The sequence below is a fragment of the Oncorhynchus gorbuscha genome, linkage group LG19, assembly GCF_021184085.1.
Source record: "Oncorhynchus gorbuscha isolate QuinsamMale2020 ecotype Even-year linkage group LG19, OgorEven_v1.0, whole genome shotgun sequence".
Classification (NCBI taxonomy): Eukaryota; Metazoa; Chordata; class Actinopteri; order Salmoniformes; family Salmonidae; genus Oncorhynchus; species Oncorhynchus gorbuscha.
The window spans coordinates 49,559,967-49,632,055 of NC_060191.1; the positions used below are offsets into that span (position 1 = coordinate 49,559,967).

A 72,089-nucleotide genomic window follows, 5' to 3' on the forward strand; every position below is an offset into this window, starting at 1 on the left:
CACACACACAGAAGAGATGTATCTATTTTCATGGGCCCCAGCGTTGCAGTGCTTTCTAAAAGTCTCACAACAACACCAGGGAGAGTTGGGTGCTTCCTGAGCTATTGCTTCTGCGCTATGAGCTTTTTCCCCCTGGACACACTCTCAGAACCCCCACAGCCCTCACACAAACACACACTGGCAGATCTGCTCAATAGTATGCAAATGGAGTCCATTGGCTCCTACATGAACGAGCACAACATCTTCATGCTTGTGATATTTTTAAATGTGGGTAAAAAGGGAAATGAAAGTATTATCTGAGTTTAGACCATGTCATTCACTCCCGCCTGCCGAACACCTGCCCTCACCGTCGTTAGCAGAACTGCGACAGGTGAGGGCGATGGACACTGTTTATCGATTAACCTTGCCTCCCCAGCAGGCGGGAGGCTGGGGCGACACCATGTGCCAGCTAACTAGCTCGCTTGTTAGCGACACCGTGTGCTAGCTTTCCAGTTAGCTAGCACAGTGTCGCCCCCACCTCCCTCCTGCTGTGTGCCGGAGAAAACCGTGCCTGACAGTCGGGGGCGAGGGACACTGTCTATCAGAGTCGCCCTCGCCTACCGCTAGCACAGCAGGTGGGAGGATGGAGGGACACTGTGTGCTAGCTAAATAGCTAGCTTGCTAGCATCACCGTGTGCTAGCTAACTAGCAAGATAGCACACGGTGTTGCCCCCACCAAGCTAGCACAGTGTCCTTCGGTCCCGCCTGCTGAACACCTGCCCTTGCCGTCGTTACCTGAACTGTGGAAAAACAGTGCCCGATAGGCGGGGGTGAAGGTCTCTGTCTACCGGTGTACGGCTAGCTAGCTACGATTGTCGCCCCTGCCCCTCTGTGGGGTTTATCGGCGGCTGGGATCCAACATTATTGTGCATTAATGCTACCTACTATACTGGAGCGCCCCTGCCTCCAGCCTGTCCTAGCTTAAACATTTACAAATAGTATAAAAAGACGCCCTTCTCGATGTGCTGACGGATGTGCAGTGCATGTGGGGCTGAGAGATGACTTATACAGACAGTAAGAGGGTGTGTGTTATTTGTTTGCATGCCTCAATCTCAACCACTGCAATATCTTATGTCCCCCCCTCCATGATGGATTGCTGGCCCTCTGCCATCCTGCCGTGCCAGGAACGTGGGGGAAATTAAACCATTTTTCTCTCCTTTTTCTCTTTCACTCTGCCCCTCACTTTCTACTAAACTCTTCCACCCTTTCACTCTCTCCCTCTACCCACATCTCTCCCTCTTCCTTTCTAAATCCACCTTTCTGTGCCTATAATTGTCTCTCTTCCTCTCTAACCACCTCTCTCTCTGCTCACTGCTTACTCTCTTCACAATTGTCCCTCTCCTTGGATGGATTTTGTCAAACAGACATCTTCTTTTGCCTTGATCTGACTGTCCTGTCTGCAGCAAAACAGCATGTTGGACAAGGATGTCTTTATAAAGCATAGAATATAATTAAATTAAATGCATAAACAAAATGTATATCACATGAATATGTATATTGGATGTGTGTGTGTGTGTTCACATGCACTTTCAGGTGTGTGTGTGTGTGTGTGTGTGTGTGTGTGTGTGTGTGTGTGTGTGTGTGTGTGTGTGTGTGTGTGTGTGTGTGTGTGTGTGTGTGTGTGTGTGTGTGTGTGTGTGTGTGTGTGTGTGTGTGTGTGTGTGTGTGTGTGTGTGCGTATGGCAGTGTGTGTGTGTGTGTATTTCTCCTCACCGTCATCGCTGTAGTCGTCCACCAAGATGATCTCTTTGAGGAGGTGAGCCGGTGTGTGATTGACAGCTGAGTGGACGGAGCGGAGGATTACTGACAACGCCTCATTGACAAAGATGAAGATAAGGGAGATGTTTGGAAGATCCCTGGGGAAGCTGGCCTTTTTACACCTGGAGACCACACACACATGCACAAAGACATATGCAGACACACAGAGAGAGACATACACGCACACATCATTAGCTATTGTCACTAATGACATCAAATATTAATACATCCTTATACATTGTAGATAAAGGCAAACGGTGAGTTCATCATTCAATATTCAGGAACATGGTACTTTAACACTCCTATGTAAAGCCAATTACTTAAGTAGACCTATAATAAAATAATAATAATAATATGTGTATAGTTAAGCAATAAAGCATGGAGGGGTGTGGTATATGGCCAATATACCACAGGTAAGAGCTGTTCTTATGCACGACGCATCGCGGAGTTCCTGGACATAGCCCTTAGTCATGGTATATTGGCCATATATCACAAACCCCCAAAGTGCCTTATTGCTATTATAAACTGGTTATCAACATAATTAGAGCAGTATAAATAAATGTTTTGTCATACCCGTGGTATACGGTCTGATATACCATGGCTGTTAGCCAATCAGCAATCAGGGCTCTAACCACCCAGTTTAAAATATAATGTAGCCCGCCCTTATGGCAGAGGGCACATGTAAAGTACTACCCAACATTCCAGTGTAGGTTTCCAAGTTTATCACCACCATGCAAGCTGCTACTTCTCCAAGTCTCTTCTGTACATGTTGATGATGAGCTGACACACACCCCCTCTCCCTAGCCTCACAGCAAGTACACTGTGGGAGAGAGCGATAGGAAGTCTATTTTTACTTTAGCATTTGTTATAACGAGAGCCAGCCCTAATGAGAGGAAGTGAGGAATATGTGGCTGGCTATGTCCTAATTCTTCAAAGTGGCTTTTGTTTTGAAGTTTTTACTCTTCGACAATGTGTCGGTATCTATCCTTCTTCTTATCGCCTTTCCCTCAACTGTGCTGGTCTTATAGAAATGGACAGTTGAGAGCAAGTCAGCAGTCACTTTCGACTGCTGAGATACATCCGAAGAATTGTGATACAGTACATCCAAGTAAGTAAGGAAAGGATTGGATGATGTTAGTCAATTGCATAGCTCTAACTCCTAGCTCTTTCTGCTGCAGGACATAGAGATACCCAATAGAGAGAAGCCTTCCATTGTAGGAGGTAGCTAGACGATACTGTTCTGTTAACAAGCAAAGATATACCAGAAAGAGAAGGCTCCCATTCTAATGTGTTACCATACAAAGAGAAATCACACTCTACATGCATAATGGTCCTCTTAGAGCTTGAAATAGAGAAACTAAATTACAAATGCGTGTGTCTGTGTGTTAGTAGATGTGAGTGTGGGTGTGTTCCCATTCCCTGCGGCTGCCGGCGGGTGTGTATCACAGCTGGTGGTAGAGCAGAGCTGGGGCGAGGGAGTTCTCATCGGGGGCTTTCAAATGGGGTCTGCCTGCTAACCAGCACAGCATTGGGGACAGATATAAATGTCTCTTTAGAAAAGTCTCTAAAAGAGCTGCACTAATGCTAATGTTCAAACATACATTTGTTTCTGTGTGCTGATGGGTTGTGTACACGCACAAACATAATGTGTGTGTGTGTGCGCACTTCCGACGTGCGTCCAAGTGTCAATTGCCGCATTAGACTTCATCACAAATAAGACTGCAAAAAAACATCAAGGAAAGAGGGATTAGGCTACAGAGATGATACTAGATGGTTTTAAGAATATTGTATTTGTTTTAACACAAAGATAAGTGTCATAGCTTTAATCATGACTCTCTGACCATGGCAACAATCCAGTAGCAGCGAAACAACTAACAGACCAAAGTATACACTACCATGTTTATCACTTCTGATTAGATCATGAGCCCAAGATATGGCTGAGATCCAGAGATGGGTATCAAATAAAACAAAGTGCACACAAACACAGACTAATGCTTGCAACTTGCAGCTTACAAATGTAATGTTTTGACACAATCCTATGTCAAAGCCTGGATTGGTCTTTGGAAAAACATAAAAGCACATGAAAATTGTAGCGGGTTTATCGTACTGAAACACGGTTGTCAGCTGAGCAATAGTAAGAGTGGCCCTGGTCAAAAGTGATGCTGCACTATATAAGGAATAGAGTGCCGTTATGGGCCAAAAAGAGTGCAATATAGGGTGCCGAAAACTTACTTGCTAGGCCGGAAGTCTGGTATGGACCGGTCCAGTGATATCTTTTGGCTGAGGTAAGCATTGTATCCATATTTCTCCCTCAGTACTTTGGCGTCAGCCTCTTCTTTTGAGGCTAGGGTGGCAGGGAAACCCCCTTTACCTCGCCCCCCAAAACCCTCGATCAGCCCCAAGGACTTGGACAGACCTGGATATCACAGTCAAGAAAAGGTCACTATGCTATAACACATTTGCTTCGTTGTTTTGAGAATCATTGACTTTTAACAGAGGTACAGTAGCTGTATACAATAATGTCCCAAATGGCACCCTATTCCCTATATAGTGCACTAACCTGTGGGCCCTGGACAGAAGTAGTAGTACACTAATTATAGAGTGCCATTTGGGAGGATACTAAGCATCAGCCAATGTAAATAACAGCAATCGTGGTAGGTTTTGAGTGACATACAAAGTAACCAATGAGCCATAGTCATTGTTTTTAAGTGGGTAGGCTAAAGTGCTAAAGAGTCATAGCCTACCATTAAGCTGTCTGTAAACCACGTCCTCCAACGACCCGAGTCTCTTTAGCAATACTTCATGACTGATGCTCAAACCTTGAGCAGTGCCGTTAGATCGTGATTGTCTTTTCACATCTTCCTGACCGATGGTTTTTGCTACTCGGGTGTGGGTGCACTTGGTCCAAAGTGTCATGAACCCCGCAACCGCAACCACGTTCAGCACCAATAACACTCTCCATCTTCTTAACACAAAAGCCATTAAAGTTGTTGATGTCCGGGATCTAAATTGCAGTATTTTTGGAACGATTCAGGACAAATTCAGGAGTCCTCCTTGTTGCGATGTGCAATAGGGTTCAATGTAAATGTGTGTTGATGAAGGCATTTTTTTGTATGTATATACCGTAGGCGACATTCCAACTGGAGAAGCTGGTGCTGCAAATCAACAGTAGATAATTGCTACATATGATCAAATTGAACTGTGTGCGCATTGATAGGCTAGGCTACTATCTGCCGGACGTTTAACAGAGAAACAAAGCTGAAACATAGGCTCTATTTCAGATTTCGATTGCTCATATTCTAACATAACTTAGGCTAATTACAAAATGTCAATAATAAGCTTTAACCACCTACCATTTCGCATTGGATCAATTTTTAGGCTGCGTCCTAGTTCGGGGTAATTTTGGAGCCTGGTCATGGGCTCTCATACGTGACTTCTCTGTTTAAAATGTATTGTTAGAAGATCGAGCGTAGAAGATGTTAGACAGAGACTAGCATATCTTCAGTTTTGAAGAGTCCGTTTTCTTAAATATTTAAAGAGTCAGAAGGCTATCTCAAGTCTGTCTTTCTTTCTTTGCATCCAGCAGAAGTGGGATATGACGCGTTTGAGGACAGCGGCTGTCTGTCTCTGACCTCGGATCTTCAAAATCATAGCAGATAAATACTGACCACATAAAACGCCTATCCCATGTTTAAGCATTCTCTGTGCGGCTTTGATCCTCCACGTGTAGGAAAAATAATTGTGAGACGTTTTGAGCGGTGCATTGCACGAATAGACTGCTACACCCCCAGCCAACCTAAAATATAACCGTCCGCATAATGCAGCTGCGCGGATGAAAGAAACCTCAAATGCAGAACATAAATGCGGATGAAATCATTCCAAGCGAGGTGTCGTCTCACATTCGGACTATTCAAAGTAATGCAAAACGTTTTTTTTTTTTTTACCTATACCCCTATTCTCGCCGTTTTCTTATTTTGTCGTGTTATCTAATTTAGCCGAATTATTCCAATGTGCTAGCTAGATAGCGCTTAATAATGGCACGCAGGAAAACAGGGAATGGAGCTCCTAGGAAGAGATTTGTTTTTTCAGCGTGCCTGGTTAGTGTGCCAGTCACTCACACAGTGAAGAAAGCAGTTCGTTGATGCAGACGGTTGGGTGGGCTGAGTTGACTCGCACCAATTATCTGCAATTATGGTGCATTCAAATCATATTTTGTCTGAAACTTTCCTCCCATGATTATTGTAAGCTACTACTGTATGCCTATGACCCAACTGAAATAATGCATTTGAAATAGCATAAAACTGATATAATGAACAACATTTCCCCCACTTCTACCTTCCTAAAACTTTCAAATAACACATAGGCCTACCAATTTTACAATTACAAATCTTATCAGAATACTGAAATCGTTTTTATTCTGCTACTTAAGTGTAATTATTGCACGCTTAAAAAGCGAGCACAGGCTGTGGATCTGACTTTTCTGGACCCCTCTTCCGACAGCTAAAGGTCCCAAAGCTTTTGTGCATGTGGTCTTCTATGAATAGCTTCCATAATGTTAGCTGTCACATTAGCTAGCTATTTGTTGTTCAGAAGAAGGAACGTAAACATTAGAAATCCGGGTTTGACCGTTGTATGAACAAGCTACTTAGCTAACATTAGCTAATTTTATGCCCTAACTAGGCAGAACTAGGTTGTTATTGTTTACTGAACAATATTCTGCCCCATATATTGTATATCGTTTACATAAAGCCAACATTGCTTTACACTCATTAAAGTAAGTTTCCAATCTAGAGCCGTTTTCTCACTTTTGTTAGAATGAACTTGTTATGCAGGTGAATGAGGACCCAAAAGCGATTTAGCGAAAACAGAGTCTTTATTCCAGTAAAACTCAAGACGAAAACAAAACATGAAAAAACTTAAATCCACTCGTAGTGACGAGGACAGACTGGAGACTCGACCATTGACTGCAGGTTGCCTCGGGAGGGCACCGACCGTAGCAGACCAAGACACCTGCTACACGCAGCATCTGAAGGAGACAAGACACGACAGGGCGAGACAACGACACAGCACAGCGAATATCATACAAGGATCCGACAGGACAGAAACGGAAAACAAGGGGAGAAATAGGAACTCTAATCAGAGGACAAGATAGGGGACAGGTGTGAAAAGACTAAATGAGTGAGTAGGAGAATGAGGAACAGCTGGGAGCAGGAACGGAACGATAGAGAGAGGAGAGAGAGGGAGGGGGAGAGAGAGGGATAGAAAAAGGGAACGAACCTAATAAGACCAGCAGGGGGAAAACGAACAGAAGGGAAAACATAATGACAAGACAATATAAGACAAAACATGACAGAACTAGCTTGCTCCGTTGACCTTAGGTAGCTAGCTAGGTAACTAAGGACGTTGACCTGTCAAGACGAAATGTCACTATGGCCAAGACCAACGAGCTGTCAAAGGACACCAGAAACAAAATTGTAGACCTGCACCAGGCTGGGAAGACTGAATCTGCAATAGGTAAGCAACTCGGTTTGAGGAAATCAAATTTGAGGAAAGCAATTATTAGGAAATGGAAGACATAGAAGACCACTGATAATCTTGAAGGTGACCAAATACTTATCTTCCACCATAATTTGCAAATAAATAAATTAAAAATCCTACAATGTGATTTTCTGGATTTCTTTTCTTAATTTTGTCTGCCATAGTTGAAGTGTACCTATGATGAAAATTACAGGCCTCTCTCATCTTTTTAAGTGGGAGAACTTGCACAATTGGTGGCTGACTAAATACTTTTCTGCCCCACTGTAGGTCCTGGATGGCGATGAAGCTTGGCCCAGTTCGCACTACCCTCTGTAGCTCCTTATGTTCAGATGCCGAGAAGTTGCCATACCAGTCTGACCCAGCCTGATGCAGGTCTACAATTTTGTTTGTTGACCTGTTTAAAGGTTTTGTTGACATCGGCTACCGAGAGCGTTATCACACAGTCATCCAGAACAACTGGTGCTCTCGTGCATGCTTGCCTCAAAATGAGCATAAAAGGCATTTAGCTCATCTGGTAGGCTCGCGTCACTGGGCAGCTTGCCGGTACCCAGCACCTCTCCTCCGGACCGTACCCCTCCCAGTCTACGAGGTACTGTAGGCCCCTCACCCGGCGTCTAGAGTCCAGAATGGAACGTACTGTGTACGCGGGGGGCCCCTTGATGTCCGGCGGGGGGCGGAGAGACCTCCGGCACCTCACCTTCCTGCAGGGGACCAGCTACCACGGCGGTGGCGGTCAGCGCTCCTCTTCTGCTGCCCACCAGCTTGTTTGAGTGATTCCTGGATGGCTCTCCAGGTCTCCTTTGAGCGCTGCACCCATTCCTCCACCGCAGGAGCTTCGGTCTGGCTCTGATGCCACGGTGCCAGGACCTGCTGGTAGCCCAACATGCACTGAAAAGGCGACATGTTTGTGAAGGAGTAGCGGAGTTCTGAGCCACCTCCGCCCATGGGACGCACCTCGTCCATTCTCCTGGCCGGTCCTGGCAATACAACCGCAGAAACCTATCCACATCCTGGTTCACTCTCTCCACCTGCCCATTATTCTCAGGGTGAAAACCCGAGGTCAGGCTGACCGAGACCCCCAGACGTTCCATAAACGCCCTACAAACTCGGGACTTGAACTGGGGACCCCGATCAGAAACGATGTCCTCAGGCACCCCGTAGTGCCGGAAGACGTGGGTAAACAGGGCCTCCGCAGTCTGTAGGTCTGTAGGGAGACCGGGCAACGGGAGGAGACGGCAGGACTTAGAAAACCGATCCACAACGACCAGGATCGTAGTGTTCCTCTGAGACGGGAGAAGGTCGGTGAGAATATCCACTGACAGAGACCACGGCCGTTGTGGAACGGGGAGGGGCTGTAACTTCCTCATAGGCAGGTGTCTAGGAGCCTTACTCTGAGCGCACACAGAACAGGAGTAGACATAAAACCCCACGTCCTTAGCTAAGACCCCGAACTGTCCTCTCAATACTTGGATGACCCGAAGAGAGTAGCGTATGAACCCACTGAATCAATTGGTCATGAACACCAAGCGGCAAGTACTGAAGACCTGCTGGACACTGTGGGGGTGCAGGTTCCAACCGTAAAGCCCGCTTGATGTCCGCGTCCAACTCCCATACCACAGGTGCCACCAGACATGAAGCTGGAAGGATAGGACTAGGATTGATTGACAGCTCCTTGGTTTCATAGAGACGGGACAGTGCGTCAGCCTTCGTGTTAAGGGAACCTGGTCTAAAGGAGATGGTGAACCTAAATCTGGTGAAAAACATGGCCCACTTTGCCTGAAGAGGATTCAGTCTCCTTGCTGCCCGGATATACTCCAGATTACGGTGGTCAGTCCCGATGAGGAAAGGGTGCTTGGCCCCCTCAAGCCAATGTCTCCACACCTTCAGAGCTTTTACCACAGCTAACAACTCCCGGTCCCCCACGTCATAGTTTCGCTCAGCCGGACCGAGCTTCTTAGAAAAGAAAGCGCAGGGGTGGCATGCCCGAGCCCTGTGATAGCACGGCTCCAACCCCAGCCTCGGACACGTCCACCTCCACTATGAACGCCAAAGAGGGGTCCGGATGAGCCAGCATGGGAACATCGGTAAACAGCATTCAGACGACTAAAAGCACTGTCTGCCTCTGCTGACCACCGTAAACACGCCGGCCCGCCCTTCAGCAGTGAGGTAATGGGAGCCGATATATCATCGATATACACCACCACACCCTGCCCGTGCAGGTCCCTGAGAATCTCGTCTACGAAGGATTGAAAGACGGCTGGAGCATTCTTCAACCCATACGGCATGACGGGGTACTCATAATGGCCAGATGTGGTACTAAACGCGGTTTTCCACTCATCTCCCTCCCGGATACACACCAAATTATACGCGCTCCTGAGTCCAGTTTTGTGAAAACGTGTGCTCTGTGAAATTATTCTACCACCCTAGCGATGAGAGAGAGCGGGTAACTAAACCCCACCTTCATGGAATTTATACCTCTATAATCAATGCACGGACGCAGACCTCCCTCCTTCTTTTTCACAAAAAAGAAACTCGAGGAGACGGGTGACATGGAGGGCCGAATGTACCCCTGTCCCAGAGATTCAATCTCCATAGCCACTGTCTCCTCCTGTGACAACGGGTACACATGACTCCTGGGAAGTGCTGCGTTTACCTGGAGGTTTATCGCGCAATCCCCTCGTCGATGAGGTGGTAATTGGGTCACCCTTTTCTTATAGAAGGCGATAGCCAAATCGACATATTCTGAGGGAATGCGCACAGTGGAAACCTGGTCTGGACTCTCCACCGTCGTGGCACTGATGGAAACTCCTCTATACCTACCTGAACATTCCTCTGACCACCAGTGGAGAGCCCCCTGTTTCCATAAAATCCTAGGAGGAAGGAAGAGACTAATCCGCTCCCCATGATCCCCCTGCGTTACCATGTCCAGTGGAACCGTGGCCTCCCTGACCAGCCCTGACCCTAACGGTCGGCTATCTAGGGAGTGCACTGGAAATGGTTGATCTATCGGCACCAGCGGAATCCCTAAACTAAGAGCGAGTCCGCGATCCATAAAGTTCCCAGCTGCGCCTGAAATGACTAGCGCCTTATGCTGGAGAGAGGGAGAAAAGTAAAAACATGTGACCAACAGGGAGCTCTGAGTGAGTCTGGTGCTGACTCACCTGGGGTGACAGGGAAGTGCTCTGCCTGCCCTCTCGACTCGCAGACTAGCTCCTCCAGCACCGGTCGGTAGTGTGTCCTCTCCAACCACAGCAGGTGCAGGAGGAGCCTCCTCCTCCGGTTCCCCTCGATACGGCTCCCCCTAACTCCATAGGTATTGGAGCGGAAGGGCCAGGAGGTGGGACTAACAGGGCCCGTTCTGGACGCCCAGGGGCAGCTAGTAGGTTGTCCAGTCGGATTGACATGTCTATGAGCTCGTCGAAGGAGAGCGTGGCGTCCCGACAAGCTAGCTCCCTGCGGACGTCCTCCCGGAGGCTACACTGGTAGTGGTCCATCAGGGCTCTGTCGTTCCACCCCTCTCCAGTGCAAAGTCCTGTGCGCTCCTCGTCTCCTGCCTAATGTGGAACAGCCATTCACCCGTCGCTCGGGTGGTCGAACATGACCCGGAACTGGTGGGTGAACTCTGGGTAGTGGTCCCTTGCCTGGACTATTCCACACCGCGTTGGCCCACTCCAGGGCTCTGTTAGACAGGAGACGAGGATGCTCATGCTCTCCTCACCAGAGGGAGTCGGGCAAACTGTAGCCAGGTATAGCTCAAGCTGGAGCAAGAATCCCTTGCGCCCAGACGCCGCTCCATCGTACTCCCTTGGGGGCGCAAGACAAAGAGCGCTGGATCCGGACACCGCCGGAGGAGTAGGTTGAGCAGACGGAGAAGGAACTGGAGGCGAGGTAGGGAGACCACTCCTTTCCCAATCGCTGACCCAATTCTATGGAGGATGGCCGTGTGATGGAGGACACGCTCCTCCATAGATGGGAGAGGGGGTGCAGCTGCTCCTGCTGACTCCATGCTAATGGTGCGGGCTTCTGTCACAGAGCTAGGAGTGGTGGGTGCGGAGTCAGGTGCAGAGAGCAGAGGTTTAGAGAAAAACTTATTTATTCTGGTAAGACAGGTCACGCCTAAAATAACAGGCGAAATAATGACCGACCAAACAGGACACCAAACAGTCCGAAAAAATAACAAACACAACCATCCAAAAACAGAACAGAGAAACAAGCCCGCACAAAAGCAGGCGGGCATAGAAGGCTTAAAGAGCCCTGAACCAAACCCCAAACGAGAAACAGGTGAAACCAATACAGCTAGTAGACCGGTTACGACGACCACTGAGCGCCGCCCGAACAGGAAGAGGAGCCGGGAAGTGTGACAAGACATGGCAAGGATTGTAATAAAAAAAAATAAGTAGAAAAGCAATAAAATAAGATTGTTAAAGAAATAAACTACAACTACACTATAACATTCTAGATGGGGAATGTTGGAAAATAATTAGTTTTAGACTTTCAATTTATAGTATTTCGTAAATTGATAAGACAGCATTAGAAGAAAGGATAATTAGCAAAATAATAACTGGAACACAAAATTATTCAATCAACATGGTAAAACACAGAGGACATAGAAGGCACAGTATGTGGGTGTGTGCGCATGTATTGTGATGGAAGGTGTGGTGTGTGTTTTTGTGTTTGGAAAAGTGTGGAGTTAAGTGAGTGAAAAAGGATACAGGTTGCAAATCCAGGAGTTCATGTGTGTTTGTGAGCAGGGGTTATGAGAGAAAGCTTTCAATTTTGTGCAGATATGGGAAATACATTTTTAAATCAATTATTAATATGTATTTATTTACTGTCCTATCATGATAGAATGGTCCCCAACCCTATACCCACCTGAGAGATCTATACACTAAAGAGAAGTATAAAAAAATATAATGTCCTCTATTGAACAGCTTTTCCAATTAGCCCTAATTTGAAGAGCGATTGGTTACAAAATTGATTGGACACACCTAGTAAGAAATACTATACACATTAAAGGGTGAAATACTGTAGCTAAGTTATCATAAAAATACAACTCCAAGCTAGAAATATCAGAAGACTAAAAGGTAGTTCTAACCTTAAATATGACTGAGAGAAGTGTCAAAAATAAGAAAGTAATATATTCCATAGTACACTAGAACACAGCAAAACATGAACAACAACAGTCTAACCATAGCTGAGGGCAATTGAGCAACATGTCCACTGGATGACAGCAAATGGACCCATCACAACCCTACAGGAAGGGTGAGAAATCCATATCTTCAATTAAACCAGGGTATTTAGTGGCCTGTAGTTTGTAAATCCCAGAACTCCCTTTGGTTTAACTGTTTAAGACTGTCCCCTTTGGGTTTGTGGTCAAGCCAAGTTTTCTGAGAGTCGTAGTAGTTGCGTATCACTTTGGATGATTCCCCAATTATTTTAAATTATTATTTTAATGTTCTCTGCTTCAGTGCTGTATTTTGTAACAAAATACACTCTCTCTGATGTATCACGAGGCGCTCCCCTTCACAAAAAGTTCTCTCTGTCAAGTAATCCAGCCCTTATACTGGCATCTTTCAGGACCTGAACGCTGTAGCTCCGATTCAAGAAACGATTCTCCAATTCAGTAGATTTGACAGTAGTCTGTTTCTTGATCGCAAATTCTGTGGACTCTTTGGAATTGGCCATATGGAATATTCTCTTTTAACCTTCTGGGGTGAAAGCTGTCTGCCCTCAGAATGGTATTCCCATCTGTATGCTTCCTAAAGATTGATGTGTGCAAACAACCTTTGTCATTTTTACTAATGTCGAGGTCCAAAAAATGAATGTTATCCTTGCTGTACTCCATTGTTAGTTTGAGGTTAGGGTTAATGTTAAGGTATTGGTGGAAGGAAATAAGTTAATCTTCTGAACCGGGCCAAAACAGGCAGACATCATCAATATAGTGTCCCCACCATATAATCCGTCAAAGAAATGGTTATTTGAAGGATCCAAAATGAAGTCATTTTCCCATTTACCCAAGTACAAACCAGCGTAGGAAGGGCGGTAAAGCTCCCATGGCACACCCTTTGACCTGTTTAAAAATACGGTCCTGAAAGAGAAAGATGTTATGATTAAGAAACCATTCAGTCAGTGAGACAATGAATTCTGTAGGAGGCATCTCAGTTTCAGATCGGGTACTCAAGAAATGGTACATAGCTGCCAAACCTTGTTCATTCTCAATGGTGGTGTGTATAGACTCCACATCCATGGTGACTAAAAAGGAAGCTGTACCTATATTGTTCAATTCCTTAATTATGTTCAACACATCTGTGGTATCTTAAAGATAGGCTGGGAGTGATGTCAGAAAAGGCTTAATAAAGTAATCAATGTACTGAGAGATGGCAGACCAGTCATTAGTGGTAATGAAAGTCTGACAGAACCCATCTCTAAGTACATTGATTACTTTATTAAGCCTTTTCTGACGCACGCACCCTTGTGGGGCCCCAGTGTTGAGGATCAGCGAAGTGGAGATGTTGTTTCCTACATTCGCCACCAAGAGGCGGCCCGTCAGGAAGTCCAGGACCCAATCGCACAGGGCAGGGTTGAGACCCAGGGCCTCAAGTTTAATGATGAGCTTCGAGGGTACTATGGTGTTGAATGCTGAGCTGTAGTCAATGAACAGCATTCTTACATAGGTTTTCCTCTTGTCCAGATGGGATAGGGCAGAGCGCATGCACTGATGACGCGGCTAGGAATGTCATCTGGGCCGGCAGCCTTGCAAGGGTTAACTCGTTTAAAAATGTTCTACTCATTTCGGCCACGGAGAAGGAGATGGGGGGCCCATCAAGCGCTATGATGAAACTGGCTCTCATGAGGACCGCCACAGGAAAGGAAGACCCAGAGTTACCTCTGCTGCAGAGGATACGTTCATTAGAGTTACCAGCCTCCGAGTAACAGACACATCTGTAACAGACACATCTCAACATCAACTGTTCAGAGGAGACTGTGTGAATCAGGCCTTCATGGTCGAATTGCTGCAAAGAAACCACTACTAAAGGACACTAATAATAAGAAGAGACTTGCTTGGGCCAAGAAACACAAGCAATGGACATTAGACCAGAAATCTGTCTTTTACATTTTTGGTTCCAACCGCTGTCTCTTTGTGAGACGCAGAGTAGATGAACGGATGATCTCTGGAACGGATGACGTGTGGTTCCCACCGAGAAGCATGGAGGAGGAGGTGTGATGGTGAGAGGGTGCTTTGCTGGTGACACTGTTGGTGATTTATTTAGAATTCAAGGTACACTTAACCAGCATGGCTACCACAGCGTTCTGCAGCAATACATCCAATCTGGTTTGAGCTTAGTGGGACTATCATTTGATTTTCAACAGGACAATGACCCAACACACCTCTAGGCTATCTAAGGGATATTTGACCAAGAGGGGGAGTGATAGTAAAAATAGTAAAAAATAAAGAAAAAACCTTGAATGAGTAGGTGTCTAAAATTTTGTCTGGTACTCTAAATATTTTATTTTTTATTTTGCATGTTATGTTGGCATTAATATATGTCACATATCATTTTGCAAACAATGTAATTTTTTTTTAAGTACAAAAATAATTGATTTAATAAAGCCGCATACAAACTTGGTCTCTTTTTCGCTTTCTTGAGTAATGCAGCTCCAAAATGCAGGTGTTTCAGCCTAGCTCAGGACTATCTGTGGTGTTAGGGCAGCCATCGTGAAATATTGAGCATAGGGGTTGGTAATGTTCTCTAGTTGCGCCGTGATTGCCTCAGTGTTCTGTCACTCATGGGGACACTATGTTACCGCAAAATCTACAGGAGGAGCTTGAAAAATTCAAGAAGGCTCAAGGTCATTGGCCACAGAACAAAATATATTAAATCAGGTTGTATCTACAGTAGCTTTGATTGGACTGGTCATGTCAACATCATACTTTCAAAATCTTAGCTAGAAAGATAGCAGTCATCATCATTAATAAAGTCGACAATCTACTGGCTAATCTACTGGCATTAAATAGTATCCACAAAAATCAATCTCAACGTCAACAGTGAAGAGGAGAATCCAGGATGCTGGCCTTCTAGGCAGAGATCCTCTTTCCAGTGTCTGTGTTCTTTTCCCATCTTAATATTTTATTTTTATTGGCCAGTTTGAGATATGGCTTTGTCTTTGCAACTCTGCCTAGAAGGTCAGCATCCCGGAGTCGCCTCTTCACTGTTGACATTGAAACTGGTGTTTTGTGTGTACTATTTAATGTAGTTGCCAGTTGAGGACTTGTGAGGCGTCTGTTTCTCAAACTAGACACTCTAATGTACTTGTCCTCTTGCTCAGTTGTGCACTGGGGCCTCTTACTTCTCTTTCTATTCTGGTTAGAGACAGTTTGCGCTGTTCTGTGAAGGGAGTATTACACAGCGTTGTACGAGATCTTTAGTTTCTTGGCAATTTCTTGCATGGAATAGCCTTCATTTCTCAGAACAACAATAGACTAAAGTTCTTTATTTTGAGCCTGTAATCGAACCCAAAAATGCTGATGCTCCAGACACTCAACTAGTCTAAAGAAGGCCACTTTTATCACTTCTTTAATCAGAACAACAGTTTTCAGCTGTGCTAACAATTGTGAATGGGTTTTCTAATGATCGATTAGGCTTTTAAAAATATAAACTTGGATTAGCTAACACAACGTGCCATTGGAACACAGGAGTAATGGTTTCCGATAATGGGCCTCTGTACGCCTATGTAGGTATTCCGTTAAAAATCAGCCATTTCCAGCTACAATAGTGATTTACAACATTAACAACGTCTGCGATATATTTCTGATCAATTTGATGTTATTTTAATGGACGCATTTTTTTTTTCAAAAACCAGGACATTTCTAAGTGACCCCAAACTTTTGAATGCTAGTGTATATTGACTACGTCTGTCCTAGCTCACTCATTAATGTCTTAATCGAAATTACGGATGGCCTCTTATCTGCTCGTCGTCCCTTTATGCCATAGTTTGTACATCTCAATTGTCAGTTGAAACCACATTGGTTAAAGCAAGTCAGCCATATCATCTATGTTTTTTTTAAAGGCGGTAAATGAGTGAATTAACTGTTTTGCTGCTAGACAAGGCTCTGCTGAAACCAGGTGTAGCAGTATTAAGGTGTTGGGACTCTGCTGTTGAGACAGCTTTATGTAGGCCCTAACCTTTTGTGGGCACCGTTTGTCACCATTATAGTGCAATTAATGTAATGTTTAGTGTTGTGTTGTGTTCTGAAGTGGCTTTGCTGGCATGCATCCCAAATAAATGTGGGGAGTTTGTCCCACAAAGATTTACATGCTAAAATCGCCACTGCACACACATACACACATAAGCGCACAGGGAACTACAGTGAAAGAAAAGTACAAAGTCTTGGACATAATCAGAAGTGTGAGGAGGGGGCTGGAGGGGGGGATAACTCCATGGCTGGGGGGGGATTGCATGAGATTATCCTATAATTAGTGTATAATCCGGAAACATTGTTGAGTCATCATCACCCAAGTCTACAAGTCTTGCACCCTAGTGATAACACTGCACTATCATAAAGTTGGCCCTAAACATACTCTATTCTCCCCAATCTGCAGAATGTTCAGAGTATGATGCCATATTGTCTCTGAGTGGATCTCACTGGATCATCTCAGTGAGTGAATGGGTTGGATTTGGAGTCACTGCTTTAGAACAAAAGGTGCAAGTCTTTCTCCATGTTAAACATACACTGGAAACACATAGTGACGTTTTGGTCATCCATAACCTTTATTGGAATTATAATTGTTGGAATTGGAAAGGGATCTGTGTATTCTGTATTCTACGGTAGAGGTCTAATCAAAAAGTCAAGTTCAATCTCGAACCAATCGCCTGCTCATTTATGCAATGATGCATTTATCAGTCCCATGGGATGGCAGGCCTCTAAGCACTGATCCTAACACACAATTCAGTGAGGTTTAGTTGGCTTTGGCGGATACAGAGACAAATTGACCTTCACGTTGGATTGAGCTAAATCTTTTCCCCAGTGATCTGGGTGGGTGTGTTCTATGTACAGACAGTGCATGGGGCCTCGGAGGACCTCAGTACTTCTCCGTGGAGCTCAGAGAGAAACAATATGTAGTTTTGTTTAGCCGTCCAGAGAAGCAGTCAATACTCAGCCTCCTTCCACTGCATCTCAGTAATGGTTAATTAATTCCTTACAGAGTTCGAAGAAGACCTAAACTACCGTTCAAACATTTTAGAACACCTACTCATTCAAGGGTTTTTGTTTATTTTTACTATTTTCTACATTGTAGAATAATAGTGAAGACATCAAAACTATGAAATAACACATGGAATCATGCAGTAACCAAAAAAGTGTTAAACAAATATACTTTATATTTGAGATTCTTCAAATAGACACCCTTTGTATTGATGACAGCTTTGCACACTCTTGGCATTAGTTATACTTCTTGTTGTTTTCACAATAAAACATATTTTGTATCTTCAAAGTGTTGTTGTTGTGTATATCAAATTATACAATCTCCCCAAAAATCAATTTTAATTCCAGGTCGTAAGGCAACAAAATAGGAAATACTTTCGCAAGACACTGTATATAGGGCAGCAGCCTCTAAGGTGCAGGGTTGAGTAACCGGGTAGTTGCCGGCTAGTGATGGCTATTTAACAGTCTGATGGCCTTGAGATATAAGCTGTTTTTCAGTCTCTCGGTTCCAGCTTTGATACACCTGTACTGACCTCGCCTTCTGGATGATAGTGGGATGAACAGGCTGTGGCTCGGGTGGTTAATGTCCTTGATGATCTTTTTGGCCTTCCTGTGACATCGGGTGCTGTAGATGTCTTGGAGGGTAGCCAGTGTGCCCCCGGTGTCTCATCATTGTTGATAATCAGGCATATTACTGTTGTGTCATCTGCAAACTTGATGATTTTAGTTGGAGGCGTGTGTTGCAATGCAGTCATGGGTGAACAAGTACAGGAGGGGGCTGAGCAAGCACCCTTGTGGGACCCCTGTGTTGAGGATCAGTGAAGTGGAGGTGTTGTTTCCTACCTTCACCACCTGGGGGGCGGCCCGTCACGAAGTCCCCGACCCAGTTGCACAGGGCGGGGTTCAGACCCAGGGCCCCGAGCTTAATGATGACCTTGGAGGGTCCTATGGTGTTGAAGGCTTAGCTATAGTCAATGATCAGTATTCTGACGTAGGTATTCCTCTTGTCCAGGGCAGTATGCAGTGCGATGGCAATTGCATCATCTGTGGATCCATTGGTGCGGTAAGCAAATTAAAGTGGGTCTAGGGTGTCAGGTAAGGTAGAGGTGATATGATCCTTAACTAGCCTCTCAAGCACTACATGATAACAGAAGTGAGTGCTATGAGGCGATAGTCATTTAGTTCAGTTACCTTTGCTTTCTTGGGTACAAGGATAATGGTGGACATCTTGAAGCAAGTGGGACAGCAGACTGGGATATGGAGAGATTGAAAATGTCCATAAAACACTCCAGCAAGCTGATCTGTGCATGCTCTGAGTACACGGCTAGGGATTTCGTCTGGGGCGGCAGCCTTGCGAGGGTTAACACACTTAAATGTCTTACTCATGTCGGCCACGGAGAACGAGAGCCCACAGTCCTTAGGAGCAGGCCGCGTCAGTGGCACTGTGTTATCCTCGAAGCGGGCGAAGATGGTGTTTAGCTTGCCTAGGAGCAAGACGTCGTTGTCCACGAAGTGGATGGTTTTCCCTTTGTAATCTGTGATTGTCTGTAGACCCTGCCACATACTGTACGTCTTGTGTCTGAGTCGTTGAATTGTGACTCCACTTTGTCTATGTACTGATATTTTGCTTGTTTGATTGCCTTAAGGAGGGAATAACTACACTGTTTGTATTCAACCATATTCCCAGTCACCTTGCTATGGTTAAATGCAGTTTGCACTTTCAGTTTTGCGCGGATGCTGCCATCTATCCATGGTTTCTGGTGTGGGTAGTTTTTAATAGTCACCGTGAGACAACATTCCCTATACACTTCTTGATGAACTCAATCACCGTGTCCGTGTAAACGTCAATGTTATTCTCAGAGGCTGCATGATCTCCCAGTCTGCGTGATCAAAACAATCTTGAAGCATGGATTCTGACTGGTCAGACCAGCGTTGAATGGCACGGGTACTTCCTGTTTGAGTTTCTGTCTATAGTAAGGGAGGAGCAAAATGGAGTTGTGATCTGATTTGCCGAAGGGAGGGCGGGGGAGGGGATTTGTAGGCATCTCGAAAAGGCAAGTAGCAGTGGTCTAGTGTTTTTTTCTAAGCGAGTACTAGAGTCAATGTGTTGATACAACTTCGGTAGCGTTTTCCTTAAATTTGTTTTGTTCAAATCCCAAGCTACAATAAATGCGTCTTTGGGATATGTGGTTTCCAGTTTGCATAAAATCCAGTGTAGTTCCTTGAGGGCCAGCGTGGTATCGGCTTGAGGGGAAATATACACGGCTGTGACTATAACCGAAGAGAATTCTCTTGGGAGGTAATACGGTCGGCATTTGATTGTGAGCTATTCTAGGTAGGGTGAACAAAATAACTTGAGTTTCTGTATGTTATTGCACCATGAGTAGTTAATCATGAAACATACACCCCTGGATTTCTTCTTCCCGGATAGTTATTTATTCCTGTCTGCTGAGAACCCAGCTGGCTGTATGGATGGGAACAGTATATGCCGAGAGAGCCATGATTTTGTGAAACAGAGTATGTTACAGTCCCTGATGTCTCTCTGGAAGGAGATCCTCTCCCTGAGCTCGTCTACTTTATTGTCCAGAGACTGAACATTAATAAGTAATATACTTGGAAGCGGGGGATGGTGTGCCTGCCTCCTGAGTCAGACTAGATGTCCACTCAGAATACCTCTTCTCCCACGGCGGCGTCTTGGAGTTCAATTGCCCTGTGTGGTACGAACAAAGGATCCAATTCGGGAAATTCGTATTCCTGGTCGTAATGCTGGTGAGTTACCGCCACTCTGATATCCAAAGTTATTTCCAGCTGTATGTAATAACACAAAAACCATTCTGGGCTAATAGAGAAAACAGCAGCAGGTCCTGTTGGGCCTGTGTGTGTGGGGCTACAGATGTACTTCCTTTTCTCATTTAGCCTGCCCTAGTTACTGCCATGCCTGAAGGCTTCAGGGTAATGAGAGCCAATGATGCTGTCATAACTCTCCTGTGACGATCTGAAGGATCAGGTTACAGTGGGTCCACTCTACAGCGTGCTCTCTCTCATGGAGGGGGAGAGCGGGAAGTCGGCTGTTTTATGGTCAGTCATAAAATACGCTGCCCCTATGCACTGTAGTGTTCGAGATTGGAATGTACATCAAAAGTTTGGACATCAAAAGTTTGAATAATTAAACAATATTTATATTTTTGAGAATGTGGGAACACTTACTGTATCACATTGGTGATCTCATGAAGGACTGGAAACACATAACTGTATCTCTTAAAGTGTACATTTCCCAGCTGTCAGGTTTACATCTACAGTGGGGCAAAAAAGTTAATTAATAAAAAATCCTACAATGTGATTTTCTGGATTTTTTTTCTCATTTTGTCTGTCATAGTTGAAGTGTACCTATGATGAAAATTACAGGCCTCTCATATCTTTTTAAGTGGGAGAACTTGCACAATTGGTGGCTGACTAAATACTTTTTTGCCCCACTGTAAATATTGTGAAACGCATGTGATTAAACATGAAACTATTTGTGAAAATATGTAATGTGATGTTAACCTTCTAAATGAGAAAATATGGGTTTTCATATTAAGTTAATCAAATCAATGGCCACGCCCACTTGAGCATAGACATTACGTCGGCGTCATGGACCACCCTTTTCTCAGAAGTGTATATAACCCACTCCTGACGAAATGTTCATTAGACCAGAAAATATGGAGCTGATGCTACACGTTGAAATGGTTAAGAACTACAACACTATAGGCCACGGAGACCATCGAGCTGTATTTTTGGCTACAAGGCTGGAAATGGTTCAACTCTGAGACTATCGATCACTACAGAATAAGAGTAAATCCTAGACGTATAATTACTAGTCTGCAGCTGGAAATTACGTAAGTCTAGTACAAGAATACTGACAACCGCGGAAGCATCTATTCTATGCAACTGTCACGAACGTCGTCACGGACCAAGATGCAGCGTGGTGAGCGTTTTGAATGTCGCCAACAAAAACAAGGCACAACAAAAACGACTATGAAGCTGACTAGGGCTATACAGGCCACAAACACAGACAACGACCCACAACTAAGGTGGAAAAACAGGCTACCTAAGTATGATTCCCAATCAGAGACAACGATAGACAGCTGTCCCTGATTGAGAACCATACCCGGCCAAAACATAGAAACAGAAAACATAGAAATAAAGAAACTAGAATGCCCACCCATGTCACACCCTGGCCTAACCAAAATAGAGAATAAAAGCCTCTCTATGGCCAGGGCGTGACAGCAACGACCATCTTTCGACCTGACGTATCCATTACAACTGACACTATCCAGAGCCGCGGAGAAAGCTACAACCACAAAGGACATTGTGACTTCTGGGGAAGTTAACCAGAGACTCTCTGATGAACTGACTCTCAAGCAGACGGACCGGCGATTCCAACAGAGAAGACAACAACGGCATATGGGCGTAAATATATACATTGCAATTATTCTCGAATGAGCGGCTGTTCATGTGCAAAGAATTAGCATTTCAATGAATATAATTCTCAATTGTGTCATTTAGTCTTTCCCGCTCTTTCTCAGGCCCCACCCCTTTCCTTTGTTGACCAAACTGTCATATCGGCTTCATCCGCTGGGGTCTTTTTCTTTGAGTCATGTAGTAACCCAAATATCTACTGTTTGTTTGTTATATATTTCTGTGCTTTGGTTAGCTAGTAAATAAATCATTAATCCGATTCGCATATCGCTGATTCATCATTTAGGCTAGCGTTCGTGCAGATATCCAAGGGTTTGCAACGTTCAGTAATGAGAACTGATGAGGTAATAATAATTCATTAATAAGCGACTGTTTTGATAAGATATGAAAATATCTGAAGAGTCGTTTCGGGAAATAGAGACTCTAAATATTTTCCCGTGGTGCCCCGACTTCCTAGTTAATTAAATTCGACATGATTAGGTTAATCATGTAATAATAATTACATATTGAGAATGGACTTGATAAAAGACACGACAATGCTCGTAGAAGTCTGTTCCCATGCAGCAGTATGGAGTAGCCTGAGTATGAGAGAGGAAATATTCACTACATGACCAAAAGTATGTGGACACCTGCTCGTCGAACTTCTCATTCCAAAATCCTGGGCATTAATATGGAGTTGGTCTCCCCTTTGCTGCTATAATAGCCTCCACTCTTCTGGGAAGGCTTTCCACTAGATGTTGAAACATTGCTGCAGGGACTTGCTTCCATTCAGCCACAAAAACATTAGTGAGGTTGTGCACTGATGTCGGGCGATTAGGCCTGGCTCGCAGTCGGCATTCCAATTCATCCCAAAGGTATTCGATGGGGTTGAGGTCAGGGCTATGTGCAGGCCAGTCAAGTTCTTCCACAATCGATCTCGACAAACCATTTCTGTAGGGACCTCGCTTTGTGCATGGGGGCATTGTCATGTTGAAACAGGAAAGGGGCTTCCCCAAACTGTTGTCACAAAGTTGGAAGCACACAATCGTCTAGAATGTCATTGTATGCTGTAGCGTTAAGATATCTTTTCACTGGAACTAAGGGGTATAACCCGAACCATGAAAAACAGCCCCAGACCATTATTCCTCCTCCACCAAACTTTACAGTTGTCACTATGCATTGGGGCAGGTACCGTTCTCTTGGCATCCGCCAAACCCAGTTTGGCGAGCTTTACACCACTCCAGCCGATGCTTGGCATCGCACATGGTGATCTCAGGCTTGTGTACTGCTGCTCAGCCGTGGAAACCCATTTTATGAAGCTCCCGACGAACAGTTGTTGTGCTGACTTTGCTTCCAGAGGCAGTTTGGAACTCGGTAGTGAGTGTTGCAACCGAGGACAGACAATTTTTATGCGCTACGTGCTTCAGCACAAGAAGCCGTTGTTCCCAGACATTTCCACTTTACAGTAACATCACTTACAGTTGACCTGCTCTAGCAGGGCAGAAACTTGGCGACCTGATTTGTTGGAAAGGTGGCATCCTTTGACAGTGCCACGTTTAACGTCACTGAGCTCTTCAGTAAGGCCATTCTACTGGAAATGTTTGTCTATGGAGATTCATGGCTGTGTGTTCAATGTTATACATCTGTCAGCAACGGGTGTGGCTGAAATAGCAGAATCCACTAATTTGAATGGAAGTCCACGTATTAAACTGCAGCATTGAGGACAACAGATTGTATATTTACTGTGGTTGTAGGGGTGGAAACTTTCAAATGTGTGTGGGGTGTTTTAGAATGTGTGTGTGTGTGTTTGGGGGGGGTCTAGGACATTCAAACAGTGGGAACAAGAGCTAGATGTTGCATCCAGGAAACTTTTATAGTGTCTCTGCAATGCAAATCCCATGAATCAATCCCACAGCTCTGTGCACTACAAATAATTAAATAATGACATCTCTAAAAGGTTTCCACAGGGACAGATACGCCATCCTCCCTTCCTCCAGGAAATACATGTAAGTGCCTGTGTAATCCTGATGATGGTGGATAGGCCCATAACTGCAGTGTTGCACTTGATAATTGCTGCCACTGCACAAGTGGTCGTTAATGCAACATTGGCTGCCATCTTTCCCTCTCTCTCTCTTAGTGGTGGTGGAGTGAAAGTAATTATGGTGAATATTTATCCGAGAGCTCCTGCTCCTCTCTCTGTTTCTGTGAGAGAAGGCAGGCAAGGCAACCAAACCGACTGCGAATGCCGCACATTAGAAGAGTAGCAGACGTATTGTTGTGGGCTTTAACAAAAAGGAGAACAACGCCAGATCAGGTTCTGCTTCGTCTCTTCTCTCTCAAGAGATCTGGGATTCTTTTAATGCCTCTCCTGGAAGACATACAGTACCAGTCAAAGGTTTGGACACACCTACTCATTCAAGGCTTTTTCTTTATTTTTACTATTTTCTACATTGCAGAATAATTGTGAAGACATCAAAACTATGAAATAACACATACGGAATCATGTAGTAACCAAAAAAGTGTTATAGAAATCAAAATATATTTTACATTTTAGATTCTTCAATGTCGCCACCCCTTTGCCTTGATGACAGCTTTTCATTTTCTCAACCAGCTTCATGAGGTAGTCACCTGGAATGCTTTTCCAACAGTTTTGTAGGAGTTCCTAAATATGCTGAGCACTTGTTGGCTGCTTTTCCTTCACTCTGCGGTCCAACTCATCCCATACCATCTCAATTGTGTTGAGTTTGGGTGATTGTGGAGGCCAGGTCATCTGATGCAGCACTCCATCACTCTCCTTCTTGGTCAAATAGCCCTTACACAGCCTGGAGGTTTGTTTTCGGTCATTGTCCTGTTGAAAAACAAATGATAGTACCACTAACTGCAAACCAGATGGGATGGCATATCGCTGCAGAATGCTGTGGTAGCCATGCTGGTTAAGTCAAAATCAAATCAAATCAAATGTTATTTGTCACATACACATGGTTAACAGATGTTAGTGCGAGTGTAGCGAAATGCTTGTGCTTCTAGTTCCGACAATGCAGTAATCGGAACTAGAAGCACAAGCATTTCGCTACACTCGCACTAACATCTGCTAACCATGTGTATGTGACAAATAAAATTGTAATTCTAAATAAATCACCAACAGTGTCACCAGCAAAGCACCCCCACACCATCACACCTCCTCCTCTATGCCTCACGGTGGGAACCACACATGCGGAGATCATCTGTTCACCTACTCTGCGTCTCACAAAGACACGGCGGTTCGAACCCAAAATTTCACATTTGGACTCATCAGACCAAAGGACAGATTTCCACCGATCTAATGTCAATTGTTTGTGTTTCTTAGCCCAAACAAGTCTCTTCTTATTGTTGGTGTCCTTTGGTAGTGGTTTCTTTGCATCAATTCAACCATGAAGGCCTGATTCACCCAGTCTCCTCTGAACAGTTGATGTTGAGATGTGTCTGTTATATGAACTCTGTGAGGTGCAATATTATGTGCAGTTAATTGCCCATTTCTCTGAGGCTGGTAACTCCAATGAACTTATCCTCTGCAGCAGAGGTAACTCTGGGTCTTCCTTTCCTGTGGCAGTCCTCTTGAGAGCCAGTTTCATCATAGCGCTTGATAGTTTTTGCGACTGCATTTGAAGAAACGTTCAAATTTCTTGAAATGTTCCGGATTGACTGACCTTCATGACTTAAAGTAATGATGGACTGTCATTTCTCTTTGCTTATTTGAACTGTTCTTGCCATAATATGGACTTGGTCTTTTACCAAATTGAAATGCATTCCAGGCGACTACCTGATTATGCTGGTTGAGGGAATGCCAAGAGTGTTCAACGCTGGCAACAATGCAAAGGGTGGCTACTTTGAAGAATCTCAAATATAAAATATAATTTGATTTGTTCAACACTTTTTTGGTTACTATTTGATTTCTTGTGCTATTTCAAAGTTTTGATAACTTCAATTTTACAATGTAGAAAATAAAAAATAAAGAAAACCCTGGAGTAGTTGTCTAAACTTTTGACTAGTACTGTATGTTTAAAAGCATAGAAGTTTGAGATTCATGTTGAGCAGACAGGCAGGCTGTTGCCCTGCATATTCTGATCCACCCCCTCCACTGGCTGGCAAATTAACTATTGAGGGGGATAAGGTGGGGAAAATGACAAAAATTTAGACATAATATTCCACGCTATTGTAGACTGGTGTTGTCAACTGTAGGCTACTTTGCTGGGTCTGATATCTCCTTTTCAGCACAGGACCAGCTAGTTGCTGGAACTGTCCTGAAAATAGAGCCAGCAAAGCAGACTGCAGTTGGCAATAGTAGTCTACGATCGTGAATGCATTTCCGGGTACAGATTGGCTCGGGTCAGCTCGGCTTAGAAGTGTGGAAAGGGTATTGAAATAGCATACTACTACCAGATAGTATAAGTTGAGCTCATTGGAATTATCCATTAGTTGCAAGAATTTAGATGCTGATGACAATGGCCTACACCTGTCTATGAAAACAATGTGGTACAGTACTCTATGAAACAATGTCAATAAAGAGCTTTTATAGATTGACCACAGGGTGGCACACAAACAATATGATATGGCATGGCACTCAGTAGACTCAGCTCAACTTCAGTAGGCCTAGAGCTGATATTATACATTAATACTATTAGGCACCCAAAATCCCCATTACACATCCACATAGAATTGCCTTCACAGATGTATTTCTTCAGTTGAGTAAACTATTTATTGGAGAATGTAAAATAATTCACTGTACAAAAGCACAGAGGTGTATTCATGCTGTGCTAACACGTCCTGGTCACCTGTGTACTTATATGTACAAACGTGACCAGTGACCACACCCCATGTGAGAGTGCCCCTAGTTCACAAATGACGAAGTTAAAACAGCCCTAGACAGACAATATATTCACAACACTTGATTAAATGAGCACATAAGCCATAGACATAAGCAGACGGAAATGGCCCCTACAACATGTACAGTAGGGGACTCTCTTTTCATGCCGAGACCCAAATGCAGACAGGAGGCAGATGGTTGGAATCTTACAATGTTTATTACTCCAAAGGGGTTGGCAAGAAAATGGTTGTGTACAGGCAAAAATTCAAAACCAGATCAAAGTCCATGGGTACAGAGTGGCAGACAGGCTCGTGGTCAAGGCAGGCAGAATGGTCAGGCAGGCGGGTACAAAGTCCAGAAACAGGCAAGGGTCAAAACCGGGAGGACTAGAAAAAGTAGAATGAGAAAAAACGCAGGTTGACTTGGAAACATACAAGACAAACTGGCACAGAGAGACAGGAAACACCTGGAGGGGGTGAAGACAATAACAAGGACAGGGGAAACTGGTCAGGGTGTGAGACAGTACCCCCCCCCCTCTCTAGGGACGCCACCTCCTACCTAGGCGCATACCTGGTTGACCAGGGTGTCGGCGGTGGAAGTCAGTGGTGAGGGCTGGATCCAGGATGTCTCTTGCGGGAACCCAGCACCTCTCCTCCGGGCTGTAATCCTCCCAGGCAACCAGGTACTGGAAACCCCTGCCCCGTGGTCGAACACCCAGGAGACGTCTTACTGTGTAGGCCGGATGGCCATCAATGACACGGGGGGGGGGGCTAGGGAGAGAAGACAATGAACAGTGAGACACGGGCTAAATCTTAGACACATGGAAGGTAGGGTGAATACGGAGGGTACAGGGTAACACAAGACGGACAGCAGTGGAACTCAGGACTCTGGAGATGCGAAATGGACCAATGAAATGAGGGGACAGTTTGCGGGGCTCTACCCGGAGGGCCAGGTCCTGTGTGGGCAGCCATACCCTCTGCCCAATGCGATAGCAGGGAGCTGGGGTCCGGCGACGGTCCGCTTGTCGACGATACCTGGAGTTGGTTTTGAGAATAGCCGCCCTGGCTCTTCTCCAGGTACGTCTACAGCGGTGGACAAACATCTGGGCCAAGGGTATGCTGACCTCCTGCTCTTGTTCAGTGAAGAGTGGAGGCTGATTCCCGTTTTGAGTTCTCTGTGGGGTGAGTCCCGTGGCAGAACTGGGAAGAGTGTTCTGGGCATACACCACTCAGACCAGTTGAAGGCTCCAGGTAGTGGGGTTGGTTGAGACCAGGCGGTGGTCTCCAGGTCTTGATTGGCTCGCTCTGACTGACCTTGAGTTTGGGTATGAAATCCGGATGACAGACTGGCCGGCGACCCAATAAGGGTGCGGGCTTCAGGTCCAGGCTGGGAGCATTGTGCCTCGTGGACGAGGTTCTCAATACCCCAATCCACAGCGGCAGCAAGGCATGAGGTAGGGAGAATGGTTTCAGAGGTCAAGGGTGTGGCAGAGGAACTGTATAAGCGGGAGAGGGCGTGAGGCTTCACATTCTTCGACCCTGGGCAGTAGGAGATGGAGTTGAGGTCGCTTGGCTGTACAGAGATATTCAAGGTTTTTATGGTCGGTCCAGACCAGGAATGGCTGTTCTGCTCCTTCTAGCCAGTGACTCCTCTCTTCCAACGCCATCTTCACCGCCAGGAGTTCTCGGTTGCCATCATCGTAGTTCCTTTCAGCAGGATTGAGACGATGGGACAGGAAGGCACAGGGATGAAGCTTCTGGTCCTGGGCAGATCGCTGGGACAGCCCCCACTCCAACATCCAAAGCATCAACTTCCACCACAAATTGATGCGAGGGGTCTGGATGGAAGAGAATGGGTGCTGTTGTGAACCGATGCTTCAGGTCCACAAAGGCTTTGTCGACAGCTGGAGACCATTTGAACGATGCCTTGGGAGAGGTGAGTGCCGAGAGGGGGACTGCCAGGGGGCTGTAATCCTGAATGAAACAGCGGTAGAAGTTTGCAAACCCAAGAAATCGTTGCAACTGCACCCTGGACATTGGATGAGGCCAATCCACCACTGCTTTCACCTTTCCAGGATCTATCTGAACATTGCCCTCAGTAATGACTTATCCAAGAAAGGTGATAGTAGAGAGGTGGACCTCACACTTCTCGGCTTTCACATACAGTTGGTTCTCCAGGAGGCGCTGAAGGACCTGTCTGACATAAAGGCCATGTTCTTTGCAGATCGGGAAAAAAAACAGGATGTCGTCAAGGTACACAAACAGGTTTAGCATGTCCCGAAGCACATCATTGACCAAAGCCTGGAAAACTGCAGGGGCATTGGTGAGTCCAAAGGGCATGACCTGGTACTCATAATGTCCACTGGCTGTGTTGAAGGCTGTCTTCCACTCATCCCCCTCGCGTATCCAAACCAGGTGGTAGGCATTTCGAAAGGTCCAACTTGGAAAATATGGTGGCCCCCATGAGTGTGCCTGAGACCATAACTCCTCTCACTCTTGCGTTCCCTTAGACGTCCATCAATTCTCATGGTTAAGGCGATAAGTAAGTCGAGATCCCCCGGCAGTTCCTGAGCAGCTCGCTCATCCTTAACCTCCTCAGATAATCTGTGCAGAAAAGTATCAAAAAGAGACTCCGGATTTCAAGTCCGTCTCAGCGGCCAACGTGCGAAAGCCCACCACGTAGTCTGCCACACTAAGGCAGTTTTGACGTAAGTCAAGCAGTTGGCTGGCTGCCTTTCTCCTGGATACCTGTTATGCAGGTGAATGAGGACCCAAAAGCAACTTGGCGAAAACAGAGTCTTTAATCCAGTAAAGTAAATCTACAATCATAAAGCATAATTCCACTCGTAATGACGAGAACAGACTGGAGACTCGATCATGAACTGCAGGTTGCCTCGGGAAGGCACTTGAACGTAGCAGACTCAGACACCTGCTCACCACGCAGCATCTGAGGGAAACACGACACGACAGGGCGATACACAGACACAGCACGGTGAACAATAGACAAGGATCCGACAGGGCAGAAACGGAAAACAAGGGGAGAAATAGGGACTCTAATCAGGGAAAAGGATAGGGAACAGGTGTGGGAAGACTAAATGATTGATTAGGGGAATAGGAACAGCTGGGAGCAGGAACGGAACGATAGAGAGAAGAGAGAGAGGAAGGGAGAGAGAAAAAGGGGAACGAACCTAAAAAGACCAGCAGGGGGAAAATGAACAGAGGGAAAAGCAAAATGACAAGACAATCTAAGACAAAACATGACAATACCGGAGACTCAAACTTCTCACCTCTGCCATGAATTCCTCCAGATGGCAGATTGTTGTTCCCAAACTGCTGTAGCCCAGAAGAGCACCCTTCCCGACATTAGCGTAATTATATACGAATATCGCTCTGTAGGTGGTAAGCAGGGATCACAGGGAGTACCAACTCACCACAGATAGGTACATGTATGCTCTCGTTGGCTGGCCCTCACTTCATATTCGTCGCCAAGCCCACTGGCTCCAGGTCCTCTATAAGTCTTTTCTTGGTAAAGCCCCGCCTTATCTCAGCTCACTGGTCACCATAGCAGCACCCACCCGTAGCACACGCTCCAGCAGGTATATTTCACTGGTCATCTTCTAAGCCATCTCCTCCGTTGACCGCCTTTCCTTTCAGTTCTCTGCTGCCAATGACTGGAACAAATTGCAAAAATCACTGGAGCTGGAGTCTTTTCTCCCTCACTAACTTTAAGCATCAGCTGTCAGAGCAGCTTACCGATCATTGCACCTGTACACACACAGCCTATCTGTAAATAGCCCACCCAACTACCTCATCCCTATATTGTTTTGTTCTTTTGCTCCTTTGCACCCCAGGAACTCTACTTGCACACTCATCTTCTGCACATCTATCACTCCAGTGTTTAATTGCTAAATTGTAATTATTTCACCACTATGGCCTATTTATTGCCTTACCTCCCTAATCTTACTACATTTGCACACACAGTAAATTGATTTTTCTATTGTGTTATGGACTGTACGTTTGTTTATCCCTTGTGTAACTCTGTGTTGTTTGTGTCGCACTGTTTTGCTTTATCTTGGCGAGGTCGCAGTTGTAAATGAGAACTTGTTCTCAACTGGCCTACCTGGTAAAATAAAGGTGAAATAAAAATAATTTAAAAAAAGTTATCTTATGAAGGTATTATTACATTTCTTATCCGGCAGGGGGCAATCTTCTACCATAAAATGTGCATCTATTTTGAAATGTTCTCCAAAACACAAAACACAAATTATATTAAATTAATTGAGTCCTGAAGTCCTGAAGGTATTGCTTTGCATATAGAATTACATTCTTTATAATGTATTGTGAAGTTATATGTTTCTAATAACTTTCTGTAAGAGAGTATATTTCCTTATTTATCAATAGAAACTGCTACTACCTAGTGGCTAGGTAGTAGCATGCGAAGGGAGAGAGCCCCATGAAGTGGGCAGGGCATGTCGTGTTGACAAATGTTAGCTGCTAGCTAGACTACGTCACCGTCTTGATTTGGGGCGGGGGCTTGAGGGAGATTTAATAGGAAGGTGGCAAAGACGCTGTGAATATTTACTGTTTTTAATCGAATTGAGAGACATTTAACCACACAACCAATATATATATTACAATACAGAAGGGTTTCACGTATATTTGAGAGATTATATCACCAGACGAAGATGGGTAGCTGCCTTACAGTTGGACCAAATGAAGCCGTGGTTGTCTCTGGTAGGTGTCCCCCCCTTCCTGCCATGCTACTGTAGCTAGGAAGCTAACGTAGATAGCTTTCTATCATACAAGCTTAATTGTTAATATACGGTTATTTTAACCTATTCGTTTACCAACGGTTCAGTTAATGTATAGTGTTTCTACGCCTGCATTGCTTGCTGTTTGGAGTTTTAGGCTGGGTTTCTGTACAGCACTTTGACATCCGCTGATGTAAGAAGGGCTTTATAAATAAATGTGATTGATTGATTGTATAACGTAAACTCGTACATCGCCTTGGTCCGTACAATTGCCTTTATTTTAGCGCCCCAAAAACGTAATACTTCTAGATCAACTGTAATGTCAATGCCATTGTAAAGCACAATTTATCCCCTTTCCAACAGAATCAATTACATTACCTAAACGCTGCCCATTTCTGCATAATTCAAGTAGGCAATAAGTCCCGCCAGGTCTTTTTAAAAATGGCTTTTTAAAAGTGAAACTAATGCAGAAGTAGAGATGTGTGTGTAACAGTATAAATTTAGACCGTCCCCTCGCGCGAACCACAAAGCATCGTTACCCATCGCTCCACAAAAGCGGCGGGTCTTGCAGAGCAAGGGGAACCACTACTTCAAGGTCTCAGAGGAAGTGACGTCACCGATTGAAGCGCTATTTAAATCAAATCAAATGTTATTTGTCACATACACATGGTTAGCAGATGTTAATGCGAGTGTAGCGAAATGCTTGTGCTTCTAGTTCTGACAATGCAGTAATAACTAACAATTCCAAAACACAGTGTAAAGGGATAATGAATATGTACATAAAGATATATGAATGAGTGATGGTACAGAGCAGCATAGGCAAGATACAGTAGATGGTATTGAGTACAGTATATACATATGAGATGAGTATGTAAACAAAGTGGCATAGTTAAAGTGGTTAGTGATACATGTATTACGTAAGGATGCAGTAGATGATATAGAGTACAGCATATACGTATGCATATGAGATGAATAATGTAGGGTATGTAACATTATATTAGGTAGCATTGTTTAAAGTGGCTAGTGATATATTTTACATAATTTCCCATCAATTCCCATTATTAAAGTGGCTGGAGTTGTCAGTGTGTTGGCAGCAGCCACTCAATGTTAGTGATGGCTGTTTAACAGTCTGATGGCCTTGAGATAGAAGCTGTTTTTCAGTCTCTCTGTCCCAGCTTTGATGCACCTGTACTGACCTCGCCTTCTGGATGATAGCGGGGTGAACAGGCAGTGGCTCGGGTGGTTGATGTCCTTGATGATCTTTATGGCCTTCCTGTAACATCGGGTGGTGTAGGTGTCCTGGAGGGCAGGTAGTTTGCCCCCGGTGATGCGTTGTGCAGACCTCACTACCCTCTGGAGAGCCTTACGGTTGTGGGCGGAGCAGTTGCCGTACCAGGAGGTGATACAGCCCGCCAGGATGCTCTCGATTGTGCATCTGTAGAAGTTTGTGAGTGCTTTTGGTGACAAGCCAAATTTCTTCAGCCTCCTGAGGTTGAAGAGGCGCTGCTGCGCCTTCTTCACGATGCTGTCTGTGTGAGTGGACCAATTCAGTTTGTCTGTGACTACTGTTCCATCGATGTGGATAGGGGGGTGTTCCCTCTGCTGTTTCCTGAAGTCCACAATCATCTCCTTAGTTCTGTTGACGTTGAGTGTGAGGTTATTTTCCTGACACCACACTCAGAGGGCCCTCACCTCCTCCCTGTAGGCCGTCTCGTCGTTGTTGGTAATCAAGCCTACCACTGTTGTGTCGTCCTCAAACTTGATGATTGAGTTGGAGGCGTGCGTGGCCACGCAGTCGTGGGTGAACAGGGAGTACAGGAGAGGGCTCAGAACGCACCCTTGTGGGGCCCCAGTGTTGAGGATCAGCGGGGGTGGAGATGTTGTTGCCTACCCTCACCACCTGGGGGCGGCCCGTCAGGAAGTACAGTACCCAGTTGCACAGGGCGGGGTCGAGACCCAGGGTCTCGAGCTTGATGACGAGCTTGGAGGGTACTATGGTGTTGAATGCCGAGCTGTAGTCGATGAACAGCATTCTCACATAGGTATTCCTCTTGTCCAGATGGGTTAGGGCAGTGTGCAGTGTGGTTGAGATTGCATCGTCTGTGGACCTATTTGGGCGGTAAGTAAATTGGAGTGGGTATAGGGTGTCAGGTAGGGTGGACCGCTAACTAAGCTAGCCGTTTCACATCCGTTACATGTGGGAAAATATATATTTTTTTCACTCGATCTGTCCAACTTTTCACCTCAAATGTAAATAAAACACTATAAAGAGTTTATATAATGTGTCATTACATACCTATTTGAAGGTTTGTGTCGAATTTGAATCGGGGTTTTAAGTGATCTTAGAAGTATACAGCAGCTTTGAGAATGATGATCGCATGCAATGATGAAGCAAAAAATGACGAGGTATCCCCCTTACCCCCGCCACTGTCCATTTCTTGTTTCTATGAAGTGCTACACCTGGTGGAGAGAGATTGTAAGGCAGAAATAGTTGCTTTATGCGTGCTGTACGTTACGACATGACATGTCACGATGTAACGGAGGGTCCGTTACATTACCATGTCGATCAACGCTTGAATAGAAACAGTTCACACCCCAGATTTTGAAGTCAACACAGTCGCTACAGTCCCATTCCTTTTCTTTGTAGCCTCCTTTGAATGTTGCGGTTGTGCATATTTGTACGGAATGGGATGAGTTTACATTAACTAGTTAATGAAACGGTCATTGCATTGATTTTGCTCAACGGATATTTTTATAAATTTTTTATTTCACCTTTATTTAATCAGGTAGGCAAGTTGAGAACAAGTTCTCATTTACAATTGCGACCTGGCCAAGATGAAGCAAAGCAGTTCGATACATACAACGACACAGAGTTACACATGGAGTAAAACAAACATACAGTCAATAATACAGTATAAACAAGTCTATATACGATGTGAGCAAATGAGGTGAGAAGGGAGGTAAAGGCAAAAAAAGGCCATGGTGGCAAAGTAAATACAAAGTAAAACACTGGAATGGTAGATTTGCAATGGAAGAATGTGCAAAGTAGAAATAAAAATAATGGGGTGCAAAGGAGCAAAATAAATAAATAAAATGCAGTAGGGAAAGAGGTAGTTGTTTGGGCTAAATTATAGGTGGGCTATGTGCAGTAATCTGTGAGCTGCTCTGACAGTTGGTGCTTAAAGCTAGTGAGGGGGATAAGTGTTTCCAGTTTCAGAGATTTTTGTAGTTCGTTCCAGTCATTGGCAGCAGAGAACTGGAAGGAGAGGCGGCCAAAGAAAGAATTGGTTTTGGGGATGACTAGATAGATATACCTGCTGGAGCGTGTGCTACAGGTGGGAGATGCTATGGTGACCAGCGAGCTGAGATAAGGGGGGACTTTACCTAGCATGGTCTTGTAGATGATATGGAGCCAGTGGGTTTGGCGACGAGTATGAAGCGAGGGCCAGCCAACAAGAGCGTACAGGTCGCAATGGTGGGTAGTATATGGGGCTTTGGTGACAAAACGGATTGCACTGTGATAGACTGCATCCAATTTGTTGAGTAGGGTATTGGAGGCTATTTTGTAAATGACATCGCCAAAGTCGAGGATTGGTAGGATGGTCAGTTTTACAAGGGTATGTTTGGCAGCATAAGTGAAGGATGCTTTGTTGCGAAATAGGAAGCCAATTCTAGATTTAACTTTGGATTGGAGATGTTTGATATGGGTCTGAAATGAGAGTTTACAGTCTAACCAGACACCTAAGTATTTGTAGTTGTCCAAGTATTCTAAGTCAGAGCCGTCCAGAGTAGTGATGTTGGACAGGCGGGTAGGTGCAGGTAGCGATCGGTTGAAGAGCATGCATTTAGTTTTACTTGTATTTAAGAGCAATTGGAGGCCACGGAAGGAGAGTTGTATGGCATTGAAGCTTGCCTGGAGGATTGTTAACAGTGTCCAAAGAAGGGCCAGAAGTATACAGAATGGTGTCGTCTGCGTAGAGGTGGATCAGAGACTCACCAGCAGCAAGAGCGACCTCATTGATGTAAACAGAGAAGAGAGTCGGTCCAAGAATTGAACCCTGTGGCACCCCCATAGAGACTGCCAGAGGTCCGGACAGCAGACCCTCCGATTTGACACACTGAACTCTATCAGAGAAGTAGTTGGTGAACCAGGCGAGGCAATCATTTGAGAAACCAAGGCTGTCGAGTCTGCCGATGAGGATGTGGTGATTGACAGAGTCAAAAGCCTTGGCCAGATCAATGAATACGGCTGCACAGTAATGTTTCTTATCTATGGCGGTTAAGATATCGTTTAGGACCTTGAGCGTGGCTGAGGTGCACCCATGACCAGCTCTGAAACCAGATTGCATAGCAGAGAAGGTATGGTGAGATTCGAAATGGTCGGTTTGTTGACTTGGCTTTCGAAGACCTTAGAAAGGCATGGTAGGATAGATATAGGTCCGTAGCAGTTTGGGTCAAGAGTGTCCCCCCCTTTGAAGAGGAGGATGACCGCAGCTGCTTTCCAATCTTTGGGAATCTCAGATGACACGAAAGAGAGGTTGAACAGGCTAGTAATAGGGGTGGCAACAATTTCGGCATATAATTTTAGAAAGGGTCCAGATTGTCTAGCCCGGCTGATTTGTAGGGGTCCAGATTTTGCAGCTCTTTCAGAACATCAGCTGAACGGATTTGGGAGAAGGAGAAATGCGGAAGGCTTGTGCGAGTTGCTGTTGGGGGTGCAGTGCTGTTGACCGGGGTAGGAGTAGCCAGGTGGAAAGCATGGCCAGCCGTAGAAAAATGCTTATTGAAATTCTCAATTATGGTGGATTTATCAGTGGTGACAGTGTTTCCTATCTTCAGTGCAGTGAGCAGCTGGGAGGAGGTGTTCTTATTCTCCATGGACTTTACAGTGTCCCAGAACTTTTTTGAGTTAGTGTTGCATGAAGCAAATTTCTGCTTGAAAAAGCTAGCCTTGGCTTTTCTAACTGCCTGTGTATAATGGTTTCTAGCTTCCCTGAACAGCTGCATATCACGGGGGCTGTTCGATGCTAATGCAGAACGCCATAGGATGTTTTTGTGTTGGCTAAGGGCAGTCAGGTCTGGGGTGAACCAAGGGCGATATCTGTTCCTGGTTCTAAATTTCTTGAATGGGGCATGTTTATTTAAGATGGTTAGGAAGGCATTTAAAAAAATATCCAGGCATCCTCTACTGACGGGATGAGATCAATATCCTTCCAGGATAACCCGGCCAGGTCGATTAGAAAGGCCTGCTCCCTGAAGTGTTTTACAGTGATGAGTGGAGGTCGTTTGACCGCTGACCCATTACGGATGCAGGCAATGAGGCAGTGATCGCTGAGATCTTGGTTGAAGACAGCAGAGGTGTATTTAGAGGGGAAGTTGGTTACGATGATATCTATGAGAGTGCCCGTGTTTATGGCTTTGGGGAGGTACCTGGTAGGTTCATTGATCATTTGTGTGAGATTGAGGGCATCAAGTTTATATTGTAGGATTGCATGGTTAAGCATGTTCCAGTTTAGGTCGCCTAGCAGCACAAGTTCTGAAGATAGATGGGGGACAATCAGTTCACATATGGTGTCCAGAGCACAGCTGGGGGCAGAGGGTGGTCTATAGCAGGCGGCAACGGTGAGAGACTTGTTTTTAGAGAGGTGGATTTTTAAAAGTAGAAGTTCAAATTGTTTGGGTACAGACCTGGATAGTAGGATAGAACTCTGCAGACCATCTTTGCAGTAGATTGCAACACCGCCCCCTTTGGCAGTTCTATCTTGTCTGAAAATGTTGTAGTTTGGAATTAAAATGTCAGAATTTTTGGTGGTCTTCCTAAGCCAGGATTCAGACACAGCTAGAACATCCGGGATGGCAGAGTGTGCTAAAGCAGTGAATAGAACAAACTTAGGGAGGAGGCTTCTAATGTTAACCTCTTGCTCCTACCTGGCACGCAGGCGTCCCATCTAGACATCTGGAAATGCAAATGTGCTACGCTAAATGCTAATAGTACTAGTTAAAACTCAAACGTTCATTAAAATACACATGCAGGGTATTGAATTAAAGCTACACTCGTTGTGAATCCAGGCAACAAGTCAGATTTTTAAAATGCTTTTCGGCAAAAGCATGAGAAGCTATTATCTGATGGCATGTAACACCCCAAAAGACCCGCAGGGGACGTAAACAAAATAATTAGCATAGTCGTCGCTACACAAACCGCACAAATAAAATATAAAACATTCATTACCTTTGACCATCTTCTTTGTTGGCACTCCTAGATGTCCCATAATCACTATTGGGTCTTTTTTTTCTCGATTAAATCGGTCCATATATAGCCTAGATATCGATCTATGAAGACTGTGTGATAAACGAAAAAAATTGCGTCTTATAACGTAACGTCATTTTTTCAATTAAAAAAGTCGACGATAAACTTTCACGAAACACTTCGAAATACTTTTGTAATGCAACTTTAGGTATTATTAAACGTTAATAAGCGATCAAATTGATCACGAGGCGAAGTATATTCTTTAGCTGTCCGTCTGGAAATAATGTCCGGGTAATTCTCAACCAAAATATCCGGTCGGAGACCGGAAGAAATGCGTTGCCTTGCGTCTGTTTGACCAAGAAACAAAGCCTAGGCAAATGACAAGACTCTAGACAACGTGTGGAAGCTGTAGGTATTGCAACCTCAGCCCCATTAAATGTGATTCACCTTTATCAATGGGTTCAAGTCGCGCATGGATATATTTTCCCATTTTCAGTGATCAGATTTTCCTGCGCTTTTCGATGAAACACACGTTCTGTTATAGTCACAGCTGTGATTTAACCCGTTTTAGAAACGTCTGAGTGTTTTCTATCCACACATACTAATCATATGCATATACTATATTCCTGGCATGAGTAGCAGGGCGCTGAAATGTTGCGCGATTTTTAACAGAATGTTTGAAAAAGTAGTGTAGGATTAACAGGTTAACATGCATGAAGCCATGGCTATTACGGTTACAGAAGTCGTCAAAAGAGAGCGCCTGGGGAATAGGAGTGGAGCTAGGCACTGCAGGGCCTGGATTCACCTCTACATCGCCACAGGAACATAGGAGGAGTAGAATAAGGGTGCGGCTAAAAGCAATAAGAATTGGTCGTCTAGAACGTCTGGAACAGAGAGTAAAAGAAGGTTTCTGGGGGCGATAAAATGGCATCAAGGTATAATGTACAGACAAAGGTATGGTAGGATGTGAATACAGTGGAGATAAACCTAGGTATTGAGTGATGAAGAGAGAGATATTGTCTCTAGAAACATCATTGAAACCAGGAGATGTCATTGCATGTGTGGGTGGTGGAACTAATAGGTTGGATAAGGTATAGTGAGCAGCACTAGAGGCTTTACAGTGAAATAAGCCAATAAACACTAACCAGAACAGCAATGGACAAGACATATTGACATTAAGGAGAGGCATGCTTAGTCGTGATCAAAAGGGTCCAGTGAGTGGAGAGGTTGGTTGGGGGTCACGGCGATTTAGACAGCTAGCCAGGCCATCGATAGCAAGCTAGTATAGGATGGAGGTCTGTAATTAGCCACCTCTTGCGTTCCGTCAGTAGATTAGTGGGGTTCCGTGTGGTAGAGGGGATTAATCCAAATCACACAACAACAAAAATAAAAACAATAGATATAGTTATAGAGGCCCAAGAAGAAAACATAATAATAATAATAATAAAAATAAATAAATTGTCCGATTGTCTATTCAGATAGCAGCCGGTAAGACAGCTAACGGTTAGCAGGCCGCAGATGGGCGTTCAGGTAACGTCGCGACGGAGGAGCCAGCCGGATAACTCCTTCGGGTAGATAACGTCGGCAGTCCAGTTGTGAAGGCCCGGTGGGGCTCCGCGTAGGCAGTAAAACGGGTCCGGATGGGTGACTGCAGCCCAGGAGTGATTGATGGGACTCAGGAGTGATTGACGGAGCTGGCTAGCTTCGGAATAATTGATGTTTGCTCCGGAATCGCCGATAGTCACATGGATAGCAGCTAGCTAGCTGTGAGATCCAGGTATGAATGTCCAGAGAGCAGTTGAAATCCAGGGACATGGAGAGAAAAATTGGTCCGGTATGTTCCGTTCCGAGCCGCGCTGCGCCGTACAAAACTGGCGATAGATTTTCGAGCTAAAGGATAGCTGATGACCACAAACCGTGGTTAGCTGAATACTAAACAATTTGCCAGTAAAGAAGCTAACTAGCTTCTGAACTAGCTTCTGAACTAGCTTCTGAACTAGCTTCTGAACTAGCTTCTGAACTAGCTTCTGAACTAGCTTCTGAACTAGCTTCTGAACTAGCTTCTGAACTAGCTTCTGGATTAGCTTCTGGCTAGCTTCTGGCTAGTTTCTGGCTAGCTTCCTGGAGTTTCTGGCTAGCTTCTTGGAGGATTTGTGAATCGATAGATTGATTATTTGATTGATTTAGCTGCCAGGGCCAGTCTACCTGTGAATATAGCAGTGGTGTAAAGTACTGAGGTAAAAATACATTAAAGTACTACTTAAGTCGTTTTGGGGGGTATCTGTACATTACTATTTATATTTTTGACAACTTTTACTTCACTACATTTCTAAAGAAAATATTATACTTTTTACTCCATACATTTTCCCTGACAACCAAAAGTACATTTTGAATGCTTAGCAGGATATTTCTTGAACTGCATTGTTGGTTGAGGGCTTGTAAGTAAGCATTTCACGGTAAGGTCTACACCTGTTTTATTCAGAGCATGTGACAAATACAATCTGTCTCAACATCCTCACACTTGGTTTGGAGCATCATAATCTCCGATGTAATCCAAATGAGGGACAAAAATATTTCAGGTCAAAACTATAGTTTTGAATGAGCTAAATCATACCAACACTTCCATGTTTTGATTGTTTGAGTTACTACATCCTTAGCTATGTACACTGTAATATGATCCTCACTTAGCTACCAAGTGCAAGGCCAATGGATTTCTAAGCTTGCAGGGAAATTATACACAAGGTTATGTAATCATGTAGCCTACCCTTATAGAAGTCTATGAGTAGCTTATACCTACACGTGTTTTACATTTGGCCCTGTAGTAACCTAGCTATTGCATGGCACCAAGACAAAGGAATTGTTGTGGTAACAACTAAAAAGGGTGTCAACTGAGCATCTGTAATGAGTGCTGATGAATGATAGTCATTCCCTGATGGAAATCTTGTGCCACTGCTCACTCACGCCTTGTCTGTTTCATTTCTCAGGTGCCTGTTGTGGCTCAGATGAGAAGACCTACATGGTGGGGGGCTGGGCCTGGGCCTGGTGGCTCATCACTGACATTCAAAGGTGAGACCGTCGGTGACGATGCCATGTTATGCTATAGAATTGTCTTCATCAGTCTATCAGCAATCATGGGTTGTTTTGCAAATGGTCTGGAGGAGGCTTGTTTTATTTATTCAATGGATAAATAAGACCAAATGTTTCCATACAAATACTAAATTGCATAAAAGGGCTGCCTGAGGTTTAGAAACCCACAATCATTTATGGACACAGCTCCAACAGGTTTTTCAGCTATCGTAGATTTCCACAATGATAGCCTATAATTCAGTAAACGCACCAATCATCTGCGGACTAAGAATCAGCCAGGAGGTGTGTGTGTGTGGAAGACTATTATTTATTTTATTATTATTTTATTGCCACACTTTCCTGACTGACCTACATTGTGTTAATGAATTCTGGATGTTTCAAATGGAAACATGGCAAAGGACACTTGGCCCCACCTTAAACTACAGTACACATTCACTATTCTGCCTTTTTTCCCTGTGTGTCACTTGGCCCCATTCTTACCCTTTTTCACAGTAGGTTAGGTGCTGTCCTCTGTTTATTAACTGACTGTAAGGCATTCTCCCCTGGGTTTACATGAAAGCATGCAATGTTTTGTTTAGGGTTTCTTCAGGGTATTTTTGCTCAATAGCCAGTATGTAACGGCGTTCGTCTGTTGAAGAAAGAGAGTCGGACCGAAATGCAGCGTGTAGGTTACTCATGACTTTAATGAACTGAATCGCGGTACATGAAATAACTGAATACTAAATACAAAAACAACAGAACGGAACGTGAAACTAATTACAGCCTATCTGGTGACATACTACACAAAGACAGGAACAAACACCCACGAAATACAAAGAGAAACTCAGGCTGCCTAAATACGGTTCCCAATCAGAGACAACGATAAGCACCTGACTCTAATTGAGAATCGCCTCAGGCAGCCAAGCCTATACAACACCCCTAATCAGCCGCGATCCCAAATAATACAAACCCCAATACGAAACACAACATATAAACCCATGTCACACCCTGGCCTACCCAAACATATAACAAAAACACAAAATACAATGAACAAGGCGTGACACAGTAACTAGTCGTTTGGGGTGTGTCAAGGAAGTGGTGGCAATAGAAGTAGTAAATCTCCAGAAACAATAAACATTCCACTACAGAAATATTCCATCACTGAAATGTTGCCATTGTGAAACTCCTCATGTTACTTCCCAATGATATTTATTCAATGATGAAATAAGATAACAATATTTCAGCTGAGCCTCCAAATTATTCCATTACTTCTGCTCCTGATGTGTTGTCAGTGACATTGTCACATAATACTGATGCAGAGTGTTTTTCTCTTCTCCCTCTGTTATATTGTGCTGTTAAAGGAACAATCTGCAGTTGCTATATCCATTTTTGGTTAATGATATGTAACCATTGATTCTTGAATAATTTTACTTATAAAGGCCGCATGAGCTTTGTTCAACTGTCGTACTCCATCAGAACGCAAAATATAAGTTTGTTTTACTATGTTTGTAAACAAAGCGAATGTAAACAAACACTGTATACTATAGCCTCACAAGATGGTTAAAACTATCATTTTGAAATCATGGATGGTCACTCCTTGTATCCATAGCTCTGTCTATGTATTTGAGTGGTTGCATTTCTACAGCCACATCCCTTAGCTTTTTTCCGAGACAGTGGGGAGAGAACGTGTCGTTATTGTTTCAACTGCAGGTTGCACCTTTAAGGTCTGCATTAACAAAAACACTTTTTTCCCCCTCATATAGGATTACACTGGAGATTATGACACTCCAACCCAAGTGTGAGGATGTTGAGACTGCAGAGGGGGTCGCCATCACTGTCACTGGGGTGGCACAGGTAAAAAGAATATCTATTTCGTCAGTTGTATGAAACCGACACCATTGAATTGGAAAATGTCTTACCTATTTATAATTTTAATTGTTATTGATTTTAATATCTTTTAATTACAAACTGCAGCTGTAGCGAGCTCTTTGTGTAAACTAACTTATAGCCATAGATCAAGTTTTTAAATCACAGTGATTCATATTTGCGTATGCACACCAGGCCACAGTCTGTCTTTCCGAATCTCTCCTTCATCTCTTCTCCAGATCAAAGTGATGACAGATCATGATCTTTTGGCAATTGCTTGCGAGCAGTTTTTGGGCAAATCCGTCCCTGAAATCAAAGGAGTGGTTTTGCAAACCTTGGAGGGACATTTACGCTCAATTCTAGGTGAGGAGAATCTCTCCAAAGGAAAATATATATATTTTTTATATTATGGTCTTCTGTTGATTTCAGTTGGTTGTTGTCAGCTTTGTTCTCTGTTAGCTGATGTAAATCAGTGGCTAAACCTCAGCGTCACACATACACATGGGTTTTGCTGATGGGTAGTTTTTCAACAACAAAGAATTGCAGATGGGTAGCTTTTCAAACAGTTTGTTCAAGCTTTGTACTAAATATAGCCTGTCTAAATTTTTTAATTTAGAAAAAAGTAGAAATTACAGTCAATGTAATGAGAGCCTGAATGTGTGAAAGGGAAACTTCTAAAACCACAAAACTGAAATCTGAGAATATAGACTGCACTATTGAAAAGTAAACGTTATATGTTCAGTATTATGAGATTTTCATGTTTTACTTTATGATTATTTGACTGCCATGTGGGATAGCCTTAATTAAGTGAAGTAGGTCTATATCCAGTGTTGTAGAGACTGACAGGCTCTTCTGCTCTTCCCTCTCCCCAGGTACACTGACGGTGGAGCAAATCTACCAGGACAGGGACAAGTTTGCCCAGCTGGTGAGGGAGGTGGCAGCACCTGACGTTGGCAGGATGGGCATTGAGATCCTCAGCTTCACTATCAAGGTGAGTCAATTGGTGGTGCCATGAAGTGTGGAGGGTAAATGCAGTTAAACACACGTTTTTATTTTAATGTTTTTGTTTTATTGGTGTGTTTTATCCTATGGCATTTAATGGATGATGTAAACCTGTTGATTGGGAGGCGACTCCACTTAACTAGTCTTCACCGTTGTTGATTAGGATTGAGTAATGGATTATTAGTAGTTCTAATAGCTGTGAGTTAGCCTAGACTGTCACAGTCCCCGTCAATGAGATCCACTTTTTATTATCAGCTTGTCGTGTCTCTAGTATGGTTAAATGAGATTACATGCTATTTTCAAATCAATTCCATATGTGTAATTATTGTTACGTGATTAAACTAATCATGCAAACTTAATTAACTAGGAAGTTGGAGCACCACTGAAGCATTAGTTTCATTAGTTTCAAAAATTATGATCTTAAATTAGATCTTTTATATCAATAGCAATCAATCATTAATTATTCTTTACATTATATCAGTCTCATCTGAACGTCGTAAAATTCTTGGTTATCTGCACGAACACTAGAATAAATTATGAAACAGTGATATACAAATTGGCATTAATTATTTACTAACTAATCAAATCACATAAATACATAACAAACAGTAGATATTGTTTACTAACAATGATTGGAAAGTCCCTAGTGGGTAAAGGTGATATGACCGTTTGGTAGACATTAGGGAAGGGTGAGACTGAGAGCTGGAAAGACAAAATAGATTAATTACACAGTATATAGTTATATTAATTGAAATGCTAATCCTTGCACATGAACAGCTGCTCATTCGAAAATAATTGCAAGTATATATTTACGCCCGTATGTCGTTGTTGTCTTCTCTGTTGGAATCTCTCTGAAACCAGAGTCTCTCTGGTTGCGTTTCCCTGAAGATTAAAAGTATTTTGTGGTCGTTAGAATGGATACTAAAGAGTACCATTTGGGAATGTTCTCATAGAATAGATGTTTCGGCGGTTGTTGGTATTCTCGTTCTAGGTTTACATAATTTTTAGCTCCGGACTAGTAATTATACATCTAAGATTTGCTCTTATTCTGTAGGGATCGATAGTCTCAGAGTTTAACCATTCCTAGCCATGTAGCCAATGCTCCATGTGGTATAGTCCTGTCCTTTGGTAGAGTTGTAGTTTAAACCACTTCACACACCAGCATCTCTAAGACATGTTTTGGTCTTAGAGATTCAGCCATTTGCAACCTTAGCTTACACTGGGGTTTGCGTGGTCTTAACTGGGATTTGCGTGGTCTTAACCATTTGCAGCTGGGGTTTGCTTAGTCTAATGTGAATTTCATCAGGAGTTGGTTTTATACGTAACAGTAGAAAAGGGCCGTCCATGGCAAGTAATGTGATGTCTAGGCTCATGGGGGTGTGGCTACTGACTAGTTCATCTTTAGATGTTAACCTGGCAGCTGGGAAATGTACACTTTAAGAGATACCGTTATGTGTGAAACACTCGTCATAACTGTCCTTTAAGTGTCCATGGATTATTCTCAAAAGTAGCAATATGTTTTAATTCTCTTTTGGGGATTAGGAGTTTGGCCAAGTCTCTGTTCTGGGAGACACTCTCCCTCAATACTGCATGGTAGTTTCTACCCGGTATTTACGACCGGAGGTGATAAACCTGGGTTAGGAGAGTGTGAGAGAGGGTAGAAGCCATAATCTACACCCAGAAAGGGCCACGTCATAACAAGCACTTTACTGCAAGAGCGACAATCAATTAGATGTTATTACATGTTGATGTTGGACATTTTATTTACGTTTTTGTTCCCTCAAGTATCTCTGGTAGTGTATGGTAATCTGAGCTACTGTGTGTGTGTGTGTGTGTGTGTTGTAGGATGTCTATGATAAAGTGGACTACCTGAGCTCACTGGGGAAGACTCAGACAGCAGCAGTCCAGAGGGATGCAGACATCGGTGTGGCAGAGGCAGAAAGGGATGCTGGGATAAGAGTAAGATTCAATTCAATAAATGTAATAATTCCAGAGGGGCAATTATTTCTAGGGTTATGTTTGTCTGTATTAATGTACATACATTTCATTTGAAAGGTTTGTAAGCTCATTTTATTAATTTCCTCTTTTCCTCTCCTCATACGCTTCCACTCTGTTTCTCTCTCCTCATCCTTTCGCCCTATCTCTCTCATGTACATTCTAATCTCTCTTTCTCTCTCTCATTGTCTCACTCTCTCTCACCAGGAAGCAGAGTGCAAGAAGGAGATGATGGATGTCAAGTTCCTGGCCGACACAAAGATGGCAGACTCCAAACGAGAACTTGAACTGCAGAAGGCTGCTTTCAACCAAGAAGTCAACACCAAGGTCTGCATGAACCCCATACTCCACTTTTGAATGTCAGTTAAATGAGTACAGTGCGATAGAAATTCCAGTCTACTAAATTATTCTATGATGTTGGTCCATCTGAGTCTAAATTATCAGTAGGCGTTAGTAATTTAGTAAATGCGACGTTTTATGCGATCAGAGAGCCCGGAATTAACATTAAATATAGCCCTAAGCAGCCAAACGCTCCCTCCAGCCAACCTCAACATTAAAAAACTCCTCTATCAACATAGACGGCCATGTCATGATCCTGTCTCTCTGTCTGTGTGCTTCAACATGGACGTCTTGGTCATGTCTCTCTCTGTCCCTGTGTCTCCAGAAAGCAGAAGCCCAGCTGGCCTATGAGCTGCAGGCAGCTAAAGAACAGCAGAAGATCAGGCTGGAGGAGATGGAGATTGAGGTGGTTCAGAGGAAGAAGCAGATCACCATTGAGGAGAAGGAGATTTTCCGCACAGAGAAGGAGCTCATCGCCATGGTGAAGAGGCCTGCCGAGGCAGAGGCATACAAGATGCAACAGCTGGCTGAGGGACAGAAGTGGGAACAGCTTTTATATCATAACAGAGCATACCCACAGTACCGTTATACGCTTACCTAGCTGTAACATACAAACTGTCGTTCACTAGTGATTCCACTCAACTTTATGTGCATTGTCTTCTATCACAAAAACATTTTCTACACATGTAGATTGGTAGCACTTCATTTAACTGTAAAAAAAAAAGCTTGTTTTTTAACAAGTGAGCAGTTAAAATGGTAATTACACAATAATAGCATATTAATTAAATTGTTTCTTTTGGAAACTAGCGGATACTTTTTTGTCTCTTTTGGAAAACAATCTAGTTTCCCAGTTGTTCTGATACAAGTGTGTTGTGTCTTTCAGGATGAAGAAGGTTCTGACGGCCCAGGCAGAAGCAGAGAAGATCCGGAGAATAGGCGAGGCAGAGGCTGGCTCCATTGAGGCTATAGGGAAGGCTGAGGCTGAGAAGATGAGACTGAAGGCTGAGGCTTACCAGCAGTATGGAGAGGCAGCCAAGACTGCTCTTGTCCTGGAGGCCCTGCCCAAGGTAACAGACTATGGAATTAATTGGTTGTTTTAAATGCAGTGTATTCATGCGTGCATTCGAATGGTTTAGATTTGATCAAATTAAATCACTACTGCCTTGATGAGACCTTCATACAGATGTATTCATATTGAGGTAGTAATGTGTAGATGTACAGTAGACACACTCATTAACATGCCCCCAGATAAACCTAGTAACATTGATACTAATAAAGCAGTAATAAACAGTTATAATCTAGTAACCATAATAATGCCGGTGTTTGACTTTTTATTTCTGACTGGACAAAGTACAGTAGTATCAGTCATCAGCCAGTAGTTATCTACAGTATCTTTGTCAGCCAGTGTTAAGAGGTGGTAGCCTGCATGTATATGTGTCAGATTACACCGTCTTAAAGTAACTCAGAAGTCAGATGATTTGTTGATGTAATATGCCATTATATACCATAAAAGTGTCTTGTGATGTGAGCACAATAAAAACATCTCAATGTGCCCGAATCTTCCTAGATTGCAGCCAAGGTGGCGGCGCCGCTGGCCAGGACCAATGAGATAGTAATCCTGAGCGGGGAGGGAAACCATGTGACGGGGGAAGTGAACCGCCTCCTGGCTGAACTTCCTGTGTCTGTCAATGCCCTCACAGGAATTGACCTATCAAAGGTAATTAGGGGCTGGACAGGAAGTGGAACTTCACTTAGCGTCAGTATAATATTGTTCACCAGACATGCATGGTGAAAATGGTAGGTAAAACAGATTAGTGAGTCCATAGAAATATAATTACACCCATCATGGAACATTTACTTGTATAGAGTGGTAATGTCTGTTCTAATAATTCTAATTCTATGAATTAGCCAATATGTCCTACAGAATCCTATTGGTGCTGCTGGATTGTTCTAACCTACATGCAATTTTTCAGAAATAGTGAAATGAAACGTTAGCATACAATATCTCTTTCTACCCTAAATTGATTGTTTTTGTTCCCTATTCAACAGATCCCACTACTGCAGAGGATGACTGATGCTCAGGCCTGAAAACAATCTTTCCCTTCTACTCTCTGTTTTATGCACTCTCATAGACTGCCTTCAATACCCTTGAAATTATTATTTATTTATTAAATATGAACAAGTGGATTTTTTTAAACCTCTGGTGCCTTAATTTCTACAGGACCAGAATATCTGCATGTACCGCTGCTCCTTTATATACTCTATGTATCTTTTGAGTTCACTACTTTTTGAATTATGAAGCTTTTTACAATAAGTAGATCGCATGACATTGTTATTATTTAGCATGAACTGAGCCTTTTTGATTTTACTCATAAACCTCTCTAGTCTCTACCTTACCATATCATGTCAGTGAACAGCTGTCAAGAAGAGCAACCTCTATGATTTTCTTTCAAAAGTTGTAACTCACCGTGCCTATTATATACTTCATTATTACTCAGTAATTATCTCTTCTTGCTCTCATGTGACTATTTTATATTATGGAAGTTACTGTACTCTAATGTATATAACTTTTAATTTAACTGATTTAATTTGTGTCCTTTATGATGAGTTATGGGTTTTCACAATCAGGTGACAAGTTGTATCAAGTGCTACATGAAACAAGGTGCTCACTGCTTACTATCCTCAAATAATTTATTTAGGTTTCAGAGTCAAAACTCTGAGTAACTGGGAATTCTTCCCACTCTTTAAGAAATCATGTGTTTTCATGTAGTTTTATGTTGTAAACATTGTTTAGTACATTATTCCAAACACTTTCATTTATAGCAACATGAATGACTTTTTATACTCATCCCAGAAACCTGATTGGCAGTCCTTTTGTTTCTTTGGCTATGATGCATCTTTCTGAATTGGCGTGAAGTAAATTGAAGTAAGTTTGAGGGAGAGATTAAGTACTTTGTGGGATTCTAATGATGTAGTGTAATTTATTGAGAAGTCTTTGTCCTGGTGAAAGTTCAGTATGTGAAATATTGAAGGGTTTTTGAGTCCAAGAAGTAAAAACTCATAGCCAAACGCTAGTCATTGATCCTTATCATTTTTATTATACAGGAATAGGTATTTTTTTTAAATATGAGCTGTGATATGTTTTTAAGAAGTAATTTTGTTCATTCTGTTGATTTCTTAATTTCATGTTTCAATTGATTAGTGTGACTTGATTATAACATTGACAGACACTTGTTGCAGTTTTATATAGTAATATAAGTACATTTTAAGCCATGTAAGACAGCTCTTCAGGTTCTGTCCACGATGTAATCTTTGTTAAAGATAACTGTATATCATACACTTGTCAGAGAAAGATATCACTCCCGTTTAGACGATGCTGTTCAATGTATTTAGTCATTTATCTTGCTTTTAATCATCTATAATTGTGAAAATGGATATATGTACTGTTACACTATTGTCATTCCACATGACCTCCATGTTTATGATCTGTTTGTTGAGCTCATTCCAAGACTGAATCACAATCTCTGATTTATATTGGCTTTTTGTTGTATTGTGGTTAGTCATCGTAGAGGTAAAAGACTAACTTTCTGCTTGTTGTTTAGTATCACTATTTACGTTGTAATCTTAACCGAGGTGGAGGGTAGCCCTTTGTACAAGGACAGGGAAACGGCAGATCTTGGTCATTTTTATATATATATATGTGGATGCCATCATCACTGATTTGGAGACTTGCACTATTCAACATGAGATCATGGAAATGGGAAATCAAGATGGGAAAACTCCCAGCTATCATGTAAGTGGACAGATTACAAAAAAGCACTGAGCAAATTATAAAGAATATCATCGCTCAAATGTGTTTGGATTGGAAAAATGTTTCCTTGTCCTTTCCCCCTCCTAGACATATCATAATGTTCGTTTTAATTAGTCAAATGAAAACGACTTGTGAAGGACTGTTACTGTAATGTTTATTTTCGTCTGCCCTCAAGTTGATTTGACTCTACTTCATTGCAGCCATTGTAATCTAAGTAATTTTGCCAATACTGTGAAAAGGTTTCAGTTGTGTAACAGCTGTAATTTGGATTTTTGAGTTGCATTGTGGCTTCATGACCAAATGCATTGTTTTGGCTAAGCTTTTCTTTTTTTTGACAATCCACTAAAGATACTTTTTTACTTTTTGGATACTTTTTGTGAAAATAATTATCATTTTACTGTTGTGTCAAATATGCACTCAATCTTTTTGAGTCAATGTAGATGTTTTTATTTTTCAACAGGACTAGATATTTGTGAATGTTACACAATATTACCATATTTCAGTCTTCATCTGTCATGCTAATAAAATTACAACAAATAGTTGTGCTCTTTTTCTAATAATTCAGTATCTTCCATCGATGTGGACAGCTGCAACATTCATGGCATGTAAATCCCGATTTTTATTTAACTAGGCAAATCAGTTAAGAAATTCCGATTTACAATGACGGCCTACCGGGAAACAGTTGGTTAACTGCCTTGTTCAGGGGCAGAACGACAGATTTTGACCTTGTCATCTCGGGGATTCGATACAGCAATTTTTCGGTTACGGGCCCAACGCTTTTCGGTTACTGCCCCAGTTAGTCTTGCGATACTTTATTAATTTGAGCCAAAGCCTGTCACTCATTCAATCAATCCTTATCATAATTCGTTTTTAATGCATCTAGAAGAATCTCAGGACTTTCATCTCATCGGGAATATCAAGGAATATCAATCGGGCATTAAGTATGCACACCTAAAATATGCGTAATAAAGGTCCTAAAACCCACATAGTGCCCACTGCGCATGTGTTCTCAAAGTTGCTGTTGCAGAAAGCAAGCAAATACCAGAAATAAGGCATTGGTGAGCTAACAACATAAACAAAATATCTATGTTCGATCATCTCGCTAAAATGACGTTTTCGCAAATGCCTTTCTCTTGACTTCGCGGGGAGTAAGTATTTAGCGTATTATTTGTTTTTGGTGTTTCCTTTAGCAAAAGTGTTACTTCAGTAGCCATCAGTCGCTGGCTAACGTTAGCTAGTTAGCCTAGCTGATCGCTAGCAGCACAAAGAAGTGTTCAATGCTTTGGTGCTATGACTCGAGGTATTTAACACTAGCTTGTTAGCATTCATCATTGGCTTGCTTCTTTATTAACCGGTTAACTTAGGCTACAGTTACACGAGAAGGTAGCAAGTTAAGTAACGTTACAGTAGAACTACAATTCCAGGGTTATATTATACATTTGAAAAAATATATACTTTTTGGCACGCAAATATTGTCAGTACAGTAGCTAGCTAGTGTTCATTTACATTTTGAATGGCCTATTGACTATCAGGCAATGCTGCTCAAAGATGACACCAGCTAGATAATATTTAAGAATTCTTTGTTCATAACTAGCGAGCTAGTTATATGCATGTCCTGGTATTCTAGATCAGAGAAGCCCTACATAGGCTACAACCACGTTGAATGACTAGTGTTATTGATATTTACGCAATGATGCAGTAACATTTCTGGTAGACTCAGTCATCTGACTGAATATATTTATTGTAACTAGTAGCTACATGTCCATAATTTTCAAGAACTGGTCAGCTGGATACACTAACCAGCTACAGTGTAAGACTTATCATGCTTGAGTCATTGGGACTTCTGAATTCTGTCACATTTAGCTTCGTTACAGAACTGAAAAGGGTTCTGGGTGACAAGGCACCATTACATCACACAAAGCTGTTCTGCATTGCTTATTATTGTAAACTATTGACACGCATACCTAAATGGTACCCTATTCCCTATATAGTGTACTTCTTTTGACCAGAGCCCTATAGAGTGGTGAGGAGTTTGTGTCCGGAAGGAATTCACCATTCATTTTCTGTATTCAGGGTTCACTCAAACATCCTTTTGAGTTTTGTTCTACTGTTGACAGTTACAGCTGATTTTGAGATTGTACATTGACTTGCTCCTTAAATATAAGTCATCTGACTTATTCTTTTCAGTCTGAATTGTTTAATCAAACCTTTCGTAGCTGGTTCCTTATATCAGGGCATAAAAACTACTATCTGTTTCCTGAATTAGCCTAGTGTGCATGTGCGCCCAGCTGGTACACATGCACACTACTGTTGGCCCAAGCTCGTTTTCCCTGGCTAAACTAGCTGGCTAACTGAATGCTAGTTTTCAAATACTGCACCCTCAATTGTGATTCTAACAACACAGCCATATATGTACAGTACCGTATCCTTTTTTTCAACTGACTATTGTAGTTATTGATTAAATCAGACTTTATTAATATAATGAGCTATCCAGAAATGTCATAAGGTAATTGGCACAGGAAAATATCAGCTCTACAGATCACAATGACTATAATGAATGGCTAAATTACTTCCGGACACTAACGATCTTTGGAGTGCCTCTTCCTCGTCACCACCCTATGGGCCTTGGTCAAAGTAGTACACTATATAGGGAATTGGGTGTAATTTGGGGTGCACACACAGAGATTGGTGAAGGCAGCTGGAGACTCTCTAGCCGGTAGCCATCATGCAGTCTGTCCTGCTGTGCCCTGAGAAAGGAGAACAGCCGTCTCCATCTTAAGCCCGCTGCTATCTCTGTCTAGCTGCAGGCAGCGTGTTTGCTGTTGAAGTCTGGGGTGCAAATGCCGGCTGATTACTGACTGCCATTTTAGAACGGTCACATAATGTACAGTAAATAAATAGCCTCATGGCTGAGTCATTTTACATGGTCAATGTGGTGTTTGACTGCTGATGTGTGTGTCTCTCAGCATGGTGAGGAGAGTGTTTCCCATGTTGCATTAGTGGAAGTGTGACATGCTGGCCTGTCTGCCAGCTTCATCAGGTGAACCTACCCCCCGATTTCTCTCCCACACGCAGATGAACACTGGACTTCAGCAATGTAAGTGTTTTTATTTTATATAATTGAGTACTATAATATCAGAGAAATCAGTTTCCTCTTCATATTTCTACATAATGAGTTGTATATCTGTTCCAGTCATTAGTTGAACGAATTAACTTTGGTTAGGCTAAAAAACATTGTTCCCTCCCTCTATCCTTATTCCCATCCTAGGGGATACTACACAGAAGATGAAATCTGCCAACTATCCAACCCCAGCAGAATTGGATGCCTTTGCTAAGAAAGTCGCCAACAATCCTCTGACCATAAAGATCTTCCCCAACAGTGTCAAAGTACCACAGAGGAAGCACATCCGCCGCACTGTGAACGGGTTGGACACATCCAGCTCCAGCCAGCGCCAGAGTTCTTACCCGTCTCAGGTCAGCAGTACCAGAGCGGGCCTCCTGGCTGTCCTCCGCACTTCGCCTGGAAAAGGCGTCCTCACAGACACGGACAGCAGCCGAGCCCATCTGCTTCCCAAACCATCCATGAACCTCCACAGCGGGCCATACGTTGCTCAGAGCACTTTAAACCTCCCCCAGCCTGTCCCCCACCTCCAGGGCATGTCTCAAACCCAGCCCCAGGCATTGGCACAGAAACAGGGCCATCCACAGCATGCTCTGCAGCACAACATGCCTCACCCCATGACTTCACAGCCACCGAATATGCCTCAAACTTTACAGCAACAGAACATGGCCCACACTCAAACTTTACAGCTGCAACAAAGCTTGTCCCAGCTGCAAACGGTACAGCAGAATGTCCAGCGGCAGCAGAGTTTGCCTCACACGCAGACTTTACAACAGCAGCAGCAGCAAAATCAGACTCGGCCACAAACCTTACAACAGCAGCAGCAACAACAGCAGCATATTCTTCGTCCTCCGACTCTGCAGCACCAGACTCTTCCCCACCAACAAGCTTTACTACAGCAGGCTCGGGCTCAAGGTCTCCGGCACCTGCCTGAGGTAGCTCAGGCCCAGCCTCCACCTAGTCTGCAACTTTCCCAGGGCCTGCAGCACCCCCACTGCCTGCCCCAGTCACAGCCTCTCCCCCAGGGCCTGCGACACCTGTCTGATGTGGCCCAGGCCCAGCCACCCAGTCTTCAACATTCCCAGGGCCTCCCCCCATCTCAGCCTCTCCCCCAGGCCTCCAGTGCTGGCCCTGGCTCCCCCTCTGCTTCCAATGCCCTGCAACCCCAGCCAGGCCCCCCCTATGGCCCCAGGAAGCTGCCAGATGCAGACGCCCCACCAAACGTAACCGTATCTACCTCCACCATCCCACTGTCCATGGCGGCCGGCCTGCACCACAACCGGCCGGGCACCGACCTGAGCAGCATCGTGCACCAGATCAACCAGTTCTGCCAGGCTCGGGCTGGACTAGGCGCCACCTCGGTGTGCGAGGGCCAGATCGCCAACCCCAGCCCCATCAGCCGTAACCTCCTCATTAATGCCAGTTCCAGGGTCAACACACCCCACAACTTTGGCCTCCTTCCCTCGTGCCTGCTGGGCCACACAGACAAAGCCCCTGGAGGGTCCCAGGGCCCTGCTGGTGCTAATGGCCTACAGCCCAACATGACTGTCATGAACCGGATGCCACCTACTTTCCACACTGACACGAAGCAGCAGTTACAGCAGCAGCAGTTACAGCAGCAGCAGTTACAGCAGCAGCAGTTACAGCAGCAGCAGTTACAGCAGCAGCAGTTACAGCAGCAGCAGTTACAGCAGCAGCAGTTACAGCAGCAGCAATTACAGCAGCAGCAATTACAGCAGGCTCACCAGCATCAACATCAGTTACAGCAGCTCCAACAGGTTCACCAGCAGCAGCAACAACATCATCAGTTACAGCAGCAACATCAGCTCCAACAGCAGCAAATCCAACAGCAGCGCTCCTGGAACCAGCACCAGCTGGCTCACATGCAGCATCTGCCTGATGGAGCCCAACCCTGCAAGAACCCCAGGAGGGAAGCCCCCTCTGGGCCTGGCTTCCCTGCCAAGACCCACAATTACCCCCAAAAGCTGCTGGCCCCGCAGCCACAATCTTTCCCCATTAAACACCCATCAGACAAGACAACCCCCTCGCCCACAGTCACCGGCCCAGCGGGCGGCACCATGCCAAGCTACACCAACGGGCGCTACTTGCAGCTTCCATGGGACAGCGTCCTACAAGCAGCCGAAAGTGACGGTCTAGGCCCACAGGATTTGTCCATGGCCTTCCAGGGGGGCCCGGAAGGGGCCTCCATAGACTGCAGCACACCAGGACCACAGTACCGACCTGGAGCCAGACCCGGGGTCCCAGACCTGGGTCAGACCAAGCTGATGCAGCAGAATGTGTCTGATTACCTGTCTGGGGATTTCCAGGCGTTCCAGCAGAACCCAGGCGCCATGGGGAAGATGCACAGGCCCCCCATGGGTAGAGCTCCAGCCCAGAGCCCAGAGCTAGGTAACAGTAGAAATATCCATGCTCACCACCCAGGCTATAGATAGATATCTATCTCTCTTCACCTCACCAGTCGTGTGTTATGGTTGGTGAATGATTACAAGGTTACAATCCGGTGTAAACATGTGAATATCTTGCAAGTGATCAATTGAATGTTCTCCCTAGTCGGTTGCTCCTGATCTCAGTGTTTTTTTTTAATGCGTCCTCAGCCCTTTAAAATGGTATCTGTTAAACCTTAGTGCCAGATGAAAGGTTTTATATTGTTATTCCGGTGATGAGGAATACTTACTCATACCACAACATGGACATCTGCTGATTGTAGTATTTTCTGGGATACGCTATTGTGATCTAGGACTAGTTAGAGAACATAGTAGGGCTACTTCCTTTCCACATAATAAGTGCCAGTTATGCCCAGGTTGTCATGGACCCAATGCCTAAGAGTATATTCTTACTTCAATCTCTCCCGATATACAGTAAGGTAATGCTACAGCCATGGTGTCCTGTCCTCTTGTGTATGGTAAGGCCTTAAGACGGAGTGCTTTTGAAGTCATTTTTAATTGTTTATTTTATCCCTACCGTGTGCTGTTACTTTAATTGTCTCTACTTGAATTTCACAGGTGACGTTTTCAGTATGAAGACTTAGAGAATCAAGATGTTATGTTAAACATTTACAAAAGGAACAAAAGCTCACCTCTAGAAAAACATTAAATGTCTTAGAATAATGTGAACCTTGATCTTGAAAGGGATTGTCTGTGTGCGCAAAGACCAAATTGACCAAATTGATCACTTGCAAGTACAACTGAACATACCAGAGGGTTAATGTTATTTGCTACTTTGTTTCACCATTATACACTACTGTAAACAATTCCTTGTGGATCTTTGCCTGTCTGTGGGGGTTTTGGTAAGCTGAGGGGTATCCTACGAAGCAGGTTTGAGGAGTTAAGAGGTAACTTTGGTCAACTTAGTTCAACTCAGGATAACCGGTCATACGAAAGTGGCTCACCTTTTAGCCAGGTAAATCTCTGGCAACAAATCCTTCAGAACTAACCTGCTCTGGGGAAGGCTAACTCCACGTACACTGAATGAAATGACTGAGCCACGAGTGGAGGACCAACAGAGTTAGATTTCCACCCTCTTGCAAAGATGGCGTCATGATCCCTTTCATTTGAGGAAGATTAGTGATTTAAATATTTAATACATTTTTCTTTGTCTTAAAGAGTAATGTTAAAATATATCACATGACATATTTGGTCATGACAATGGATTTCATACTTCACACCCAGTAGCACTTTTAATAACTTTAAAAAATGTTATCGATAGGAGTGGGGGGAAAAGGTCCTTGTGGTTGTTCATTGATTAACCACGCCAAGTTGGCATCAACGACAAGTAATAAAGTTGGTGCTTCTAAAAGCCCATTTCATTCCATAGTCTGGTATTTGAAAGATTTTATTTTTGATTTCACCACAAATGAAAATGTGGCCCTGACTCGCCCATGGATTGATGTTTCAGCCATGTGCGACATACATGTGCAGTTACTACCCTACCCTGCGGCTGAGCAATATCCACTGTCGTAGTATGAATAAGAGCTGGATTGTGATGCTCACAGAATCTGGCTAGCTTTAGAAAACCCTGAGTAGATCTAGCTTACTTCGTAGGATACGTCTGTTCTTCACTTGCTAGCCAAACCCTGATTGTATATTTTCTCTGTACTACCTAGAAAGAAGAACTGAGGTCCAGTTCTTTTAAATGCAGGTTACCTCATGCTAGTAGATGGGTCTAGCCATATAAATAGATTTACTTGTTATTCTAGTAATTGTATTTCTATGGGTCTAGCATGCTGCATTTTTCCTCAGTTTAGCTTGGGTGACGGCTTACTCTTGTGATGGCCCCACATTCCTCCTCCCTGATAACTCTTGAAAAAAAGCCTTAAAATGTTATATTAGTTAACCTCGACACCTTAAATGTTGTATAACTTACTACATACACCATGCTGGATTTCCTCAAACTGCATGGTGTAGAATCCTATATCAAATAGTTATGATACTAGCAATTGTTTCTGCATATGTTTTTATTTAAGGACACTTAAATTGCTAAGTAAAAATCCTCCTTTTAATGGATGAAAAGTATGAATAATATTTAGTAGAGTTTTTTTATAGGTGTGTGTGGCACTGGGCTGTAACTATGGTCTTCAGACTACATTTCTTTAGTTGTTTCTATGTGACAAATAGCCTTCAGTAATTTAGATCTTAGCTAATTTATTTCCTTGATCACTGCATTCTGAAGCCATAGGTTTTTCCTCATAGGTGCCATAGGTAAAGCATATCATCAGACACAAAACAATGCAAACCGACATCCCACAATTAGCTGCATTCAGTAAGAGATGGAAAGGTCATAAGTCATTTTATGTAGCCTTAAAGGTGCTACACATATGATTTTTGCATTGTCATTTCATAAAATGGCCATAATATATCTGCAGTAATAGTGGAATGATATCGTTTCATAGTATTACATACCTGCCCAATTAGCTGTGATATTTGTCTCCCGCCAGAGCAACATGTTGTTGAAATGGGAAAGCTGTTTTGACTTTGGCTGTGTTATTTAGTGGAAATCGGGTCAACCGGGCAATGTAAAAATCGCTCCGTAATTTCCTGGTTGCTAAAATTCCACACGGTTCCCTCAATTTCAGTTGTATGTGAGAAAACAAGCACTGAATAGTGTAGGGAATCATTGTACCATCTAAATCTCAGTGAAATATATTTTCAATAACAACAAATATATCGTTTTTACAGCTGTTACGAAGCTGGTGGACCAAAACCGAAACTAAAAGGCTCAAGAGCGAGTCTCCATGTTCTGGGGAAATGGGTTGCGGGAGAGGGTAGATTTTGTTTTGGAAGTAGCCTAATGCTTTTGCAATTCACCAAGCTTCCTGATAGAACTTGTCCCCTTTGTAGCACCTTTTAATCTTATGGATTGAGCTTTCTTCCCTGAGGGTGGTAGCTAGATTCTGTTGTTTGGCTCTTACTACTGTTGTGTGCCTGGCCCTTGAAGCTGCTAATGAATTCAAGTCTGAACACACAATGGTGTGTGTATGTGTGTGTGTGTATGTATAGTAATGATGTATGGGTTGTACTAGTGGAATAAAGGTTACTATTTATACTGTGTTGTCATGGATTTTAGAAATGTGAGATGGTAAATCTTTGCAGTGGAAATGGACCAACTGTTGCTACAGTGAACCAAGCAGTGTACCTGTCGTTCCATTTTAGCTGATTTGACCTGTTTTATGTTGTACAGCTCGAGAAAATCAGGTTTACAGTTACTATTTCATATGAAGTACCTCTACTGGACTTAATATGGAATGTGTGTCCGCGAGAGCGAGAAAGGGTGTGAAGCATAGCCTAGGTGCTTTTGCACACTACACAGTTGTGCACTTCTATCCATTGTTGGGGGCCCAAGCTTCTAACTGTAACTACTGATACTAGACAGAAGTCCGTTCTCACGTGCCACAATGTTTCCATACACTGTTAGGAGTCTGAATGATTGCTACTGAACCACTGACCAAAGTCACCAAGCTTTCCCCACCACCATGGCCCAAAGCCTAGATACAGGCTGTGTACAAAATGGCACTCTATTCGCTCTATAGTGTATGACTTGACCTAGGGTACTATTTAGAAAATAGGGGGCCATTTTGGACACAAACATTCTTTGGGCAGGTTGGATTGAATTAAGTTTAATGACTCATGCTATTTTAAGGTGGTGACAAAAGTTGTCTACTGCCCTCTAGACAGTTGTAAGAACAGCATGTGGGACTGTGATGACTAAATTGTGCTTGTGAGTTTCTGCTCCACATAAGTGGAAATGTGACATAAATGGCAGTGGTTGGGGAAGCTCATGTTTCTCTACTTTGTAGAATTGTGTTATTCCAGTTTGCCTATCCTTCAGAAACTATGCCTTGCACAAACATTCTCCCCTAACCAAAATAAAGTTTGCATTTGCAAAACCGATTCTGTTTATTTTATTTGTAACAGCAAGGCTTGATACGTATTGAATTCTCAAAGGATATACAAACAATGAGTCATTCTAAACATGTACAGTGCATTCAGAAAGTACTCAGACCTTGTCTTTTTCCACATTTTATTATGTTACAGCCTTATTCTAAAATGTATTACTTGTACCCACCCTCAATCTACACACAATATCCCATAATGACAAAGTAAAAACAAACTATCACATTTACATAAGTATTCAGATGCTTTACTCAGTGCTTTGTTGAAGCACCTTTGGCAGCGATTACAGCTTCAAGTCTTTTTGGGTGTGATGCTACAAGCTTGGCACACCTGTATTTTAGGGAGATTCTCCCATTCTTCTCTGCAGATCCTCTCAAGCTCTGTCCAGTTGGATGGGGAGTATCACTGCACAGCTATTTTCAGGTCTCTCCAGAGATGTTAGATCGGGTTCAAGTCCGGGCTCTGGCTGGGCCACTCGGACTTTAAGAGACTTGTCCCAAAGCCACTCCTGCATTGTCTTGGCTGTGTGCGTAGGGATGATGTTGGCCTGTTGAAATGTGAACCATCGCCCCATTCTGAGGGCCTGAGCAGGATTTCATCAAGGATCTAGGTCTGTCCTGTTGCTTCGTTCATTTTTCCCTCGATCCTGATTAGTCTCCCAGGCCCTGCTGCTGAAAAACATCCCGACAGCATGATGCTGCCAACACCATGCTTCACCATAGGGATGGTGCCAGGTTTCCTCCAGACTTGAGGCTTGGCATTCAGGCCAATGAGTTCAAACTTGGTTTCATCAGACAAGAGAATCTTGTTTCTCATGTTCAAGATATAAAGTCAACAGACTACGAGGAACAAACTGATTACAAACCAAAAACATAACAAAGAAGGTCACTGGCCTGAAAACCATCAAGTTAGTTCTTTATTTATTTTTAATTGATACTTGGAATACTTTAAAAAAGTGAGCCTATACAACACTCTGCCTCCGCAGCAAGAGCGACATTGTTGATATATACAGAGAAAAGAGTTGTCCTGAGAATTGAGCCCTGTGGTACCCCCAAGTGGCAGTAATAAAGCCTCTCTTGAAAAAGCCAAACCTTGACCCAGAAAATATAAAAAACTATCGGCCTATATCAAATCTTCCATTCCTCTCAAAGATTTTAGAGAAGGCTGTTGCGCAGCAACTCACTGCCTTCCTGAAGACAAACAATGTATACGAAATGCTTCAGTCTGGTTTTAGACCCCATCATAGCACTGAGACGGCACTTGTGAAGGTGGTAAATGACATTTTGATGGCATCGGACCGAGGCTCTGCATCTGTCCTCGTGCTCCTAGACCTTAGTGCTGCTTTTGATACCATCGATCACCACATTCTTTTGGAGAGATTGGAAACCCAAATTGGTCTACACGGACATGTTCTGGCCTGGTTTAGGTCTTATCTGTCGGAAAGATATCAGTTTGTCTCTGTGAATGGTTTGTCCTCTGACAAATCAACTGTACATTTCGAAGGTTCTGTTTTAGGACCACTATTGTTTTCACTATATATTTTACCTCTTGGGGATGTTATTCGAAAACATAATGTAAACTTTCACTGCTATGGGATGACTGTACATTTCAATGAAACACGGTGAGCACCAAAATCCCTCGCTAGAAGCATGTGTTTCAGACATAAGGAATGGATGGCTGCAAACTTTCTACTATTAAACTCGACAAAACAGAGATGCTTGTTCTAGGTCCCAAGAAACAAAGAGATCTTCTGTTGAATCTGACAATTAATCTTAATGGTTGTACAGTCGTCTCAAATAAAACTGTGAAGGACCTCGCGTTACTCTGGACCCTGATCTCTCTTTTGAAGAACATATCAAGACCATTTCGAGGACAGCTTTTTCCATCTACGTAACATTGCAAAAATCAGAAACTTTCTGTCCAAAAATGATGCAGAAAAATTAATCCATGCTTTTGTCACTTCTAGGTTAGACTACTGCAATGCTTTTTCCGGCTACGGATAAAGCACTAAATAAACTTCAGTTAGTGCTAAATACGGCTGCTAGAATCCTGACTAGAACCAAAAAATTTGATCATATTTCCAGTGCTAGCCTCTGACACTGGCTTCCTGTCAAAGCAAGGGCTGATTTCAAGGTTTTACTGCTAACCTACAAAGCATTACATGGGCTTGCTCCTACCTACCTCTCTGATTTGGTCCTGCCGTACATACCTTGCACAGGTCACAAGACGCAGGCCTCTGAGAATTTCTAAGCAAACAGCTGGAGGCAGGGCTTTCTCCTATAGAGCTCCATTTTATGGAACGGTCTGCCTACCCATGTCAGAGACGCAAACTCGGTCTCAACCTTTAAAAGACTCATCTCTTCAGTGGGTCATATGATTGAGTGTAGTCTGGCCCAGGAGTGGGAAGGTGAACGGAAAGGCTCTGGAGCAACTTGAACCGCCCTTGCTGTCTCTGCCTGGCCGGTTCCCCTTTTTCCACTGGGATTCTCTGCCTCTAACCCTGTTACGGGGGCTGAGTCACTGGCTTGCTGGGGCTCTCTCGTGCCGTCCCTGGGGGTGCGTCACCTGGGTGGGTTGATTCACTGTTGTGGTCGGCCTGTCTGGAACCGTGTCGGAGATCTTTGTGGGCTATACTCGGCCTTGTCTCAGGATGGTAAGTTGGTGGTTGTAGATTTCCCTCTAGTGGTGTGGGGGCTGTGCTTTGGCAAAGTGGGTGGGGTTATATCCTTCCTGTTTGGCCCTGTCCGGGGTGTCCTCGGATGGGGCCACAGTGTCTCCTGACCCCTCCTGTCTCAGCCTCCAGTATTTATGCTGCAGTAGTTTATGTGTCGGGGGCTAGGGTCAGTTTGTTTATCTGGAGTACTTCTCCTGTCCTATTCGGTGTCCTGTGTAAATCTAAGTTCTCTCCTTCTCTCCTTCTTTCTCTCTCTCGGAGGACCTGAGCCCTAGAACCATGCCCCAGGACTACCTGACATGATGACTCCTTGCTGTCCCCAGTCCACCTGGCCATGCTGCTGCTCCAGTTTCAACTGGCCTGGGCCCTAGGACCATGTCCCAGGACTACCTGACATGAGGACTCCTTGCTGTCCCCAGTCCACCTGGCCATGCTCCTGCTCCAGTTTCAACTGTTCTGCCTTACTATTATTCAACCATGCTGGTCATTTATGAACATTTGAACATCTTGGCCACGTTCTGTTATAATCTCCACCCGGCACAGCCAGAAGAGGACTGGCCACCCCACATATGCTTCTAATTCTCTCTTTCTTTCTCTCTCTCGGAGGACCTGAGCCCTAGGACCGTGCCCCAGGACTACCTGACATGATGGCTCCTTGCTGTCCCCAGTCCACCTGACTGTGCTGCTGCTCCAGTTTCAACTGTTCTGCCTTATTATTATTTGACCATGCTGGTCATTTATGAACATTTGAACATCTTGGTCATTTTCTGTTATAATCTCTACCCGGCACAGCCAGAAGAGGACTGGCCACCCCACATAGCCCGGTTCCTCTCTAGGTTTCTTCCTAGGTTTTGGCCTTTCTAGGGAGTTTTTCCTAGCCACCGTGCTTTTACACCTGCATTGTTTGCTGTTTGGGGTTTTAGGCTGGGTTTCTGTACAGCACTTTGAGATATCAGCTGATGTACGAAGGGCTATATAAATAAATTTGATTTGATTTGATTTGATTTGATTTGCCAGAGGTCCGGACAACAGGCCCTCCAATTTGACACACTGAACTCTATCTGAGAAGTAGTTGGTGAGGCAGTCATTTGAAAAACCAAGGCTGTTGAGTCTGCCGATAAGAATATGGTGATTGACAGAGTCGAAAGCCTTGGCCAGGTCGATGAAGACGGCGGCATAGTACTGTCTTTTATCGATGGCGGTTATGATATCATTTAGTACCTTGAGCTTGGCTGAGGTGCACCCGTGACCAGCTCGGAAACCGGATTGCACAGCTGAGAAGGTATGGTGAGATTTGAAATGGTCAGTAATCTGTTTAACTTGGCTTTCAAATCATTTAGAAAGGCAGGGCAGGATGGATATAGGTCTGTAACAGTTTGGGTCTAGATTGTCACCCCCTTTGAAATGTGCGCCGCCCTATGGGACTCCAATCGCTGCCGGTTGTGATACTGCCTGGAATTGAACCAGGGTCTGTAGTAATGCCTCTAGCACTGAGATGCAGTGCCATAGACCGTTGTGCCACTTGGGAGCCCGGGTCTGAATATTATGTAATGTGATTTTATTTTTAATAAAATGTGGAAACAGTCAAGGAGTATGAATACTTTCCCAATGCACTGTACATAACCAGATGCCAAATTCTCGAGAGGCTAGCCTTCATCCTACTATAGGAATGTACTCAAGGGACCAGTGTCCCGGACAAAGATTAAGTCTAGTGCTAGAGTAGAAAATCATGCTCAATGGAGAATCTCCATTGAAAGTCTCCATTGACCTTAAATTCTGCCTAGGAGACCATGCGGTTTTCATCTCCGGCCGACAGTCCCGTCTTCTGCACCTCTCCTGAGCGCAGTTTCTCCTTCAGACACATGGGCAGGTACCTCTCTGGGTCCAGGATAGTACGTGGTCTCTCTGGACACACACACGCAATCCAAACTTCTAAACAATTCACATGCTTACACACAAACACATACAGTTGCAAGAAAAAGTTTGTGAACCCATTGGAATGACCTGGATTTCTGCACTGATTACTCACAAAATATTGTCAGATCTTCATCTAAATCACAATAATAGACAAACACAATCTGACTAAACTAATAACACACAAACAGTTGTATTTTCCACATTTTTATTGAAGACATTGAGTAATCATTCACAGTGCAGGCTGGAAAAAAGTAGGTGAACCCTTGAATTTAGTAACTTGTAGATCCTCCTTTAGCAGCAACAACCTCTGCCAAATATTTCCTGTAGCTGCTTATAAGACTTGAACAATGTTGAGGAGGAATTTTGAACCATTCCTCTGTACAAATCTGTTTCAGTTCATCAATATTTCTAGGTTGTCTTGATTGCACAGCCCTCTTCAGATCATGCCACAGCATCTCAATTGGATAAAGGTCAGGACTCTGACTTGGCCATTCCAAAACACGAATCTTCTTCATTTTCAGTCATTCTTTAGTTGATTTACTTGTGTGCTTCGGGTCATTGTCTTGTTGCATCACCCAACCTCTCTTAAGTTTGAGGTCATGGACTGCTGCCCTGACATTCTCCTGTAAAACGTCTTGATACACTTTGAATTCCTTGTTCCCACAATGATTACAAGGTGTCCAGGCCATGAGGCAGCAAAGCATCCCCAAACCATGATGCTCACTCCACCATGCTTCACAGTTGGGATGCATTTTTGGTGTGCAGTGCCCTTTTTCCTCCACACATAGCGTTGTGCATTTTTCCCTAAAAGTTCAACTTTTTTTCTCATCTGTCCACAGTACATTTTCCCAGAGGCGTTGTGGAACATCCAGGTGGTCTTGGGAAAACTTGAGACGTGCCGCAATGTTTTTTTTAGACAGCAGTGGTTTCCTTCGTGGTATCCTTCCATCGACACCATTGTTGTTCAGTGTTTTTCTGATAGTGGACACATGAACACAGACTTTCGTTGTTTGTAGAGTTTTCTGGAGGTATTTTGCTGTTACCCTTGGGTTCTTTCTCACCTCTTTCAGGATTGTCCTTTGTGCTCTTGGAGTGATCTTCACAGGACGCCCACTCCCAGGGAGAGGAGCAACAGTCCTGAATCTTCTCCATTTGTAGACAATTTGTCTTACCGTGGATTGATGAACACCAAGGTCTTTAGCAATGCTTTTGGAACATTTTCCAGCTTTGTGCATCTCTATAATGCGTCTTCTAAGGTCCTGTGAAAGTTTTTGGGATCGAGGCATGGTTCACACTAACCAATCTTTCTGGAGAAGAACAGATTTGTCAGTAACCTGGCTTTGTGTGCCTTTATTTAAAGGGCAGGGCACCTGTGACACCCACACCTCCAATCTCATCTCCTTAATTGAAACAACTGACTCCAAATAGCTTTGGGAGAAGTCGTTAACACAGAGGTTCACTTACTTTTTACAGCCTGCACTGTGCATGATTACTCAATGTCTTCAATAAAAAAATGAAAAGTACAAAACATTTTTTTTTTAAATGAGCACAAACGTGCTCTTTACTCCACAGCCATAAAAAAAGGTAATAAAAGTCTCACTATCAAAATAGAAGCCTCACAATACAGGTCCCATGTACACACCTCTTTGTACTGGATCTGCTCTGTGAACTCCAGGTCTCCCATGCCAGTGGTGAACTTGAACAGTGCCAGGGTGGTAAACTGGAGGTTGTTGAAGGGTGGTTTCTTGTAGTGTTTTCTTGAACCACCGACCCCCTATGTGAATGCGGACGTGATGGTGGTGTATTTCTGGCCAGTGTTCAATTCCCATGACGGGGACTCCTCTGTCACGGCCACAACAACGAGACATGGAAAAGGTTAGAAATTTTGCTGTGGGGAAACAATATGATAAATGCTTGCATACAATTCCATAAACAATGATAAAGTGGATATACCTGCAGAAAACACAACAAAGTGCAAGATGTTACCTAAGATCATCTGAGAAGATGAGAGCGAGAGAAAGCGTTCACTTAGAATCTACTAATGAATTGTTAATGGATCCTTTTCATAGCTTAAACTCTGGCCTAAACTCTTACATTTTGCATCATGACGTTGTACTTCCCATGAGTTTGGAGCCTCTGGAGTAGTAGAGGAGGCTGATACAGGCAAGGGCCAGAGAGAGCACCAAAGGCCCCCATACTCCCTACAACCACACAACACTACACACACCATGAGGAGCGCTCCCTGTAGGTGTAACGGATGTGAAACGGCTAGCTTAGTTAGCGGTGCGTGCTAAATAGCGTTTCAATCGGTGACGTCACTTGCTCTGAGACCTTGAAGTAGTAGTTCCCCTTGCTCTGCAAGGGCCGCGGCTTTTGTGGAGCGATGGGTAACAATGCTTCGAGGGTGACTGTTATTAATGTGTGCAGAGGGTCCCTGGTTCGCGCCCGAGTATGGGCGAGGGGACGGACGTAAAGTTATACTGTTACATAGGAAACTATAGGAGAACAGAGAACGTCACTTGGCATCTTCTTCTCCTATAGTTTCCTACAGGGAGGTTTTGCATTCAAAATAGTTTGTCCCATTTACATTACATTTTAATAATTTAAAATGATTGCTTTTATCCAGAGGCACTTACACTTAGTGCATTCATTTTGTAATCCTTAGAAGTCACACATTCTTCCCCCTCTCCAGAAGAAGTAGACTGCTCTTATGACACTGATGAACTCGCCAATGAAACACAGGTAGTCAAGTGGTGTATACTCAACAGGAAATATAGGCTTGTAAAGCAGATAGATCAAATGTCAGCCTCTGTTATAAGTCTTTGATAAATATAGTATTTGGCAAAGACAATTCTTTTGGCAAAGAAATTGTGTATCTGTCAGAAAATAAATGTTATATAATTGTTTTTTTTGGGGGGGGGTAAGGTGTATATTAGGTGTATACATATTTGGGGAATTTTTGGTCAGTAAGAGACTCAATTGTCCTTCCTTTCTGTAGGAGCCCGCTGGTGAAGATGCCCAGGTAAGTCAGGAAGTTCGTCAAGAATATCTTTTTCATTAACAAAAAAAATGTTACCTTTATCTTACTGGCAAACTTGTACCACTTCTCGAGAAGTCTGTGAAGAGGATCAGCATGTCAAGATGATTCTAGTACAAGCAGGGTAGGACATTTAAAGAAAGTCACTCTGAGAACACACCTATACTACACTGTGTATGGGTTGTTGCACGAAATGAGTGTTTTTTGATATTTTAAGTATAAATTGTGAACCAATATTTAATTTTAAAAGCCTGTCATATTAAATTAAGTGCCATTTAATATAGACCACATGGAGAATCCAATAAATCTGTTTTTTTATATGAATAAAGGCTTGCTAAAGTGCCAAAATTCAGCATTTTGACACCTTCCGCCGTCAACTGTGTCACTTCTAGGAAGATTTTAACACACTCAATCCCAAAATGTATCCAAGTTTCACCATTACTGAAAAGCCTTAGTTATTTTGTTGCTTTGACAAAGTAATTTCTGGAGACTATTATTTAAATAATACGTTATATTTAACCATGTTGTTGTTATGTTGCTACCAAGCTGTGTTGTCATGTGTTGCTGCCTTGCTATGTTGTTGTCTTAGGTCTCTCTTTATGTAGTGTTGTGTTGTCTCTCTTGTTGTGCTGTGTGTTTTGTCCTATATTTATATTGTATTTATTTTGTATTTTTAATACCAGGCCCCCATCCCCAAAGGAGGCCTTTTGGTAGGCTGTCATTATAAATAATAATTTGTTCTTAACTGACTTGCCTAGTTAAATAAAGGTTAATTAAATAAAAATATTAAAATAATGTGATTAGTGATTCATTCATATCTGTCCCTCATTTTAAGGTCAACCCTGTTACGTGACCCCAACAGTAATTTTAATATGGTGAAACTATTATTTGTAAAATATTTTTTTCAAAAGAAACATTGAACATCAAATAGTCAAATCATATAGTTAAAGCAGGTGAACTAGTTCTACTCTTTTTGGCAATTTTCTGGTGTTTTGTGGTGGAAAACTGAGCGGGGTCGAGGAAAACACATCAACCCTGTTACCCATAGATAGACAGACTAGAATTGTTTTAACAATGTCATTTCGGGGGTGAAGCTTTATTCAATTGCCAGTCCCGGTTGCACACAACAAGCTTCCACTCTCCCATCACAAGGGGATTTATGTCTGATTTACGAAGAAATCTTCAACCCTGTAACTTTATTTGGTCATTAATAGGCACTTACTATAGTATATTTTTTTATTTAATGTCTTCAGATGTGAAAACATGTTTTTTATGAAGTTGAACATTTGCTCTTTATGTTAAAATTAGGTGAAATCAAACATTTTTGTTTTACCATGTTACACTTCTCAAAAGGCACTGAATTGGTGGAACTAATCACATAATCATTGAATACAACTTAAAAATCAAATATTTACATGTCAAAATTATTTCACTAGAGTATTAGAGCAAGTTGATCCAGACGAGGGCCAGAGAAAGAAGTCTTTTTAGTCTTCTTCTTCGGTGGGGTTTATTGGCGGTAGGCATCCAACATTATGGTGCATTACAGCCACTTACTGTACTGGAGTGTGGACCAGACACAGGGAGAAACTAAATCCTACCTAACAGCCCCGTTGCTCTTAAAAAATATAAAATATTCCAGACTATATCTAATGAGGTTCTACTCAATATACTCCTGTATCCCCTTGTCCCTCATACTAGATCTCAGCCTCTCTCTTTCCCTCTGATACTGCCCACACTGTAGCAACACATGACGTCCTCCACTCCTCGACTTTCCTCTGTACTTGAAATAAATGCCTGCCCCGTAAGTATCTCTATTCCACTTCTCCTGCCATCTCTGCACCATCACTGTCATTATCAGGCTTTTGGCTTGTGCCTTGCTCATTGAAACTACAACATCAACATCCCCACTACTAAGTGCTTGTTTAGCCATGACATCAACTGCCTCATTCTCCACCGACCCCACATGGGCTGGTACCCAAGTAAATCTTACCTATATACCCATCTCTCTATGCCATGGGTTTGTAGTACATCATAAAGCAAGTCTTGTCTGCTACGTGAGCTAAAGGACTGCAGACTCATCAGCACTGCACATGAATCAGAGCATACTTTCTCCAACCATTGCAAGGCTAACCGTATGGCCATCAGCTCCGCCATATATACAGCCAGATAATCTGTAATACATTTGCAGATTGCCATCCCACGTTCCTGCACTACAAATGCTGACCCAGTACGTTCTGTTCTTGGATCTTTTGAACCATTTGTGTAAATTGCCACAAAATCCTGATACACAGTATCCAGACGTCTATTAAACAAATCAGATGGATCAACACCCTCCCTATCTTTCTGTAGTCTCTCCAACACTTCTAGATCAACTAAACTCCACAAAGTCTAAGCTCCTCTCTATGGCCACATACAGGGCTGTCTGACCTGCAGAGCAATGCCAATCAACCAACCAATCAATCAATAAATCAGTGATGGACAATAAATACCTACCGTATTTGTGTAGTTCCAGCATTTGCACTTGGGCATTTACCAAAGACACACTTTGAATTTTGTAGGAGATTGTAGTCTTTAGAAACTTTTTTCCCACTGTTGTGTTCAGCAGGTGCGCAACTTTCCCTGGGGACATTCTGAAATTGCAATTTTGTCCCCCTCAGTTTTATCAATGGAATGAGATACAAATCAAGGCAACAGTGTGCTTTAGGACCATGCGGAAGCCACTAAGCGGTTGGGTAGGCTGTTTGGAGTGTTAATCCAACTGGTTAAAATAATTATAATAATTCTGTTCCCCTCACTTCTAAAACCAAAGTTGAATGCTGTTGCTTTAAGAATGTATTGGGCATGTTGTGCATGTATTGATGTGTGAGGATTGGAAAAATTTGTTTGTTCGAGTTGTTAACATGTTCATCTGAAGTAAAGCGTGAGGGAGTAAGAGTAAAACTGCAGAGACAGTTTAATTGCAGAACAAGCCTCCAGGCATTTGTAACATTTTGGCGATGAGGATGGCCGAGTTTAGCTTACCTCCACCATCTGTATTTCTCATGGTCCCCAGAGATCCACCTGTTCCAGTTGTGTATGGTAGCTTTCAATCTGCACAGAGCTGAGAGTGCTGAGGGACAATGTGTCTTCTCTACTCTACAGCCAGTGGATAACAAGTTTACATCGGCAGTCCAAGCTCTCGAGGAACACTACAGTGGCTCACGCAGTGTGATCATGCCAGTGGCGACCCGTCATTGAGGGCAGGTGGGGCAGAGCCTCTTGGCATTCTCTCAACCAGCTTCATGAGGTAGTCACCTGGAATGCATTTCAATTAACAGGTGTGCCTTCTTAAAAGTTCATTTGTGGAATTTCTTTCACTCTTAATGCGTTTGAGCCCATCAGTTGTGTTGTGACAAGGTAGGGGTGGTATACAAAAGATGGTCTTGGTCTTACCAAATAGGGCTAAGTCCATATTATGGCAAGAACAGATCAAATAGGCAAAGAGAAAAGACAGTCCATTGTTACTTCAAGAAATGATTGTCAGTCAATCCGGAACATTTCAAGAACTTTGAACGTTTCTTCAAGTGCAGTCGCAAAAACCATTAAGCGCTATGATGAAACTGGCTCTCATGAGAACCGCCACAGGAAATTAAGACCCAGAGATACCTCTGCTGCAGAGTACATGTTCATTAGAGTTACCATCCTCAGAAATTGCTGCCCAAATAAATGCTTCACAGAGTTCAAGTAACAGACACAGACACATTTCAACATCAACTGGCCTTCATAGTTGTATTGCTGCAAAGAAATCACTACTAAAGGACACCGATAAGAGAAGAGACTTGCTTGGGCCAAGAAATATGAGCAATGGACATTAGACCGGTGTAAACCTGTCCTTTGGTCTGATGAGTCCAAATTTGAGATTTTTGGTTCCAACTATTCCAACTGTCTTTGTGAGGTGTGGAGTAGGTTAATGGATTATCTCCACATGTATAGTTCCCACCGTGAAGCATGGAGGAAGAGGTGTGATGGTGTGGGAGTGCTTTGCTGGTGACACTGTCAGTGATTTATTTAGAATTCAAGGCACACTTAACCAGCATGGCTACCACAGCAATCTGCAGGGATACGCCATCCCATCTGGTTTGCATTTAGTGGGACTATCATTTGTTTTTCAACAGGACAATGATCCAACACACCTCCAGGCTGTGTAAGGGCTATTTGACCAAGAAGGAGAGTGATGGAGTGCTGCATCAGATGACCTGGCCTTCACAATCACCTGACCTCAACCAAATTGAGATGGTTTGGGATGAGTTGGACTGCAGAGTGAAGGAAAAGCAGCCAACAAGTGCTCAGCATATGTGGGAACTCCTTCCAGGTGAAGCTGATTGAGAGAATGCCAAGAGTGTGCAAAGCTGTCATCAAGGCAAAAGGTGGCTACTTTGAAGAATCTAAAATAGAAAATATACTTTGATTTGTTTAACACCCTTTTGGTTACTACATGATTCCATATGTGTTAGTTCATAGTTTTGATGTATTCATTATTATTCTACAATGCCGAAAATATTAAAAATAAATAAAAAATATTAAAAATAATAAAAATATTAAAAATAATAAAAATAAATAAGTGTGTCCAAACTTTGGACTGGTACTGTATATAGTTATATATTTTTTGTTGATGTTGTTGCCTGTTTTGCATGTTATTTTGGCATTAGTATGTGTCACATATCAGTTTGCAAACAATGTAAAAAAAACAAAAACATAATCTTTGAGTTAATAAAGCCATTTTCCAACATGGTCTCTATTTGCTTTCTTAAGGCAGCTCCAAAATGCTGGTGTTTCAGCCTAGCTCAGGGCTTTCTGTGGTGGTGGAGCAGCCAGCGGAAAATACAGAGCGTAGGTCTCTAGCTGCACCGTGATTGGCTCAGTGTTCTGCCACTCATGGAGATACTACGTCACTGCAAAATGTACAGGGAGAGCTAGAAAGTTCAAGCCCCTTTGGCGCTTCCGTAGATTTGAAGTGCCCATCCATGAAAGCTCAAGGTCATTGGCCAGAGATAAA

General features: G+C 43.4%; 3 protein-coding genes across 6 annotated transcripts in view; 2 read left to right on the forward strand and 1 right to left on the reverse strand.

The window, feature by feature from the left end:
- The window catches only part of LOC124006185 (polypeptide N-acetylgalactosaminyltransferase 17-like), a 10,738-nt gene extending 4,885 nt beyond the window's left edge, over positions 1 to 5,853 (reverse strand). The window contains exons 1-4 of one of the 3 annotated variants that reach the window (XM_046316027.1): positions 5,151 to 5,853; positions 4,542 to 4,952; positions 4,030 to 4,213; positions 1,753 to 1,919 (exon numbers count right to left, since the gene is read on the reverse strand). In XM_046316027.1, the coding sequence (XP_046171983.1) occupies positions 1,753 to 1,919; positions 4,030 to 4,213; positions 4,542 to 4,779 (589 nt within the window). In that variant the 5' untranslated portion in view covers positions 4,780 to 4,952; positions 5,151 to 5,853. Of the gene's footprint in view, positions 1 to 1,752; positions 1,920 to 4,029; positions 4,214 to 4,541 lie in introns of all 3 variants that reach the window. The other 2 variants (XM_046316026.1, XM_046316028.1) reach the window with 2 other exon arrangements.
- Positions 5,854 to 31,321: 25,468 nt separating this feature from the next.
- LOC124004723 (flotillin-2-like) lies at positions 31,322 to 50,434 on the forward strand. Its single transcript, XM_046313446.1, has 11 exons — positions 31,322 to 31,552; positions 40,801 to 40,882; positions 42,646 to 42,736; positions 42,988 to 43,111; positions 43,621 to 43,739; positions 45,596 to 45,709; positions 45,953 to 46,072; positions 46,410 to 46,624; positions 46,968 to 47,151; positions 47,652 to 47,801; positions 48,134 to 50,434. The coding sequence occupies exons 1-11, from the start codon at positions 31,504 to 31,506 to the stop codon at positions 48,170 to 48,172; spliced, it is 1,287 nt and encodes a 428-aa protein (XP_046169402.1). The 5' UTR covers positions 31,322 to 31,503; the 3' UTR covers positions 48,173 to 50,434.
- Positions 50,435 to 50,798: 364 nt separating this feature from the next.
- On the forward strand, positions 50,799 to 59,421 carry LOC124004722 (protein FAM222B-like). 2 transcript variants are annotated; one of them, XM_046313445.1, is made up of 3 exons: positions 50,799 to 51,043; positions 52,862 to 52,992; positions 53,164 to 59,421. In XM_046313445.1, exons 2-3 carry the CDS (start codon positions 52,908 to 52,910, stop codon positions 55,467 to 55,469), a joined length of 2,391 nt encoding a protein of 796 aa, XP_046169401.1. In that variant the 5' UTR covers positions 50,799 to 51,043; positions 52,862 to 52,907; the 3' UTR covers positions 55,470 to 59,421. The 2 variants fall into 2 exon arrangements, with proteins under 2 accessions (XP_046169401.1, XP_046169400.1); XM_046313444.1 differs by having other exon boundaries at positions 50,825 to 50,953.
- Positions 59,422 to 72,089: the final 12,668 nt, after the last annotated feature.

Excerpts from the sequence above, each read along its gene's own strand:
- LOC124004723 (XM_046313446.1), top strand. The coding sequence starts at position 31,504 with ATGGGTAGCTGCCTTACAGTTGGACCAAATGAAGCCGTGGTTGTCTCT. Across the intron at positions 31,553-40,800 it reads TGAAGCCGTGGTTGTCTCTG|GTGCCTGTTGTGGCTCAGAT; the intron begins GTAGGTGTCCCC and ends TTCATTTCTCAG. Across the intron at positions 46,625-46,967 it reads CAGCTGGCTGAGGGACAGAA|GATGAAGAAGGTTCTGACGG; the intron begins GTGGGAACAGCT and ends TGTGTCTTTCAG.
- LOC124004722 (XM_046313445.1), top strand. The coding sequence starts at position 52,908 with ATGCTGGCCTGTCTGCCAGCTTCATCAGGTGAACCTACCCCCCGATTT. Across the intron at positions 52,993-53,163 it reads GAACACTGGACTTCAGCAAT|GGGATACTACACAGAAGATG; the intron begins GTAAGTGTTTTT and ends TTCCCATCCTAG.